Raw genomic sequence first — 72089 nt, 5'->3', positions numbered from 1 at the left:
CGCATGTGAATAATATACCTAGAAACAAAAGAAACTAGGAACTGGCTTTGATAATACAAAAATGGTAGCTGATAACATGACAGGAGCTATGTTATCAACAAATCCCATACCATTTTCTCCAGCTCTTGCTTTCTGTTTGTCTGCAAGGCTGGGGTCTCGGCTCTCCATAGTCACTGACTTTATCCAGGGTCTCAAACAATGGGAAAGCAAGGAAAAATTCAGCAACTGCAACTGCCAGAGTGACAGCAGCAGAAGGAATAGACAAAGAAAATAACAACAATGATATCTAACAACCATCTGACATAGTCTAGAGCCTGTGCTGTCCTGCTCTGCCTGCCAGCATATTGATTTTAAACTCTGCGTGGCACTCAGATGCTACAGTGATGGGCAATAAATAAATAACATTGTTTTGTTCACAATGAAGATGACTCAGGACACTCAAGAGACAGGGAATGATTCATACGCAGCCTTCAGACCTCCATCAGCTGTAAGCTATTTTGCTTGCCCTCAGGAATTCAGTAACTGGGACAGGGAAACAGATAGTTATTGGTGTGTTACTGCTGTGCTTGGCTACTATATGTTAATTTGCAATTGTTCCATGTTCAAGTAAGTTGTTACTTATTCCCCTGGCGGCTGCAGTGAGGATATTGTGAGAAGCTGTATGTACTGGGATGTGTGCCTAGTGGGATGAATTCTTTCTTCTACCACTACGAGCCATGGAACTGAGCAGCACAAGGCAAAGCAAATGAACTGCAATCTGGCTTCTCCTCTGCTACAGGTGCCTTTCTGAAGAAATATCAACATGGTCTTTCTCAGTCCTGCACCTAATATTTGAATTACCTTTACATAACTTCGGGGTTTCTTTTTTTCTTCCTAGGGGGTGGCAGAATGGCAAGGTCCCCAGCTGCACTCATTCTTTTAATTGCAAGAGATGTGCAAAGAAAAAGTGTAGCTCAGTTTGAACTTATTATTTCCTTTTAATCAGTCCGTACTTCTTCATGGCCATGTATTTTGAGTGGATAATAGAAATAACTCCATTTACTGCTGCATCCAGTTCTTGTTGGGTATGGATAGAACTTGTTGCTCTTGTGCCTTTTCTCTGTTGTTCAAGTCTAATTTGCTAAACTTTTCAGTGCATGAGAACAGAAAGCTAACAAACCCCAACAGAACTGTCACAAATATTATGTGAGAATGTTACAACTTGGGGAACAGAGGCACAAATTAAAAAATGACTTGCATGGTAGAAAACTTACACAATTGGTTATTCTGAGAGGCAGCTAAAGACTCCAAGTGTTCTGGTTCCTTTTCCTTACCTGTGTGGATTTGAAGGCAAGGTTCTACAAGTAAAAGAGAATTTTTACGTGGCCGTACTGTACTGTTTAAAAGTTCTTACTTTTCTCCTTTTATTACAGCTTGGCAATTGTCATTAGAAGCAAATGTCTAATTTGATAAGGACAATTCAGGAATACAATTGCTGTCTGGCACTGTCTTCTGTTCTGCGCAAACCTACACAACCATGAACAACCAGCTTCAAGCTTGTGCAGCGTGGGATCCAGATGGATGTTTTTGCTGAGTCTGGGATTTTGTTTACAAATGTTTCCACTCTAAAAAGAAAATAATGAAAAATTCCCCACATACACTTAAATAGTATAAGCCATTAGAAAACCAAAGTAAACCAACATTTGAATATCATATATATTTAATTCATGTCCTAAAGAGGCTGATTTTTCCTGCCAAATTTCAACTCCATTTTAATCTTTTCTGTTTCTTGGTTTTATTTGTCTTCTTAATAGGGGTTTTGACTATGCTGTTTGAATTACTCTTTTTTTTCTTTTTTCAGTTAAATTTTTTTCCCTGTTTCCCAATGAAAAGAGCCTCCTTCTGCTTCACCAGTTTCATTTGTGCACTACAACAAAACAGTGCAGGGGGATTACATTTGTCAAACAAAATGAAAACATATTTAAAAGGCAGATATTCTTTCCAAACACAAATGGGGTTCTTTGCCTAGGCCTACAATAAAAATTTTTAACCGTTGCAGAAGCTTGGTAAAACTCTCTGGAAGTTGGGCAGCAAATTAAAGCCCTGTTCTTTTGTACTGCCTTCCAGTTCAACTGTTTTACCACCATCATCCAATGTGTCTTCACAAGATCCTGCGTGGCAAGTCTCGGTGTGTACCATTAGCTCCAACTTATAGATAAAGCTCCCAACGTTATTTCTTCACCCTCACTCCCACCGCCAGGTTTCTATGCGGTGCAGCCAGCAGTAGCTGGCTTCTCTGCAAGCAGATGTGGAGCCAACTAAGGTCCATGGAAATGCTGTAGCTGCCTGCAGCAAAACTTGGCTCTGCTCTCAGGTGACTTCTCTAGTGCTTTGTAGGCTCCTGGAATAAAATTTGTGATAGAGCATATGGGGGGCAGCAGATATTTCAGGATGTTTAAGCCTTGGTAATATGTAGCATGCTTTTGATTGAACTTTAGATAGAAGGTATTTGCTGTATCTACTTAGGATGATGCTCAGGGTGCTGTGTCAGGAAATGAGTGTAATTCCAGTTGCATACAGGTGAGTATTTACAGGGAAAAATTACTCCCTAGCATCTACCAATGTATCTATGCTTTGCCATCTTTATCACTTACATCCAGTACCCATAAATGGCTGCTAAAAGTTTCCTTTTGACTTCTTTTTACATACATTTAAATTTGACCTTTCTGTAATTTTATTTCATCATTTTTTCTCATTTATCATCCTGTATTTTGGAACAACAATTTTCTTCATTGTCCATGAAAAGATTTCAAAAGGTGTATGAGTATTTACTCTTCTTGACACAAGCATGTCAACCAAATTCTGTATAAAACATATATTCTCTTTTAATGTGGTTTAGATTACCAAGTAATATTCAAAATGTAGAAATATATTTTAAAATGGAATGTTTTCGTCACCTCTGCTAGAAATACTACATCTGAGCATGGGATACGCTGAAATCTCTGCCAGCACCCAGAATTAAATGTCTACCTGAAATCCCTGAAATGACTTGGAAATATGTGATTCCATATTTCCTAACTGCCAAATGGCACTAAGAACAGTTTGAAATACATGGATTATTGCTTATTATGAACTGTTGTAATTACTCTAGGACTGTGAGCAGCTGTCCAGAAGACAGTTTCTTACCTAACATAGCATGAGTGAAATTGAGAATCATTACACTTCCTCTATCAGTATTGCTGTCTATACAAAAAATGTTGCAAAGTGCACCCGACTATGATGTAAGATCCTAGCTCAATATAAATTTGACTTGAAGAGAGTCACACATTTAAGGTCTTTGACAGACCTAAAGACTTGACTTGTAGTGCAAAATGTTCTCACAAAAGATTGTTTTGTCCAAAAGGTTAATTCTAAAAGGTACTGAAATTTTTTTATTCCATTTGAAGTCACATGTGGATGAAGTGTTTACTGTCTCACAAGTGGCACAGTGTAACATTTTTTTGTAATGCAAGACAAAACAGGAGGAGAATGAAAAAAATAAATCAAAGGTGAATAGAAGTAAAAAAATAATTATATGGAAAATGAATTGAAAATAAATTATATGAAGGAGCTTGAAAGTGAAATAACTAGAGATTTGGTGATCAGGAAAAGGGGAAGTGTTTGAGACAGAGACATGCAGAAGGGCATAGGTGTTAAAGTAACTTTACCTTCCATCTGGGTAACATGCAATCTGAACTGATGCACGGTGATCTGCAAATGGGTATTTTAAAGCATATGGACATTTATTTTCTTCATCTCTTCCTTTTCTGCATGCATCTCTGATAAATATGACCAACTTTGTGTATTGGCTTGTTTTTGGGGGATTCCACAACTGTTCCCCTAATGGTATGTATGCAGGATGCATACCCATGTTTCTGCTTGAAGAGCATGGCCAAGGGGGTACCAGAGACACCCCAATACACCTCTCAAATGGCAAGTATTTTGACTAAAAGTGATTGTTTCAGTTTTTCATATATCATGAGATTTATGAGTAGATTGAGTGAACCTAATGCAATGCTTCTGTTCCAATTTTTGTCAGTGGACAACAGGGACAAATGATTCTTGATACAAAGCAGAATCTGCCTGAGGTCTAATTTTATGTCACAGCTGTAAATATCACTCTTGCCAAGTTCCATTCATTTCCTAAGGTGGTCACTTGGTTTGCAATTTTAAGTTTATGCTTGTGCTGAAGGATTTTGCTGTATGTTTTGTGATCAGTCTCCTGCATTTCCATCACCAAGCTCCTTAAAGCAAACTCTCACTTTGGAAAGCAGTGCCCATACAGTAAGAGGCTAATTATCTGTTGCCACAATGGTGTACATAATTGGACAGTTATCAAAGTCACTAGGTAGGTATATGTTCAATAATGCTCTGTATGGTATAAGACAAATGCAAATAGTTTCTCTAATGTTTATTTAAGTCTCCTATGTCTCTTCAACACATATTTTTGAAATATTTGTACTTGCAAGTTCTTTATGGTTATTGACTGTGCAAACTAGTGTGTAAATTGTGTTTGCAGTCAGTTTATATTAGATTTCTTTACACTGTGTTCTTTGAAGACCTTCATAATTCTGCAAGCTCTTGCATACTTTCTTAACTGGCTGTTGGCAGTACTTAATGAAACCTGCATAGGCAAATCTCCTGGTCAAAAGATATGTCCTGTGCTGGTTGGCTGATCCCACCTACTGACTTGTGTAAATAAACACAAAAAACCCCCTCCAAAAAGCCAGCTATGCTCATTTTTCAGTCAAGATTTGGAGAAAGCGGTCAGTACAGATATTAACTATCTATGCCTGTTGATTTTTTGGGAATGTATGAGAACCTTCTTGGATTGTTAATAGTTGTTAGTGAGTGACTTCCTAATTGAAATTTATTTGGATTTCATTTTCCATTGATGCCTAATTGCTCAGTTATATATTTGGTTGGTATATCTACAGCTTGCACTGACTTTGGACTCCATTTGCACTTTGGTAGCCCACAACAGCATCACTAGTCCTTCTGGATCTTTGATGTGTCATGGCATTGCATTTAGGAGTTGGGGAAACATTTTGTATATCTGGAAGTAAATGACATATGAACTGTGCGTTTTTTATTCTGCCTTCAGGGAAAGTGATGAAGAAATGGTTGTATCTTGGAGAGAATGAGAGAGGTTTTGTAGAAAATGGCTGGAGAAAGGTCAAATTTGTGACTATTGTATGTTGTGAAATGTACATTGTGAAACTAATGAAAAACTTACGAAATTGGTTTCTACTGAGTAGAGGGAAGGCAGAATCTGGCCCATAGGGAGAAGCAATAAGTATGGAATAGGAACAGTACAATAGTTTTATTTACATAAAGACTTAGTAAAACAAGCTGTGTTATTTTAGCTGAGTCTGCCCGATTTACTATCCAAACACAATACTTGATACATAATTGGCATCTGATCAGTACCACATAAGTGGAATGTTGTGCAATGTTCTGTCTTTGGAGCATTTTCTTTTCTTGGTCATTACGAGTAAAGTCTGCTACTCAGTGCTGAGACAGAGCATGTGTGAGGGAGCAGGAACCCCAAATGTGCTTTTGGAAGACATGGGAAAATCCTTTGCTGTAACGATAAAGTCACGGTGTTTCTGCTTGTCTGTATTCTGCTCCAGGAGCTGTTGCAGCCTTTGGTCTGATTTAGATGAAGGCTCAGCCTGAGGTTGCTCAGAGGCCTGAATGGGATATCTTTAGGAAGCAACAATCTGTTCCAGGATGTGCTAGGAACTCGTTGCTAGATGAGACACACCGCTCCGAGTCAGCATGGAGCTGCTGAACAGGGTGAAGGTCTAGATGTGGTCCTTTCAAGCCCCATTTCCTGTCATTTTTCTATTAACTGAGACCAGGCATACATTTCAGGAGAATGTAGAACTGAGTTTTTTGGTACTTTCAATGGTTGAAAGTATTTTGATGTTCCTCCCCTCTCTTCCTTCCCACTCCCTATATTTAGAGGTGTTTACTTCAATGTAGCCAAATTTGACAGTTGTTTCTTACACATTTCTGTAAGTACAGATGCATAACACTGCTGTCACCAGGAAGAAATGCGGGTTTTCACTTGTGGTTGGAAAGAGTTCTGAAGTTTGAATAATGCTTTGTGTTCCTAGACAATTTTTTTGTTCCTACACCATTGTATATCACTGTGATTTCATAGCATGGCACAAACCACTATGCTAATGCTTGTGGTTTAATCTCAGTAAATCAGCAGGAGAAAGCATCTCATATCAGAAAAGATTTCCACAAAAACTAAGTACTCTGAGGACCATAGGTGAAGTAATTTCTATTTTCCTTTTTATTCTTGGCCACTAACCAACATGAGCAGTTTTGCTCTGCATCTATACACTGTGGCAGGTTGGGTTAGATTCTGAAGCTTCTTCTTATTTGTCTCAGGTCAGTGGGAAGGAATAAAACTGAAATAAACCATCTCTAGTATCCCAACCTACAGAGTCAAACCTTGCTCTTATTTTGAACTTCCTTTATCTAAGAAGAGAATTTCCATCAGGAACCCAAACGTTACAGATTCAAATACACTTGCAAGGTAACTTCTCATATGATATACATATAAATGATGCACACTTGTATTTGTTCCTTTATAAATGCAGGCAAATGAGCCACAATCTTCAAGGGCATCTGTGAATTCTAGATGTAGAGGGAGGAATGCAGGTGAAGGAGCTGAACTAGTGCTTACGTGCCAGTTAAGAAGACTATAATAGATCAGTCACCATGAACAGTCATAGACCAAAAAGCACAGTCTATTTGCAGCAGTGCATGTGTCTAGATCTTTATTTTTTGTCAAGCTGATATGAATATGGGAGATCTTGAGAAGGATAATGTTGTGTATTTGTATGTTTTTCTTTGCTTTTGTTTGTTTGTTTTATAAAGCCCTGACATGTGCCTGGGAGCCCCAGTCAGCCCTTTTGTACCAGTGATGTCTGGGAAGTTGACAGGCCCTCTCAGCTGATGTAACAGGTAGCTAACACAATTACAACAAAAATAATTTTCCCTAAACCATGTCTTTCCTCATCCCAGTCTCTGGCGTCTATAGGTAAGGGAGAGGAACGTTGTCACTACTTTGAATCAGGCTGTAGACCACATTAAATATTTGGGACTTGCAACCGGCTTTTTTGTTTTCCCCACTTTTTTCCTAAGCTCTGTCCAGTGTTTCCTACAGTTGTGCATCTGAGTGGCTTTTCCTCTGCAGTAATACCAGTTCATCAACGTCAGCCTGAAAACACTGAAACAAAGAGGGTAAGTCTGACATGTTCGGAGATGCATGACAAAGTCATTTTGTTTTGTCAGCTCAGTGACCGATTATAGACCTGTGGAGAAGAGATGTTGTAGGCAACACTTGAACAGTCTGAAGCAGTGTAAATTGTATTATGAACTGTCTAATTTCTAGTATTCAACATACATCAACCTCTTTTCCATGCTGAAGGCACAGTCCATTTCTTCAGTTGTGGCCAGTGTAAGCCTTGCAGGTGTGCACTATGTGGAAATCCACAACACAATCTGGCAAATTCACACACACTCTTATATTAAAGGAAATGTAAGCTCTGCAGTGCTGGCTGCGTAATACTTTAAATTAAATAATTCTTTAAATTAAGAGCCACACTGATATCAAAAGGCCTCTTTTGTTTTCTATGAAAATTCATAGAAGTCTTTCCCCAAACCTTGAAATTAAAGAGGAAAACTATCATTAAAGCATTCATTCTTTATTGAGAGGAATTCAACTTGTTCTTCTCTAAGTTTGAAATAAATAGCAAGTCTGTTTTCTGCTTTTTGAGTGTGGTGTGCTGCAATAACATATCGCAGCTTGACAGTGACTGCGCACTGTTTATTCCTTTGTAGAGTCACAAGCTGCTATATCAAACTTCTGTTCTTTCACTGGTAGAACTCTTTTCAGGTATATAAAGCATAGCTATACCCTGAGAAGTGACACTGGAAATGCCACTGCAAATATCTTTATTTCATGTTCTTAATCATTATACAGCATATTTTGCCCAGTTCAAAAGGGTAAAGATGTTATTTTCTAATAGCTGGTGTCGCTACCAGGCATGGACATCTTGATCTGGAGTTATCTCCTGTTTGCCTGTTATCAACAACCATCTTGATCTGGCTGGGGCATGTTGCACATATACTCGATGCAGCTGTCAAATGGGTCAAGTAGATGACATATTTTAAATACATGAGTTTATATACATGAAAATAAGTACAACTAACGTATTGTAAGACTGTAATATGGCATATTGCAAATGTTTTCAATCTGTGTTTTTCTAAAGACACGCTGGCCTTTTTCTGTGCAACACCTATCTTTGAGTGAGTTCTATATCTCCACACAGGTTGGGCTAGGGCAGTATTTTGTATCTAGAGTCTTATATGAAAGCCTGCTTCCTAGTGACTTTTTGGGATATTTAAAGATCTTTTGCTGTATTTAACTTCATTACTATTAAATTTATTACTATACAAAGTAATTACCTAGAGAGAAACATATTTTCTGAGCCTTGAAATTAAATGTCAGTTTTGGGAAAGCTTCCAGACAGATGGAAGAGAATTAATTAGTGATGGAGAAGACTTTTCATGTCCATGCAAAATATTCCCCTACTTCTTACCCTAATTCCTCCAGGTCACTCTCTGTACCTTTGCTCCTTTTGGCAACCAGAGGCTGTTCCACAGCTGTAGCCATTTTATTTGTGCTTGCATACCATTGACTGTAGCACTGTTTGTCATTTCTGACCTGTGTACCACAGGCTCCTCATCAGTGACATAAAAGTTTAGTTAATAAACTGCATTTTATAGCTTCATGAATGAAATTAAAACGTCCTGATCAAATGGACTATAAGCCTGGCAGGATATAAGTAACCTGTATTTATGCACTACCAAACACATGCATCTCCACTACTGATTAGATTAGTACCTTTGGGCACTAACTTAACATGTATATTTAATAACAGTAATAAAACTGTTTCCATCATATTCCACGCATGCTAAAAAGGTAGCCTTGAAATGCTTTTGGCAATGATCAGTTCTTTTAACTGCCCCATAATGATATAAATGGTTTTATGTCCTGAATGGTATTAACTTACTTTTCCTCCTGCTGATTTTGGGTGCAACAGATGCATCAGGTGGCCACATATGCCTACATTTAACTGGGGTCAGTACTATCGTAGCCAGCTGACAAGGATCGTGGGAGTGTTGATCTGCTTGAGGGTCAGAATTACATCAGGAGAGAGTCCAACGTGGGGCAACTAAGATGATTGGAGCATTTCCCTTATGAGGAAAGGCTCAAAGAGCTGGGGCTCTTTAGCCTGGAGAAGAGAAGGCTGAGGGGAGACCTTATCTGTGTTTACAAGTACCTAAAGGGTGGGTTGAAGGATGATGGAGCTGGACTCTTTTCAGTGGTTTCCAGCGATAGGACGAGGGGCAACGGGCACAAGCTGGAACATAGGAAGTTCCATTCAAATATGAGGAAGAACTTCTTTACGGTGAGGGTGACAGAGCACTGGAACAGGCTGCCCAGGGAGGTTGTGGAGTCCCCTTCTCTGGAGACCTTCAAGACCCACCCGGATGCAGTCCTGAGTAATGTGCTCTAGGCAATCCTGCTTCAGCAGGGGAGTTGGACTAGATGATCTCTAGAGGTCCCTTCCAACTCTGAGAATTCCGGGATTCCGTGATTGCCCTGTCAGTGTACACATAATGCTGTACAAATAGCTTTTAATTTCCTAACTTATTAAGTATCTGTAAATGAGTAACTTTAATTGTTGATGTTCTTAAAAGAAACAGTTTTATTGTGGATTTTTAACATAAGATTGTAAGGAAGGAGAAGAGGGAGAGTAAGTTTGAGTTTTTAATTAGCAAAGAAAAGACAATAAAAACTGTGATTAAAATTAATTCTGCCTTAAACCCAATACTTTCTAATGATCAAATTTCACATATGGTAACTTTAATTCATTTAAGGACAATGAAGAACCAGAATGAAAAGTAAATATGAAAGAAAGCAAAGAATTATGATCTCTGTGGATTCCTGTATAATTCATGTGATATGGGGTCTGACATTTCTGCATATTGGCAATAGGAGTTAAGAAAGACCATGTAGCGTTGCTGACTTTCAAGAGTCTTTCCTCTTTTAAGGGTAACAAAGTCCATAATCATAGGTAAGATCTGCGATAAATGTTTGTAAAGCCAATAGTTGACCACATTCTCTGCAAAGACATCACATTTTCTAGTTTGAAGAATACAAAACATATGGCCAAGTATTTCACTTGGAACTCCTGAGTGTGCTTTTACCCTTCTAACCCATTCTTGACTGTAAAGAGGCTCCATGGCATTTGAAGGAATACTTTCAGAATTCTGCTTCTTTTTTCAAGTGGTATTTATTTTCCTTGCAGATGTTATGAGTAAAAATTCTTCATAGAAGTAAATGTTTTAAAAGATTAGTTTATTTTCCTCTCTTGCACCTTTTCTAATGAGCGATGCGGCTGGACGGTGTTCAGTGGAAACTCAAAACCAGTGTGCAGTTGCACTCTGTTTTGGTGCTTTTGCTAGTGTGCGTGTTCTCCCACCATAGCCAGCCCCACAGCTCCCCACCAGCAGTTCTTTAAAGAAGCAGTTCCTCACATCTTTATTTTCTAGGTATGCATAATGCTAGCAACAGTTAAAGGCACCATTTCAAATTCTTACAAACACTCCATTACCTAAATTATCAGTTAATGTACCGTTATGGTCTGTGATGCATTGCCTGGTGGGAGGAAATGTGATGTTCCTAAAACAGCCTCAGAGCTGTCAGGAGAAGATATATCCACTAGTTTTTCTGCTCACTTTTTAAAGTATGCTGTATGTTTGTTCTCATTTGAGATCACCGCCTCCAAATCAGTGTCCATTCCTGCCTTCTTTCTCATTTCTGGGAATAAAACTAAAATTGAGCTGCTTGTGTCTATCTGGTCCTTATGCTACCAACCGCGTTGACAGTGTTTGCTATTGTATATTCACTGCAGTATTCTTAGCTTAAAGTGCGGACCCTCATCATTTGGATTTTATTTTTGCATTCCTTTTCCTCTGTATTTGCATTTTCTCACTAATGTGACCAGACTTCTCAAACAGTGCATTCCTGTTTTAAGTTTTCAGTTAAGTAAAACTTTAGCCAATGACATTGTTTGCTTTAGGACAAAGCTTTATAGTTTTTGCAGTTTGTAAAGCTGTGTGCTTTAGGACATTAATAAAGATGGTTCACCTAATTCTTCCAAAGAACTGGAGTAACACATCTCAAACCATACTTAGCTGAAAACTGCTTAAATTCATGCTGCTACGTGATGATGTGCTATCAGATCGGGCAAGTACTTTGTTGTAATGTCTTCCAAATCTTTTTTAACTGAGTCTTTAAAGTGGTCTAAAAAACCCTTCTGCCAGAATGCATCAGTGGACAACTTAATTGTTTATATTTATTATGGAGGAATACCATTATGAATTCCAGATAACCAGAGGCAGTAGAAATGTGCAAAGGTCAGCCATAATACGGAATTTTTTGGCACTTTGGAATATTCCTTTGGCTTGGGCACCCAGGAGGAAGTAGTTAATGATTTGCTTATGCACCTGGACACGCATAAGTCTATGGGGCCGGATGGGATTCACCCAAGGGTACTCAGGGAGCTGGTGGGAGAATCTATCAACAACCCTGGTCAACAGGAAAGGTACCAGATGACTGGAGGGTGGCCAATGTGACGCCCATCTACAAGAAGGGCTGGAAGGAGGATCTGGGAAACTGTAGGCCTGTCAGCCTGACCTCAGTACTGGGAAAGATCACGGAGAAGATCATCTTGAGTGAGCTCTCACGGCAAGTGCAGGGCAGCCGAGTGATCAGGGCCAGGCAGCATGGGTTTATGAAATGGAGGTCCTGTTTGACCAACTTGATCTCTTTCTATGACCATGTGACCCGCCTTCTCAATGCGGGGAAGGCTGTGGACGTTGTCTACCTGGACTTTAGTAAGGCCTTTGACACCATCCACCACAGCGTTCTCCTGGAGAAGCTGGCGAATCATGGCATAGACAAGTGTACTCTTCACTGCGTAAAAAACTGGCTGGATGGCCATGCCCAGAGAGTTGTAATTAATGGGGTGAAATCCAGCTGGTGGCCGGTCACCAGTGGTGTCCCTCAGGGCTCAGTCTTGGGGCCAGTCTTGTTTAATATCTTTATTGATGATCTAGATAAGGGGAATGAATGCACCCTCAGTAAGTTTGCAGATGACACCAAGCTAGGTGGGAGTGTTGATCTGCTTGAGGGTCGGAAGGCTCTACAGAGGGACCTGGACAGGTTGGATCAATGGGCCAAGGCCAGTGGGATGAGGTTTAATAAAGCCAAGTGCCCGGTCCTGCATTTCAGTCACAACAACCCCAGGCAATGCTACAGGCTTGGGGAAGAGTGGCTGAAAAGCTGCCCAGCAGAAAAGGACCTGGGGGTGTTGGTGCACAGCTGGCTTAACATGAGCCAGCAGTGTGCCCAGGTGGCCAAGAAGGCCAATGGCATCCTGGCCTGTATCAGGAATAGCATGGCCAGCAGGAGTAGGGAAGTGATCGTGCCTCTGTACTCGGCCCTGGTGAGGCCTCACCTCGAGTACTGTGTTCAGTTCTGGGCCCCTCACTACAGGAAGGACATTGAGCTGCTGGAGCATGTCCAGAGGAGAGCCACCAAGGTGGTGAGGGGTCTAGAGAACAAGTCATATGAGGAGAGGCTGAGGGAACTGGGCATGTTTAGTTTGGAGAAGAGGAGGCTGAGGGGGGACCTCATTGCCCTCTACAACTACCTGAAAGGAGGTTGTAGAGAGGTAGGTGTTGGCCTCTTCTCCCAAGTGAATAAAGACAGGACCAGAGGAAATGGTCCGAAATTGCGGCAGGGGAGGTTTAGATTAGATATTAGGAAGAATTACTTTACTGAGAGAGTGGTCAGGCACTGGAACAGCCTGCCCAGGGAGGTGGTGGAGTCGCCATCCCTGGAGGTATTTAAGAAATGTGTAGACATGGCACTTCAGGGCATGCTCTAGTGCCCAAGATTGTTGGTTTGTGTCTGTTTGTGGGTGGGTGTGGTGTGTTGTTTGTTTGTTTTTTGCTTGTTTGTGTGGTGGTTTTTTTTTTTTTTGTTGTTGTTGTTGTTGGACTCGATGATCTCAAAGGTCCCTTCCAGCCATGAAGATTCTGTGATTCTGTGATATATGTGCCACATACATACAACTTTCTGGGTTAATCAGAGCTGTCTGCTGGGTGCACAGTGGACTATATATTGCTAAAGGCGAAGTGGAAAATATTCTGCACCTTGAGCATGAAAAGACATGTTCTATCCCTATATTGTCAAATTCCAGATACAGATAGTGTGGACTAGAGGAATTATCACAGAATCTCAATAAACCACAGCTTTGTTGCAATAGTTTCTTTTTTTTTTTATCTCTTCTGCTGTTTATCAAAGGACTGCCAAGAAGTAGGAGGCTCTTGTCTTGACTTCTCACTGAAATGAGAAGTAGTTTTGTGTTCGTCTTCCCGAACACTTTCTGAAACACTCCAGCTGGCATGATAATTTGCTAGCTATGCTCATTCAGATGCTAAATTGTTTGTAAACTGTATGCTTTGCATTGATTGTGTTCCGGTCTCCTAAATGAAACAGCTGTGGATGTATTTACAGTCCCAGAAAGCTGGACCAGTGTTAGAATCTTGCAGTTTTAGTCCTTGCTCATCGGCTGACGTAAAGTCAAAACCAATGGGGAGCATGTGCTTACTCTCTTTCTAGTATCTCACTCTGCCCACGTTGCCATTTAACTTGGATGGATCAGAGAAATCAGCATTCAAGTATTCTGATAATTTAGGTATGTGAGAGCATATTAAGTCCCAACATCATAAGGACAGATTGATAAAGACTTCAGAAAATATAGCAATATATTAATGGATGTGGTGAAATAGAAAATAGTTTCATAAAACAAAGAATGAAATGCAAAAGCAAGGATCACAAGTCATCTAGTGATGATTCTGTAATTGAAAAAAAAAAGATTTAAAATCTATTGTTTGTTCTCAAGTGTCCTGAAATTCTGTTGCCTCAGGCAAGTCTTCCTATAGATCCTTGTACAAATACACTGAAGTTGCTTTTGAAACTTTTGTGACTACCGAGAAAATGTTCCTGGGTTTGTATTTATTTAGAGATTTCCCTTTATTACAACAAACTCATAAATGTCTTGAGAATACTTTATTCCTGTGTTTGGTTTAGAAAACAACCTCTAATTGATGGCAATTATCGTAGAGTGTAACCAAAAGATGGCAGCACTCCAGTATTTTTTTTTCTACCAAGTAGACAAGAGAAAGAGTTTATTTACTGTTTTATGAGCTCTACTGTGTTGTTGGAAGGGAAGGGTGCTATAGGAAAGGAAGTGATTAAAACAGTTTGAGAGGTAAAAAATGCTTCACATTTCTTTTTGCAAACATAACATAACATAACATAGTTTTATTAAATTGCTATTAATTGGACACTGCCTCTAAGATGCGTCAAGCAGACAAGCCACATTAAGCAGAGGCACTTGTCAGAACCAAGCAGAAGTGTATTTGTTTAAACAGTTTCGTGCTGTACAATTCCCAGATGGGACTTCACCCTGTAGTGACAAAAAGTCCCAACCAACCCCCCAAAAAAGAATTAGTATCCCAAAACATGAGGAACCGGAGAGGGGACTAGAAAGATTGACTGTTTCCTTACCTTCCATTCGTTAATTGTCTGAATAGTGAACCTGTCATTTCTATATCCTTATGAAATGAAATATGCTATCTTAATACCAGTGTGCTTCAACTTTCCTGGTGACGTCCACAGGGGAAATTACTAGATTAATGAAATCATCTTCACAGACCTTCCCAAAGCCCTGTGAGGTCAGGGAAAAGGTTCCCAGTGACTTAATTTGATTCCAAATCAGTTTCAGTCTGGTGGCATCCCAAAAGTGCCGGAAATTGTGCAATGTACAAATAGGCACCTTATGCTGGGTTACGGATTATCAGTGCAGTTGAGGAGACCATAACAAAACAGGACCTGCCTCTCTTTGGGGGAAAAAACCCCAGGGAAATAACTATTTATGGGGCTTACAGTACAGAAGAATTCCTAAACAACAAAGACAAAATAACCAAGTACTCAAACAAAAAAGCCTTTACCCCTACCCCCAAGCATTTGCAAGTTCAAACACCTCCCAAATCAAACCATATAACATCTTCCAAAACATAGAAAATCCCTTAGGAAAAGATTTCTCATAATCACAAATTTCCATACAGGAGGTTGCTCAATAACTCTTAAGCAACATTTCCATTATGTGCAAAGCAAAACCAAAAGCTTGTAGAGGTCCAGCATGCATTCACTTGCTGCCGAGGCTGAGAGTCTCTTCTTAGTCTGCTTTATTCTCAGCTCCTTTGTAGGGTCAATATGAATTAGAAAAATAGTCCTGGTAACTGATCTTCACAGCTGTGAAGTGGCATTACCATCTTGTTAATGTTTTTCATATATTTCAGTAGGACTAATGCCTGATATTCAACCAGTGTGATACACCACTGCAGAAACATATTGGGAAGTTGAAGGCTATCCTGATCAGGGACTTATAAATTTATTTTAAATTATGAAAATCCCCCTAGCGTTTTCCTCTGACTTAGTATTTATTTTTGGTAGCTCAGGGTTCCAGGCTGAAGATAGACATGGGGCACACATAAAAGAAACAAGTACAATGTGCAATTAATATACTTTTGGCTTCAGAACAGAAGTAGTTTGTCCAATGGAAGCAGAGCGTGTAGGAAATGGAAACGCAATGGAAAATTTGCCTGCCTTTTTCACAGCTGTCACCTTTCTTTGTGACTTTTGACTTACCCTGGTATTGGATAATTCTAATTATACAACTCTGAATTGCTACTGAATTTTATATCAGAAGGGGAAAAATGAATTTATTCTTTGTACCAGCAAAAGAAGGTTTAACCTCCTGCAGATATTCTAGTTCTTTCCTTCATCTCCCTGCTGTTATTTTTTAGGCAACTGCTATCTATGGATGTGAAGGCATATCTTCTTTTTTCACAGGCCTGCAGCCTCACAGTCCTCCTCTCAATTAATGCAGTGCAGTCAGCGTCAAGCCAAATTTACAAGCCAGGAGAGTTTGACATCAGCGGGAGTAGTCTCAGAAAGGAGCGTACAACGTCATTCCAGAAGAGGCACATGAACTCCTCAAGCTCTTTGTTAAATAAACATGTTGATGTTTGTGGTGAGTTAAACATCTGCATTTCTCTTTGAGTGTTAAGCGAGCTTTGAAAATGCAATTTCCCCTGTTTTTATTAAATTAAACAGTTTGACAAAAGTTGGCTGTCAGAAGTACTTCTAAAAGGAGTGACCAATAAAGAATGGTGTCTTCTATTGTATTGAAAAAACAGATGTACTAACCTTTTTCTTTTTTTTTTTGGTGACTTGCACGTGTACCCTTCATGCGGACGGTCATTCCATTACTGGTCCTACTAACTACATTTACTTTTTGTCTATGTGGTCATTAATTTATATGTTAAAATTCAAGTTTTTTCTGTTCTAGAAAAATTTATATAGGAAGAGGAAAAAGGAGGGTCAGTCTCACAGTTATACTTAAGTGTAAAGATTGTTTTACTTTATTGTTTCAGGAGTTTCAACATGATCATCCAAGTTTTTTTTCAAAAAAAGAAAAGCATGAAATTATTTAGAAATTTAAATATCTTATGAAATACATTTGAGAAAACCTGAACTCGTATTAGTTTACATTAACCCCCAACAGAATTAAAGATGTGTGTGATTTTTTTTTTAATAGCTTTGACTAACTTTGATTTTTGGTGAACAATTTACTTCTCAAAATGTACTATTTCAGTGAATACATGATGAAGAAAAAGATGTCCCAGGAAACTATTGTAATAGTTCAAAAAACACATTTGATACCTGAATTTGATTAATGAAGAGATTTGGATGCCATTCATAAAACTGAAGTCTACTGAACAGGGTTTGGTGTCATGATGTCCCAGTCTACTTCTCTGGTCTGCTCATGGGATGAAGACCTAGGATGAAATTTCCTCTTGGAATGAACAGGGTAGTATTAATGCTCAGGCAATTCATATTTTGGATGATTTTCCAACAGAAAAAGGTGAAACGTTGTTGTTGTTGTGAGCTATGTTCCTTATTTCACGTAATCAAGGACCAAAACACTGTAATTCAAAAGCTGAGGAGGGGAAATTGAAAGACGTTCACAGGCAGGAGCTGACAACAGTTCCCTGAGGCTGAACATCTCACTTGTCCCTGATCCAGGCAAGCAGTGTTGGCCACAGCTGGTTGCTTTCTTTTCCTAGAGAAGGGTCCAGAGGATGCAGCCAGCATGTTCCCGCAAAAGTCAGCCCTGTTCCTTCGCATACCCAGGCCTGGCATGGGAGCAGTCCTTGGACTGCCTGCAAGTCATCTGCGATCCAAGAGCAACAGGATCACCACCTTTGGTACACAGGGTCAGGGACATTAAGTGGTTTTTTTTTTGTTTTTTTTTTTTCTTTTTTTCTTAATTGCTTTCTGACTCTGGCTTGCTGGCATTATGAAGTATGTCTGATTTGTTTCTGCTTGAATGCAGTATTTTGTTTAATCTCAAATGATCTGCCTAATTGGCTGAGTATGTGGAAACATTTCAGTTTGGGATGGATCCAAAACAATAACCACTAACTTTTTCTTTTTCTGCTGGCTACCAAACAAAAAAAACCTAAAACACCCAATTATTGACATGGTTTCTGTTTTAACATCAGCTGCAGAGGAACTTGATAGGATTATGCCTTTGTTTGAATCTGAAAGTCAATGTGAAATGTGAAGCTATGGATCAAAATCAAAGCAAGCTCAGAGAAGCAACCAGGATAGAGAGGAGAGGGTAGTTTGCTGGCTTAGATGTATTTCTTTCTCTCTGATACACTTGAATTTAATCTGAATTCATATTGGAGTCTCTTAAAAGTTGATTTTATTTGGGATTATTTGATTGTGTACAGAAATAGAGCTAGAAGGTCAGTTCTGGATATGGAACCTAATCTGGTTTTAGGTGATGCACACATTCGGGCTCAGGATAGTATTCACTTGTCAATATACAATGTGAGCAGCAAGTTTAGATCATAACATTATGACAGGTTTTCAACTTGTTAAAAGCCAGCAGTTTTTTGGACTAGGACTTCATGTTTTAATTCAGCATCAGAGTTACAATTTCCAGCCACTGTAAGCTTCAGTCTCTTCAACTGGGATTTCCAGATCAGGTACTTCTCTAGTGAAGGTAAAATATAATGTGGAGAAGGAGACAGAATGAAAGACAGGCAAATATTTTTTCATGTTTGTCTGACAGTAATGTGGTAGAGAACAGGAATGGAAATAGCACTGTTAGAAACTATCCAACACAAATATGACTTAGGGAGATGAATGAGATTCTGGCTGTATCTTGTTGCAGAAAGGAGTCAGGTGTATGATGGAAAACCCAGGTCGCCTCTCCCATAGAGTCAAGCAGAAGCTGTGGTTTCTTCTGCCCCTTATGCTGCATTCACTTCTGAAGTGGTTGATTCTCAGATGGAAAATAAGAATTAAAAAAATCCATTCTCTTTTGTCCAAGCACAAATCAAATAACTGCAATTTACTTTATATGCTGTGGCAATGGAGAGATGGAAATAGCTTGCTTAGATGCTGGTTATGGATGCACTCACCCTCTCTTCTTTCTTCTCCTCTTCATACTCTCCACTGTCTCAAGCTGTCACTTGTTATGTTGGACACTGAATTAAATGCATACAAATACTGTTATTTTGCATTTTAGTCACAGGAACAATGTTAAATCAGTTACCCTGTAACTGCAGCTTGGAAGCTTGGGTTAAGTGGAAGGTACCTGCCAAGACTAGCTCATATGAAAAATGCAGTAGAATATGAAGTAATGTTAGAAGGTGATGTTTTGGGTAGGCTAGATATGTCATTAGGATAAGTCCAGCGGTCATTTTTGATAAATCATCCATGTTATTATTTTTGTAGACTTGACTTTTTTTTTTTTCAGTATACAGGAATTACAGCAGAAAGTCATAACTGGATGCTGCATAACTTTGAAAAGGCTACAATGAAAAATTTAACAGTCCAAATTACACTTTTGAAACATTGCAAGATATAATATAGACTTCCCGTCAGACCCATTTGTGTCTGTCTCCGAGTCCAGAGTGTCAGGTCACATTCGGATTTTTTTTAACAGCAATGAGGGTTTGGAATGTAATTGAAAGAAAACAAAATCTGTGGAAAACACTGAGTCAGTAGCCATGCTTTCTGGGAAATCTCTCATAAAAAAAAAAGAAAGGAGAAATTAGTCAGCGAAGAGAATCTTATACTGTAGAGGACTGGGTCTTTGTGGTGCTGGTTTGATGATCCTATTGAAATGTTTGAAGGTACTGTTAGTGGCCTACATTCATTGCCAGTGCTGGAGTATGCCCTAATGTCCCACACTGGCTGTGCTGATGCGTTTGCTAATCAGGACACTGAGCTGAAACCCTTTTGTAAGCATTGGTTTCACAGCATCAACTCCAGCTTTGTATATACTTCTTAGTCTGTAAGATATGAGGTCTTGATACAGCATTATCTACTTTCCATCTACCTTCCAATTCCCGTATTTTTGCTACAAACTGGTCCTATGCAACTATACTGGAGTCCCGGGGAGAGGAAACTGCAACTTCTTTTTCTTCCCTGAAACTGCCTGCAAACAGGCATCCCCACTTAAGCTTTATACTGCAAGCCATTTATTGCAAAGAAAAGGTTGTCTGAAGAGCTTGAGTTGATAATTTCTCCAAATATTTCTATTAGCCTCTCCTGTGAAAACAGTTTTATTGAAAAAAAAAAAAAAGAAAGAAGGAAAGGTTAGCTCACTGAGTGTCATATGCCTCATTCTACATGTACTATATAGATTACTTTCTCTAGTTCTTGGCAGACAAGGTATTACTATGTAAGGAGAATCAAAGAAAAGAAATGGTTAGGAAAAAGTTGGTCCGGTAATTTGTGGAGTTGTGGAGAATTTTCCCTCCTGTCAATAGATAAATTGATCTTATAATCGTAATGCCAAAACCAATTGGGATACAAGTGCAATGTAATGGCCTCCATTTGATTATTGTACTCTGATTTTCAGCTGCCAATAATCTTCACTAGCATTAGTTGTCCCTAACACCTTTATTGTTATTTTTACAAAAGATAGCAAGGATTTGGCTGTACTCCCTCCTCTGTAGGTGATCAGATCAGGATTAGAATACACTGGCAGGGCTATGTGGTAATATCAACTCATCACCTTTTACTTGGTTACGACTTACTCAGTCTTAAGTCCCAAACTTTCTACCTTCAAAGTAAATTACATGATTAGTTTACAATTTTTTTCCCTACAGTCATGCTACTGCAATTCAAAGGCAGTCTATCAGTCTCTGCTTTGTTTCCTATTTTCATTGTTAATCAAAAGTGAAAAGAGGCCAAACATGATGCAGTGGGAATCAATATATGGAGTTTTTTTCCAGTATACTTAGAGTATCTTTTCTTTAAATGCACCAGTATTATTTTCACAAGAAGTCAAGAGAATAATTTGACTATTCTATCATAACTTTTCCATCTTGTGGTTGGATTTTATTCTTAGTGCATAGACCACAAAATAGAATAAATTTCTAGCTTTATAGTTTGTCTAATTACCTGTTGTCTAAAACAGGTAATATCTTAAAATGCAAGTAATATAAATAATTGCATAATACTGGAATTTGTATAGTTTCCTTTAAAAACTTTGCCTTCTGCAGCAAATGTTTAATCCTATAACAAAGTAGAAACTGAGTATAAATGTTGCTTTCAGTAGAATAATGTGGAACCAAATATAAGCCTCCCGCCTAATATAGTGAGCTGTGCAAAAAATCCACAGTGGGATCTAGGTCAGGAAAACGAGAGATTAAGAATAGAATTGATGTCTCTTTGCAGAAGGAATAATCAGAGGCTTTTTTTGTGTGTTTAATCACTCCAGATACGGCAGCTGAAGTTGATCTTTTCCACACTGATTCAATGAAACATCTTGATTTAGGATCTTTGGAGGCTTTCTTGTGGATGGTGTTGCATGCTGAATCACATTTACCAAAAAAGGGTGAGTGATGATGTCTAGTGCCTATGACTTCAAAAGGGAAATTCAAAATGCACCCTTACATACAATGCAGGCAAAAAAGAACAATAATACTGTAACGGACTCCTGCTAAGCTATGTTTATTTATATTTACACCTCTAAATGTCATTGTTGAAACTCTGGGAGGCATTATCTTTTAAGATTATCCTGGATTTTTCTCATCAAGAATATATTGTAAAACGAACTTGATCATCCTGAGACAAAGAGACATCCTGAGACATTAATCTGATAGGATTGTTAGAAATATTAACCATTGGTCTGAGTCATCACTTTCCACTATAATTCTGAACTCCATTGGCAGTAACCATATGTACAGCCTTTGGTACATACTTGACTAATAGATCTAACAGATACAATGGCTTTGAAGCTGGGATTAGGAATGTAAAAAACATCCCAAAAACTAGTCATACATGGACATGGATCAAAGTCTAGAACAGAACAAAATATGTGTTTCTTGAGTCTGAATTTCCATTTGTTTTTTACAAAATAGGTGTTGGAGAATCTGTGTTTCATTTCCCTAGTAATCTCAGAATGAAAGTAGACAAGTTTATAAAGAATAGCCTTACATTTGGTTACAATGTAAATATTTATTATTATTATTATTGCTACTATTACTACTATTATTAAAAACAATTGTTTGGTTCTCAGTATTTTGAATTACCAATGCTCCTTTGATTTCTCTCAAAGAATACTTTAGAAAGTGCTAATTATTCTGGATATTTCTTCCATCTTCTCTCAGTGGTAACACTTTATAAGACTCCTTCTTACGTTATATTGTAAAAAGTCCTATATTTATTAACAGCATATATATTGTTAATAGTGTTTAAAAGAAATCACGCTAAAGTGCCAAAATTCTGTGGTTTACATTTTACCATGGCACATTGCAAGCTGCAGATTTCTAAGGACTCTGTCCTGGGCTGTCTTTGAAAGAACATCCTGGTCCTAGTATCCAGGATGAAATGTGCATTAGGTTAGGTAGAATTTATGAGAGTGGTTTAAAGGGTTTAATTTTCTCTGATATAAGTTATAGTTTCCAGAAGTTAATGAAGAAGAACAGAGGGAATAAGTTGCCTTGATTAGATTATAAAATTACCTAGGCATCTACCTGAAAAGAGGTGTCGATGGGTGCAGGTACAGGGATGAAAGAAGATACAGGCAACAGGAGGGGATAAGGTAGTCAAGGATGTACAGAGAATAGAGGACAGAAAGAAGATTACTCAGGTGAAAAAAGGACAGGAAAGGCATTTGCTAAATGGTTAAAGGTCCATTCATACAAGAAAACTGCAGATAAAGATGAGGCAGCAGTGTGAGCAAATCCACAATCTGAATAAGAAGGGTTCAACTGGGCTGACAGACATTGAGCTTCTTTCAGCTGTGTTTCATTTTCCTTCATCTGTTAACCAGGAAACAGGTATTATTTTATTTTACACATGGGGATCAGAGGCAGATAGCTATATTTAAGGTCATCCAGGAAGTCTACAGCAGATCAGGGAACTAAACCAGGAATTTCTGAGTTCTAGGATGCTAACCATGGGACAGCTCATTTCCTCTCTATGGGAGTTTCTCCTGCCAAATTGCGTTAGATGAGAACAAGTCTCTCTTGTTTACATTTCTTTAAAACAAACCTTCATTAGGACTGGATTCAATACATCACAAATACATTATCAAGATTACCATGAAATGTTTAATAAATCTCTAAATCCTAATGACAGGATTGGCTGGTGATGTAAATGAAAACGAGATCACGAGATTGAGGAAAAAAGAAAGTTAGAGTTATCGGAGGAGAAAAGTAAGCTTATTTTCTGATGGAAGAAAAAAAGAACTGAAAAGACTAAGAAGTTTTTCTGAATTGGGAAAAACTTGTTTGTGTGATTGAAAATGCCAGAATAATTTAAAAGCTCATTTATTATGAAATAAAATCTGCTTGTTTGAATACTGTGTCTCAACAAATTGCCTGGGGCTGTTTACATAAAGGAAAACAATCCACCAATGTTAAAAATTTTACTCACTTCCCTCATTTCTCAGTTCTTTCTTAAGAAAAAAAAAAGAAAAAGGAAAAAGAAAAAGAAAAAAAAAGTTTTGTGCAATGCTCTTAAACTTACAGAGATCATATTGTTGCAAGAGCCAACTGTCGCCTAGCTGCTGTCCTACACAAAGGATATTGCTCAAGTCATTAATGGAAAAAACCTGTGCTTTAAAAACAAAGAAATCTGTTTTGCTGAGAATTCTGGATCCTTACTAGATTATATGTATCGCTTAACACCTTGAACACACTGTAGGGATGCTCATCATTTTTAGGGAGAGTGCATTCTGCACTGCATGTCCAGGACAGAGTTCTGTGTTTATGTATCTATTACTGTTCCTGGATATAAATCAGGTTATAGTTTAGGTATACTAACTGTACAAAAACACCCAATCTGTCTTTTATCTTCTTTTTTTCCTCGATACTTATATATTCCAGTGATCATCATATCCCTTTCAAAATATTTTCTGCCTTTTTCCTCATTTTTTAATGCAGATTTTTCTAGCTGCACTGAATTTAGGTGTCCGTATTGCCAGTATTATTCCTTCCATGGCTTTTACTTTGTATTTCCACTGTGAGTGAACTGCTGCTCATTTCTTTGGCTGAGTGCAGTCCTGGTCCTGCTGATGTTGATGGGGATTCCGTCTGACTTCCATGTGGCTTGATTTGCAGATTGTGCCTCAAATGAGTGTCAGAAAGTTCTCAGTGACAGCAGCTAAAGCCTAAATGACTGACTAAATGTGTCTGTAAAGCTGGCATCGCTGATAATACTGTCAGCTCTTCTTACGCGATGAGATAGGTGAATATGTCTTGTGGATGTCCAATGGTAGTTGCATATACATGTCTCCAAATGCAGGATTTTTTAATGAATTGATGACAATGGAAGGTATTACTCTTCATTTAAACACTTTACAAATTTTCTTGTCCACTTTTTTGTACTATGTAGCAGTCAAATATTTTCATATTCAGCAGTCAAAATCTAAGTATGGAGAAATGGGTGAAAGTACCTCTTCTTGTCCATCTCTGCTATCTCAATCATGAAAACACATCCCTGTTTTAAAGCAAATGTCTGAGTTTCTCTTGCTGCCCAAAAGAACATTAATTGTTTGTTTAATGTCTATCAGAAAAAAAAAAAACAGATATAAAACTTCTTTTACAAGTGCATGCATTCCTTTCTACCCAACACTGGAAACTTATCTTGCCATCATTAATCCATTAGGAAGAGGATATATGATATTTCTAAGCATCTTTAGGGCTTACATTCTCTTTCCTTAACTTTTTCCTTCACAACATATGGTGTATTGACTGTGCTGTTTGGTTACTGCCTTTACGATCCTCTCACGAAAATATTTCTATATGCTTCCTGGTCTCTGATACTCCCAAATAAATACCACAAGCTTCCTTCCTATCCTACTAGTGCCTCCACTTGTTCTCTTAACTCCCTCTTCTGTTTTGTGTGGCAATGATTTTCTTTCCTTTGTCATGTTTTTGGCTTCATATTTTTTTTTTTTTTCCCAATAGAACATACCACAGGGGAACAGCATCCTAAAGCTGTTCTCACAAATCCTTTTGGGCAGGCAGGATGACGTATTGGGCAAAGGAATACACTGTTTTGTTTTGTGGCAGGTAAGTGGTGATTATTCTAGGCCAGCTGTTTTCCCTGTTTCCTTATCTATAGTTTTAGTACTTGCACAATTTCTCTCAGCCCTTAAGAAAGAATAAGACTTGTGGACATGCATCATCAATCTCCAATGCTAGAACAGACTCCAGCATCAGAGCATTATTTCTTCATTTTATCCATCATCTTGTTTTATATCAATCTTCCCAATAAATTACAGTGTTGCTGCATCTGTCAGGATGTGTCTTCTGCTGTGTTTAAAGGTGATAATCCTAATATCTGAGTGGAAATGGTGTGCTTTTGCCAATGGGAAAAAAAATAAAAACCAAAACCAAATCCAGTCTCAACCCTTTTTCTTATATCAGATCTTTCTCTATATTACTGATAAGGGCAAAACTGGTCCTCATTGCAAAGATTAATTTTCAACCAAGTTGCTGATGTTGTAGTGCATGGTCTGTTTTTAGTTGTGGTAGGAAACTGCAGCTCATACAAGAGTTCCGCTGTACAGCAGGAAAACCTGTAAAGCCACACTGGCTGCAAACAGGTTGGGCTGGAATTGGAAACTTGCGAATTTTGCTGGATAGTGAAGTATTTTCCCATCAGTAATCTCCCTTGGGATCTTTAGCTCTTAGTGGGTTCCCATTTAACCCACTGTGTATTGCCATTTAACTTCTCAGAATTGGGAATAGGGTGAATGTGGGCACACATTGCAAACTCTGTTTTGATAAATAGATATGATTGAGCTCCCTACAATGGGGCTGGTAAAATAGTAGTTACTTTTCAAGTGTTTAAATGATTGCACTGCTTTATTGCTATAAATTTTGATGAAAGTCAGGTCTTTGGTCTACTTGACCACTTTTGAAAATAAACCTGCTTTCAATTTTTCTGGTAAGACTTGTTTGGAGATTTTGCATCTTTTTGTTGGTGCTGTGAAGCTGATGGAGAAATGGACATTCCGCTCAGGTATAATGAAAGTTAGGTCAAGCTCATGGCTAATCTTTCAGAATGTCCTGGTGCACAGCTTTCAGGTAGGTAGGAAGAGTCAGTTTGGATTATCTCCTCTGGGAAGAACCAGGTTAATACATCAGGAGCTAGGAATGATTGCCAAAGAAACTCACAGGGAATCCACACCAAAAGACAGGGAGTTTGAAGGTAATGTCTCAGTAGTTGTGGGTTTTTTTCAGACTTCAAAGAACATTCATGGGAAAAGAGGCTCCACTGAGGCTGTTATTAAATATTTTGTTCTCTCCTCCTTCTTTTTTTTCTTTTTTTAAAGGAAATTTTCCCCAGCAGAAATAATTTTACAGAAGATAAACTTCTCATTAACTTTTAGCAGAATTAGGTTACCACTCATGGAGACAGAAAAGTTAATAGTAGAACAAACTAAATTCTCAGGCTACAGTAGCTTTGACACAGTACCATTTCTCTGGTCATCCAAAAAATTACATAGGTTTCCTTAAAAAGAAGAATATTTTCAGATTTGGAGGGGTAATTAAGAAGAGGCACTCATTATTTTAAAGCAATAATTTATTTTCCATAAGATTAAAAAAGACATTCTAGATCCAGTGGTGAGAGCGATCAGTGATGTTGAGAACCATTAATATCAGTATCTTCTCCCAAGTAACAAATGATAAGACAAGAGGAAATGGCCTCACGTTGTGCCAGGAGAGGTCTATATTGGATATTAGGAAAAATTTCTTCACCGAAAGTGTTGTCAAGCATTGGACCAGACTGCACAGTCCCCATTGAGTCCCCGTTCCTGGAGGTGTTTAAAAGACGTGTAGATGTGGTGCCGAGGGACATGGTTTAGTGGTGGTTTTGGCAGTGTTAGATTGATGGTTGGACTTGATGATCTTAAAGGTCCTTTCCAACCTAGATGATTCTATGATTCTATAATATCCATTGAGATGGAATCATGAATCCTTTCATGCCTCAACATTTGATTTTTACTTCTATCCAGGAGAGAAAATTTTAAAGAAAAAACCTAAATTGGTTAGAGATGGATACTGTGCCCAGTACTGGGCTGTAACAAAGAAATAATAAAAGTAAAGTAATTTGGTAAATGGGAATTATAGCACTTATTCAGAGGCTGTCTCAATGAATATGTCTGAAGTCATCAGAAGGAGACAATCTGGAGATTTAAACACAGAAAAAATGGTTAACCTGAGTCAGATAATCCATGGAAACCGTCTGCGCTCTATTAGACTGCTGCCAAGGCAAAGCATTGGACACCACTTTCTTCCCTGCAGAGGGGCCAGAACCAGACAACTGTTTTTGATCAAAAGGACCTGCAGTTCCTTTGGTAGAAGGTTCAGAAGCAGCACGTGAGCACCATTTATGTTTATTGATGAAAGGTACTGATCCTGGGTTTGAAGAATCAGAAAGGCAAGGACTGAGCATCTTTAACTTCTGTACTTACAGAAACCATCTCTTTTACACTTCTGGGATAAATCTATGCTTTGACTACACTTGGTTAAAACTGTGGAACTGGACATGACAAAGTTATCTTTTGCATTTAGATTTTTGTGAACGGGACCTAAATCTGTCCCATACTCGGGAAAGTCAAACATTTACTACACAGTGATGCAGGAATGTCAGTTATTCACACGACAAACCTTCAGTTTAGAAAAAATAATTCTGGCTGTTTTCATGTGTTATGATGAAGTGGTTGTGGCAGGCAAACCTACAGTTTGCCAAGCTGTGAACCTCCATGAAGGTTAATTTTATGATGAATACAGAACACCAAAGATTATGCACTTTATGACATTTAATCAAAATTTAGCACAACAGGATGAGGTGTAGACTATTGCTGCTCAAACCTGTTGGAATGACTCTTTTCCAAATTCATTAATGAGTCTCTGCTGAGCACCTGATTGACAACATACTGAATGTTTAGGTTCTTTGCAGTCTATGGATCAGGTTTTCTGCAAAGTATGAGAAAAGTTTGCGTAAAGGAAACAAGGAGTGTAAATTATAGATGTCAGCTGTAACGGTGGACTGTTGCAGCAAAATTTGGACTGTGTTAGAATTTTAATTCCTTCCTTCCTAAGTGAATTACTGTCATATTCAAGCCCAGTGGAAAAAAAAAAGGCCGAAATTCAATTTCTGATGCAGATATGCTCCTGTCAATGTCATACAAATGGGACAAATATGTAGTGGCACGAGTTTGAGCTCAAGTTAGCTATACTTCAGCATAATTGCAAATAGTATGAGCTGATTTAGGTATAATATTTCATGAAGAATTGCTATTTACAGTTTACTAAAGCAAGTAATATAATTTAAAAATTTCCCACACTATTTTTTAGATCAATTTTATAACGGGGGAGGGGAGGAGGGGGGGAGAATTTGGGTATTTTGCTTGTTTTAAGTGACTTTTTTCTTTTCTTTTTTTCTTTTTTTTTCTTTTCTTTTTTTTTCTTTTTCTTTTGATATTCAAGCCTGAACTCTCTTACAAAACTAAGAACAAATTGTTTCTTAGTATTATAATTGTCCCCAGACTTTGTAGCCTGCCTTTGTCTAACTGATCACCAGGAGAACCTAAACAATGACAGAAGTGGTATTTAAGATTGCATGACTTTAAGATCTATAGGAACAGAGGTAGGTTGGGCTTATAGCTAGTTGTAACAGAGATGATCTATACACTGAGTCTGCACAGAATCCTGTTTCACTGCAGGCAGGCAAGCCAAATAGCAATGTGTGGTTCTCTTGCTTTTATCACTCCCGATTTTCTATTCCTGTGCTCTCCTGCCTTAAGAAATGTTTTTAAGTATTCTTATGCTGCAAAGCAGGTAGAGAAGTTTTCTTTCTCTGATCCTAGAAGAGTGTGTTTGACAAATGCTCTTATTAATAAATGAGAGTCAGAACTACTTTTACAATTGGTGGTATTGAATTAGCACCATTTGAAATAGTGAGGGAAACCTACCCGATGCTGGGAGACACGTTGGCTGAGACTGGATATAAGCCAAGGGAAGGGTTATTTGAACTTCACAGCTGGAACACTGTCCTTGAGGAAACCCTGGTCCTAAATCTAGTAGTTATCAGGGCACTGCAATACAGCCACTTCATTGTGGTTATGCATGAAAGTGTGAAAAACTGTGACAAAGTATTTGCTCTGCTACAGAATCATTTTCATTAGCCAAAATCCATCAGTTTGGAGTAGGCTTTTTCTAGAGGATAGCTGATTGAGTTCTTAGAACTTGCACAGAAATATGCCAAGCAATTGTTTTTTTTTAAAAATAAAGTGGTATGGAACTTTTAAAAGAGAAATTCTGGGCACATAGGTGAATTTTATATAACCATAAGCTTTAATTTTGTCTTTTCTTCACCGATTCCCTGATTAATCTAAATAATCTGGTGTTAGAAAGCTGTTATTGATGTCCTGCACTGTTAAACCAAATTATTTCTGTAGACCTCATTTTCTTGTCTGTATCCACACCTGAAATCTAGTGTCATGGCTGATTTCCTTGCTAGTGTTTCAACAAAACAAGTTCTAACTACAATTTCTCTCTTTTACCTTCCGTACCAGCAAAACACTTGAGCACAGTTTGTCCCCAGAAACATTCTGGCAAAATGTACCAAGACATTCCTCTATTTCATTGAGGGCTGAATAGTGCATGGTAAATAACCTAATTACTCGGTTAGCAAAAACTAAATCAAGGGTGATACCTTTGCATGGTTATATTCCATGTTCCAAGCTGTAACTCATTTTCCTTCTGAATCAGAGAGCCACTAATTCTAAGGAAATAAATTCTTTAACAGATTTTAATATTTTTATTATTTCTTTTATTTTTTTTTTTCCTATTAGTGTGTTTAAAACTGTTGCGGTTAACCTGAAAACCTGAGGCAGGAGTGTGACAGTTTGTGAAGAAGAGGGTTGTGCAACGCACAAAGCAAGCGTTTTGCTACTTGGTCCTCCAGAGGCCTCAGTGTGAGTGCTGGGTCCCGTTGTGGGCACTGTTTATAGAAAATGCAGACTTATTTGCTGTCTGCTCAATATGTTGAAGCAATAGCATGACTATTATGTTTTGGGTCATTAGTTTTTTCTTAAGTTTTACTTCTTTCTATCTGAGTTTTCACAAAGAAGATTGTCCCATAACCTGTTACTGGTTTTTTGGGGGGTTTGTATTTGGTTTATTGTTGTTGGTTTTTTTTTTTTTTTTAATGTTGGATCAGTCAGGAAAAACTTTTCTCTTTTTTGGATTCAGCTACAGTTTATATATTCCCCAAAAAAGGTAACATACATCTTACAGAGATATTAACAGCTTATGGATACTGCTGCATTTCATCCACAGGTAACCCTGAATACAGCTAAGTTTCTGTGTAGGTCCTTAGCGATTTATCTCCAGTTTATCATTCTGTTGTTAATATAGATCAGCAAATATAAGGACATACAACTTAAGCAAAACGTTAAATATTACTTGCTGTACACAGCTGATGACAAATATCAGATCACACTGAATTTCGTCAGAGTAGATTCTGGCAAAGAAAGGATACCGTGCTCAGTACTCTTACAAAACTCTGAGTCACTTTGACCTATTCTTTTTTAATACTGTATATTGCTTATGATATGTACTCCTCTGCTTGTGACATTTACTGCGGTTACTGGGGTTGCTGTTTTCACATTTGCATTATGAAAAAAATATTTTCAATGTGAAACAGGGAAACATGAGATCTGAAAATGGTAACTTTTCCTGGCTTTCTGACTCTGAAGGTGTCATGAAGAATACAGTGATTTCATGCAGCCACAATTTCTTCCTTTTTATTTTTCCATTCAGGTACGGAATTTTTAAAAGTAATTATTGAACATTGATCTGTAAAAAGTGTGATATTCTCATGGGATGTAATAGTGCAGTAAAAGTAAAAACATAATTTCATTTATCCTGATCAATCAATACATCTGAAAAGTATAGCTACTAAGGAAAAACATTACACATAGTAAACTTAGTAAACAAAAAATAGCCAATTTTAAATCGATACTCTTAGAAAAAAATACAAGTTCCATAATCAGTTTAAAAGGGTAGTACCGTTATTTATGGTTTCTATATTCCTAATTAAACTCTTTTTATGCCTGTGCACTCTATTTTACATTTACAATGTAGCTGTTACTATTTCAGATGTAGATCTTTACAAAATTGATAGTGTTTATCAGAAAGTGGGAAATGTTAAGTAAAAATCTGTCGCCTTTTCTTTTTTCAAGCATTGCAATTTCTTGTCTTGTCTTTCATAGCTTGCAAGTATTTTTCCAAAAACACCAGTGGCCCGTATTATAAACCACACTGTCTTTCTACAAATGTTACCTTTCCATTCTCTTAGGAAAAAAAAAAAATCTACTCACGCAAATCTTGCCTGCAATGATTCACTATCTTTTTTCTGGCCTTTAATAAGAAAATAATCATATAATGGCAAAACAAAACAAAATTAAAAAAGCCTCTTCAAATGTACAATACTACTACTAATAATTATTATTTTAAAAATCTACTGAATATAATTTATGCCGTTGAACCTGGCAGTCAGGTTTGGCTATCAAGTTCAGGGTTGCACCAGCGCCCTTACCAGAACACTTCACAACCACCCACCTCTCACCTTTAGCACGTTCTTCTGAGATTTTCCATTGCTCATTCTAGTCCGGTTAGCACTGGTTATGTCTCCTTGGGCTTCACCCTAGACAGTTCCTTTTCCTCTTTTTTGTTTTTGGTACTTATGCTCGTGTAGAAGATAATAACATCTCCTATTTAATTTCTGTTTAGCCAGCCTGTGTTGATCGACTTACAGTATTTCCCCAGAACTCACATTTATCATCCCAACCCCTCAATCCTTCCACTTATTTAATTCCAAACTCTTTGTCATCTGTGGTAGCAAGGTACAGCACAACAATCTACATTTTTTTAGCCGTGAGGAAACAGTAACATATTTTGCTAGACAATTCTGCTGCCAGTCAGCTTTTATCAGACATCATGGAAGATCTTCAGATTCAGATCTCAGAAGAGAGTGGATAATTAGTTATGAAGGCTAAGAAAAAATAGTGGGAAAGACAGATCATCTTGAAAAAGAAATCAAAGGGCTAGGAGCCATTAAAAATGGAAATATGGAAATTCATTGGCAGTTCTTACTCCTTAAGTACAGCACAAGTGCAGTAGGACCTGAAGTGGCAGTAGGAGATCAATGTTGGCCCTTCATCCTATGGGTTACGTAATTCTCAGAAGGGAATAAATCTGACATCAGATTGGCCAATTACTTAATGTTAAAAATGAAAGAAAAAAAAATCAAAGCTGTTACTGAAGATGAGATGAAATGTCCTCTTAAATATAATCTTATATATAATAATGATATTTGATCCGAGTTAGTCAAGTTTCAATGGACATGGTACTTCTCCAGCAGCCTAACAGACTGTTTAGCACTCTTCTAATCCAAATCAGTCCACTCAAAGGCTGTCTTGTTTTTACTGTAGTGCTACATAGTTCTAGTATTATGGATTAAATTTGCACCTTTTTTTGCCCATTTCCTTAATTTCTCATCTGTTTTACCTGTACTAAGTAAACAGCTCTGTACCTACTCCAGTTTCCCAAACTGGAAAGTAGGTGCCTCATACATAATTTCTGGGTTTACTATTAACTAGCTATGACTTCAGGCAATCAGAATGTTAAAATGCTATTAATGAATGTAAAGAATTAAAAAGAAAAAATCTTTATCATGTTTTAATATGTGTACATTTCACATTTCTGAGCAGATTCAACTTTTCTTTCCCTAGCTGTATGCCAGATGGTTTCTTATTTATGTGCTATTGTGAACCCAGTTCAATAAAGTCAATTGCTGTTCCTTATGCATGGAAATTCCTTTCAGAATTACTCTATCCTGAGGTAAAACCTGGTAAAATGAAATCCTAAGCAGGGAAAAGGTGAGGTTGAAGTTTTGCTTTGCAGCCTGTGCTATCACTAATGGAGTCAGAAGATGCTGAAGAAAGCGTGGAGTTTTTAAGTCTTTAGACTTCACAAGTGACTCTTTCTGTGCTTTTGAATATGTAAAGCTGAACTTTCTCGTGAAGCATTGATACCTGGAGAGTGTGGTTGCAAAACTATGATTCACAGATGTTTTGTCTCTGCCGCTGTGTCTGTAGATGCATATGGGCCTATCTGCTTTCTAAATCCTTGCATCTGAGATTTGTTTGGTCAATCCGATCGTGCAGAGGTCTGCTACCAAACACGAACGCTTCCTTTTTCTTAGAAGCCCAACCCTCTACCCTTCAGAAAACAATGCCAGAGAAAACCAGTGTATTGACATGTACTAGATGTGAATTCCTCTTTGCTGTCTTCCTTCATAATATGCTCTCAGGCTTTGATGGTCTAGTTGCTCTCCAAATACCTTCTTGTTTTTCTCTCTTCTCTCCAGTGAAACTCCACTAATGCTATTACTGGAAATATCATTATCTTTCATTAGCCCACTGTTTATCAAATCCTACTACTTATCAAGTGCAACTGGTTTATTGAGATTTCAGAGGTAAATTGTCTGCTTGGCTTAAGGTTTTATCTCTACAGATTGTATTAATTTAGTAAGAGCTGAATGGTTACATGGCTGCCTATCACACTGAAAATGAAATTTCTTCTTATTAAGGATGTCAACTTCTTTACCACCTTTCTTTAGCACAGATATTGAGGTAAGCCAACACTGTCAGAATTACTAAAATTAGATCATTCTTAATTAAATATCTCCACAGAGAGATGTCTCCAGATCATAAATGAGTACTTTTTCTTTTCATTTAGATTAATTTATTTCTCCATCAAAAATTATCTTCTGCCAGGAAATCCAGCCACTTTCACTTAGTTGGAAGCCTTGAGGCTGAATTCCCGCTTCTAGTTGTGGTTTGTTGTTGAGTCTAAAGTTTAAAAATCACACTTTGCTTTAAGATACTAGCGATTCTAGGAAAAAAAATGTTGTGAAAACATGAAGCCTATTCTAAAATTAAATTTGCTTGCCTAAGCTGTTGCCTTACTCTAATTTCATTTAGTTTACTTTGGTGTATATTAAACGAAATCTATTTCTCCTCACTTTTAGATTATAAGATATGGAGATAACATTTTATAATTTATCTGCAGCAATCATATTTCTGCATCTCTGTCGACCTCTAGCTATGGTGGCATGGCTCAGGGAGAGAGCTGTATCTCTGAAATGCAGTAACTGGCTGTTCTAGGGCTGCTTTTTCTGCTAATCATCTGGCATTTATATTGTTTTTACCCAAAGACCCTGGTGTTAATTGAAATCTTCCTATTTCTTTTTAATGGACTTTGGATTTGTATTTTGTGATATACTGAAAAATAACACTGAAGTAGTTTTACTTCAAAATATGAGAAATGGTAAGAGAAGAATCAGAGGAAAAAAACCCAGGAAATGAAATTCAGCCTGCCTACTTGCTAATATATATGCTTGTTTGGGGAAATTTCACTGATATTTAGACGCTCCTTTGAAGTATTTTGTCATTTGTAGTGAAATGCATTCTCCACTGTTACAACAGAGCAAAAGGGTTATGAATATGCCACTACATGGCTAATGTTAAATACCAGCATCCTGACTTTATTGAGTTTATTTTATAATTGAAGGGATTCTGTTAACATCTTTGATAAATATCCATAAAAGTACTGCTGCATACTTCAATGAAAATTGTCTTGGTGACAACTTACATCAGTTAAGAAGTCATGTTTTTGGGTTGTTAATATCCTTCTATTTTCTTAAGGAAAGTAATGTTGTTAAAGTCTCTTGACTAAAGCTGGCAGAAACTACAGAGTTTTGCCAAGCCTGTGCTGCCAGAAAGCTCAATGTTGTGCACTGTAAAACAGATGGGTAATAATTACTTTGATAAAGCCTTTTTACCCCATTATTAAAATATAAATAACTCCTTTACTGTTCCAATTATGTGTTAAATTTGAATTTTGGAAGAAAGGGGATAAAATAATTTAGCTAATGGTATAAGAATGTCGAGGCTACAATGCTGATTGATTCCAAATTAATCTCTTCCATAATTTTCACTGATTTTTTAAGGAACTTTCCAGTTATGACCACAATTTTATTTTCTCTATCTGGAAACTGGCTTCACAACTGGATGACCATTTTCAGAAATTCTTGTTTTACCCTGATTTATTTTAACCCATTATCTTACACCCCAAAAATTATAAAAGAAAAGCATATGTAATTGGCAACGTTAGATTTGCAACTGTCAGCTTTCCATTATGTCTCATAAATTAAAACCTATTAATTAATAGATTCACAATTACAAATATTCTTTAATTCTTGTCCACATTTGATGTATTAAATGAAATTTGTCATAAGTTTGACTTCTCTTTGATGTGAAAGAAAAGGTAACATATTTCTAGAGCAAGAATTCAAAGGTAAAGCCTTTGAATACAAGATACAGGATTCCAGGACCACAGTTAGCAGATGTAAAAGCTGGAAAATCTTTATAGACTATGAAATGTATGATTAGAAAACTATTACAATAAGTGATGAAATTATTGACCCACCAGAACTCCATCAGTTTGTCCCCTTTCACATTTGCAAATACAAAAGTTTTCTATGTTAAAAAGACACTTTTGGTTTTGATCTTAAATGTAGCTGTTTTCTGTTTCCTGACACTTTTGATAATCAGGAGCAACTAATATTAATCTGACCCTGATTTTGTAACAGAACCGGGGACTGGAAAAGCACGCACATTTTGCAAACAGGAGCACTAATTACAGGTTATTTAATAGGAAAGGAAGAATTTCACTCAGTCACAGCTTTGATTGTCCTATCAGTGTCTGCTCACAAGAAACTATGGACCACATTTTTCATTTCTTCGGTGAGTTATCACTTTCAAATGTCTTTTTATTCTTGCATGGATTGGAATAGATGCATCTGAAGCTGAAAACATCATATTTCATCCTGATTGCCTGAAAGAAATGCTTGTCAGGGCCCAGCATGGCATATCGGAAGATGACACTCAGCAGTGAGTCAGGTACAACGGTTGCTTTGGTTTCTGGGGAGAAGATTGCTTCAGCCTCTTCTATCTCTTTATTTATGTAGATTGTAAACCCTTCAGGAGCAGAGTCAGTCCTGAGACTGTTGTCATCCTGGCTGTGCCCTGGCTGTGAAATAAGACCATTGTAAGGCTGACAAGCTTTCTCCTGTTACCCACATCCCTCCCCTATCTCCTCCCCCAAGCCCTTCAGCTTCTCTCTAATAGCAATCAGTAATGAACTTTAGATGGAGTATTGCATTGGCTGCAATATGTAAACTACTTCATATGCAAGTCAGTGTGGGGCACGATCATAGCTCTCGTGGAGTCATACAGACCTTTTATGACCTTCAGCCGTGCCTCCTGTGGGGCTGAGGCTGCTAAAACCTCCGTGAACCTGCCTAGCAGTAGATCATTAGATTTTCCTTCCGCCTTTCTGCCTAAGTTAATGGGCCACAAAAATGGTTTAGAATTAGCCCTTTTAAAGAAAAATAAATAAAATAATAAAATAGTATTTGAAATGTGATTTGCCTCTCTTCTTTAATTAACTTCTTTATTAGAAGTTTCCTGGATTAGTAACTAATTTGTTAATTACATTTATCAATAGCATCACCCGTTACCATATTCCTTAAATGAAAAGCTGTTCCATTTAACAGACTTTCACTATTCTTTAAAGCCACAGTTAAATGAAATACATAGACAACATATCCCAAAGAAAGGCATTCAGAATTGCATGATTAAAAAGAGAAGTGAAGAATGTCTCTTTAAAACCACTGATCATAGAATCATAGACTTGTTTTGGTTGGAATAGACCTTTAAGATCATCAGGTCTGTCCCTTAACCTAGCACTGCCAAGTTACCACTAAACCATGTTCCTCAGCACCACATCTACACATCTTTTAAATACCTCCAGGGATGGCAACTCAACCACTTCCCTGTGCAGCCGGTTCCAATGCTTGACAACCCGTTTGGTGAAGAAATTTTTCCTAATATCCAATCTAAACCTCCCCTGGCACAACTTGAGGACGTTTCCTCTCGTCCTATCACTTGTCACTTGGGAGAAGAGACCGACCTCCACCTTGCTCCCACCTCCTTTCAGGTAACTGTAGAGAGCAACAAGGTCTCCCCTCAGCCTCCTTTTCTCCAGACTGAACAACCCCAATTCCCTCAGTTGCTTCTCATAATACTTGTTCTCTAGGCCCCTCATCAGGATCATAACAAAGTGCTTAAGATCAGGCTGGATGGGGCTTTGAGCAACCTAGTCTAGTGGGAGATTCCCCTGCCTATGCCAAGGGGGTTGGAACTAGATGATCTTTAAGGTCCATTCCAACCTAACCTTCCTATGATTCTATGATTTATATTTTTCTGTTTTAATTCTGCACCTATTTCTGGAAATTTTGAGACAATATGAATTTTTTTCTTTGTGAAACCGATAAGGTCTGAAGAGATAGTTCTCCACCTGTCAGCTAGACCAGAACCTAAATGGCTAGGTAAGGTGGCATGACTATGTGAACTTATAATGAACTCAGTGGACTACGGGTCATTGATTTTAAGTAAATTATTTCTTTGAAGTCACCGTGGAAATCCAGTTGGCAGCCAATAGAGCAATATGTTTCAAAATATCCTTTAGAAGTGTTTAATCTGTCAAAACTTCACATATTAAATCCTAAACATATGTGCAAACAAAGAAACCAAATAAATAATACCACATAACTTGAAGGCATACAGCAGGCATACCCTTAATGAGATTTATTCATGTAGTGGACTTATTTTGGCCGTTATGTCACGTGGCATAAATATAATAGGTTAGGAGAATTTGAAGGAAATGATTTTTTTATTTAATTTGACTGAGCAGAATGGTTGAAAGGAATACTTTATGAAAGGTTTCTCCTGACTTGGTTTTGCAGTGTCTCCATTCTGGAGAACAGAAGAAGAGAAAAGGAGTTAATATGTATCAGCATTTAGTATTACTTGTAGATTGTTCTTATGTGCCAGAATACTAAAGACGCAAGGCATAAGAGAGGACATTTTGTTCCAAATATTTAAAATGAACAAAAGAAAATTATACGGTTACTGTTATGGGTAGAACGGTACTTCCAGTCTTGATTAAGCCCACTCACTACGAATTGCCCTAGTGTGAACAGGCAAGATTGATGTCAGTAGTGGTGTTATGTGTCTCTGGCCATTTAAAGATTTGGGTCTATGGTAGCTCAAAATATGGATGTTTTATAGAATCGTAAAGGAGACAACCCTTGGTTCTGAAATGTCAGATTGAAATTTAAAAATATATTTCTGGCTATTAAATCTACTATTGATTAAAGCCAGCCAAATGGATACAGAATTACAACATGAAGCTTCCTAGGAGCTTCAATGCTTGCAAATTTGTGGATTTATAGGAAGAACATTCTCAGATTATTTTGTAGTCAATATTTAAAAAGTAGTTAAAAGATCTTTCAGTGACACACCTGCCATATAATGACGTTGCTATAATTCCGTTCCTCTTCCCTCATTTCTAAGGTGAATACTTGTACAAAGTAATGCATAAAACTATGTGTAAGAATGAAGAAAACTACACAAGGATACTAACCAGCTCCCATGTCCGTCTCATAGTGACATAGTAGAAAAAAAAAATCAAGACAGTACCAAATACACAAGGTTTGCAAATGAAGAAAGAAGGGGAGTTACTGTCCTCCAGTTCTTTCTGTTGTAACCAAGTTAGGCACTGTTTGCAGTAATCAAATCATTTTAGAGTGAGTAACATGAAAGTGTACCTCTAAGTAGGAACAAATGCAAATCAATAAATTGATGTAGTGAAAGGTTTCAGTTGCCACTTCTAATATTTCGCATTTGTTGGCATGACCTGTTAGTGAATCATTTGATCAATAAGCAGCATCTTCATTTTTCTATTTATGCAAACATTGTTAAACAAATGTAAGACAGTAAAGAATCTTTTTTTGGTGTTGTTGTATTGCATATCCTGGTGTATTGCAAATATTCTGGCGTAGACTGGAAACTTCTGGGTTTAGTAATTTTTTTCCACTAGAAGTTTTGTCTGTGTGTTTGATAGCTGGATGATGGATGCTTGAGCTCTATCCTCCTCTGCTGACACGGTTTAGCCATGATGATTAGTTCAAATTCAGCTGTCCAGAAGTTTAGCTGATGTTTTTCCTCATCAAGGAACTGCTTTGCAGGTCTGCTGGTATCTCAGAAACAACCAGTTTATTTGGTACCAATAAGCCCATCAGCCATTTGACGGCCACATTCCTTGGCTAAAGTAATGCCTCTGAATAGAATGGACTTCTTGGACTCTTCTTGTGACAGGATCAAGACCTAAATTAAAACAGAAATTTTGTCTTTGCTCTTCCTAGTGGAAAGAACTACAATGCAAATGCAAACATCACAAATTATAGCAAACCTCTCTGCCCCCCTCCCCCCCTTCAAACTTTACCAGGAAAACTGAATATTTCCCCTTTGTTATGTCTACAGCAAGTCTTACCTCATTTGTCCGGAAGCGTGTCTCATTATTAAGAAGCGAAGAATTGAACTTCCTTGTTGATATGGATGTTTAGAAAATAAAACACCATTATCCACAGCTGTACTTCCAGTAAGAGTAAACAGTCCCTTCTTTTTAGATGTCAGCAGGTGGAAATCTCAGCAGAAGGATGCATGTTTGTTTTTATGATTCCTGATGACCTTTCTTGTTTTCATTCCACTCTGATAGTGAATGCTTACTGGCATGTTGGTGTTTTTAACCTTCTGAACTGATTTGGGGCTTGTTACAAAACACTATTAATTTATATTTAACTACATAGGAATTTCCTCCTTTAACTGCATTGGCCAGTGTCCCAATTCAGGCAGTATTTCTGCCAGAATTTGTGACTGCATTATGAACTACTTCATGGTGAGGCATGAAGGTCAAAGTGGCAGTTATCTGAATGACAAAGCCATGGATGAGCTGTTCAGCGCGTTCTGCTGAACCATACTTTTTTTTTAATTGGAGGAGTGTTATAACATATTTAAAAATGAGTATTTTGAACATGCCAGGATACTGGGAATATGTATTTTATGCACCCTCATCAAGAATCAAGCAAAATCAGGATCCTGAGACCAGATTTTGAGGAGACATATTGCAACTTCCATTACTTACTGCATGTACCTACACTGTCTAACCGCACACCTACATGATTATGCACGTGTTCTTATAAAACATCTGTTTTCTAGCTTGGGCAGAAACGTATAGTTTTGTCTTAACACTATCAAGCCAGGACCTAAATCAGAAATTATACCTGATTTAGAAAGGGGACATAACAGTTGCATAACGCTTTTAAGAAAGCCTTATTTGTTGAATTTATATGAGCCTTCAAATGCTCAAGAATAGATGACATCCTTTATTGTGAGCTTATTGCGTTTTACTATGTACATTATCATATTCCTTCCACATTACTGACCTCATTTTCTGCCTACATTTTCCAGACATGAGGTGTAATTAATTTCTAAAGCAAAATCAGCCTTGATCAGTCCCAACTGTTTCATGAAATGATATTGCGAATTTTACTTCACTTACATGATTTAAAATCACAATCTCTTTGAAAATCTGTTGTAAACCCAAGTTAACAACCTCCAGACATGTAAATTATTCATCATTTCCTAATAATGTGAATACTAAATAATGCCACTAAAAATCCAAGAAGAATTAGTAACGCTGGTGTTCTTATGGAGTGACTCAGACTTTCAAGACTGTATTTTTTCACCCCCATATTTCTGCTGTCTGCCTATTGCTAGCTTCAGAACAGAACAAGACTCTTGAGCAAGAGTCTTGCCTTTGCCCAACTCACCTCTCAATATTGTTTATTGGGCTATTGAAACTCATAATTTGCTTTAATTTCACTTTTTTTCTTCAGCCATAGGATATTTAGAATGGTGTGTATGCATCAAAAAATGTACAATGTTGCCTAATGTAGAGGCCATCTACTCTAAACCTCATTTCTCACCTTCATCTGAATATTTGACTTTTTATTTGAATACTTCATTCACCTTGTAAAGCTGGATCTTTGATAGAAATTTCTCCATGGGGTTGGCAGGGATTACACTAATTCCAGAGAAGAAAGTCCTGAAGGTCTGCTAATTTAGAAGAAGTGGAAGCCAGTAACTCTAACCCTTCATACCAATGGGTGCTGTAGGACTTGTTGTCAATGTCTGTGGCCTCAGAAGTCTTTTTTTGTCTCAAACAATTACGGGCCGAACAATGTGGCATTTAACTGGATGGCATTTTCACTGACAGTTTTATTTCACTGAGGTGTCACATATCTGATCCTATTTTATTAATTTCCACCTGTAGTTATTTTGATTTACTTATATAGCAGATAACTTATTACTTATATTTACTTTTATATCACCAATATTTCATTAAATGTGATTAGTTGGAAAGATAATATTTACTGTAGTCATGTGCAAAATAAAAAAAGGTTCCCAGTGTTTTGAAGCAAGAACTGTGAATAATGTAATATAAGTATATAGTAACTGCTGCTGAAGGCTACACAAGAAATTTAAGAGAAGATGACAAAAGAGGAAGAGATATTGTTGCTATCTGCATTTTACCATCTTTGCTGGTGTTACTGAAATGTCTACCTGTTTATTTACAGCAAAGTTGTCTGGAGTTGTTCTTTAGTGAAAAATTAGTGCAACACTTGAGTATGCTTCTGGATTTATAGCAGGAGGCTTTTGAGGATTTGATTACTGCACACTTCAAAGAGTCTAGCGAAGGGCAACAAAGATGATTAAGGGATTGGAGAATCTCCCTTATGAGGAAAGGCTGAGAGAGCTGTGACTCTTCAGCCTGGAGAAGAGAAGGCTGAGGGGAGACCTTATTAATGCTTATGAGTATATAAAGGGTCGTTTGAGGGAGGATGAAGCCAGACTCTTTTCAGTGGTTCCCAGCGATAGGACGAGGGGCAATGGGCACAAGCTGGAACATAGGAAGTTCCATTCAAATATGAGGAAGAACTTCTTTATGGTGAGGATGACAGAGCGCTGAAACAGGCTGCCCAGGGAGGTCGTGGAGTCCCCTTCTCTGGAGATTTTCAAGACCCGCCTGGATGCAGTCCTGAGTAATCTGCTATAGGCAATCCGGCTTTGGCAGGGGAGTTGGACTAGATGATCTCTAGAAGGTCCCGTCCAACTCCAACAAATCTGTGATTCCATGATTTCGTGATTCATTTGCCAATCAGCAACATGCTTTCCTATCCAGAAGAGCTTTTCATTTACTTTTTCTTCCCACTGTTTGGAGTTTGATAACCAAGGGGTGGATTGCAATTATCACAGCACATGGAGATGCAGACTGTCTTTTTTAACTCAGCATATGTGTTACACCAATGCTTCTGAATTTAAGCTAATTGAACATAAGCAGAGAATGGTGATGCAGGTTGAAAAAGAGTATTTATCTTCTTGATTCTTGAGCTATTCAGGAGTTCAGGGTTTTACAACAAACTCAGGCTCCAAAACACTCAGAAATGCTGAATTCAGTGAGCCAAGCCAACAACATTAGTTCAGTTCTTCCATCTTTTGCAGCCTTTGAACAGCCAGAGCAATGAAGAGCATTTAAGCAACACTCCCATGTGACTCCTGCACCCATAGCTTCTTTTTTCGGTCATATAAGGGAGTCTATCAAGCCCAGAGCCATATTGGTTGATTGGCAAACTGGATGAAAGGAAGAGCCACTGTCCTGATGTAGAAGACATTAATCCTTCCTCTCCCTTCTCACAGCGCTGGCTCAGGGCTATGACCTGTGAAGACACTGCTTCCCCCTGAGAAAGCAGTGGTTCCCCAACCAGGACCCACAGCAGAGACTGTGATGTGACAATTTTGGTTGCTCCTTCTGTTTTCGTTAGGAATAGGAAATGAAGAAAGCTGGTCATTGGTCAGGTCAGTTCTGCCGGTGTCATTGCCAGTTTTCACTCCTCCAACACCTTCTGAAGCCACCATCCTACTTAGCCATAACCCCACAAAATCACCTCATTCCACAGAAGCTACTATTTCAGTTATTCTCATATCAAGAGCACACAAATGTGTGCAGGGCTGAGCGGCAGATGTATCTGCCCTCCTTATGTTGATGCTTAATATGTACAAGCTATACCATTGTAGCAGCACTCTTCTGTGCCTGTTGTTTGAGAAGAGAGATGAGAGAGAGTTTATATATTTACTTTCCTAACACTATTTGTTGCTCTCCTATCCCCATCCCTACAGCAATCGAAATGTCACTTTCCCTCCCTTTGGCAGACCAGTGCTTTTCCCAGGATGCACTCTACAAGCCTGTGTTTTCCTTCCTTACTCTAACCATAATTTTACAAGCACACTGAAACATCTGTCTCGAGGTTTTTCTGTTCTTCTCTTTGGCTTGATCTACCTGATAATGGCGTTTTAGCTTCTACCTCCCAGACTGCAGGGTCTTGAAGTACCAACTTCATTGTTTCTTTTCAAGCAGACTTGTCCCCCATTCCAGGAGAGATGGGTGAAGAAATCTGGCTCAGAAAGAAAGGCACCAGCAAGCTGCTTGTAGTTTGAGATCTCCATCTCCATTTATTTATGGGCAGGGAAATGTAAAGTAAACTCTTTTCCTCTGAACTTTAATGGGCAATAATGTATTTTGAGATGTTTTTTTATATTTTACTGCTGCCTTAAAAAAGATTTTCTGGGAATTTATAGGTCCCAATCAGACCAAATTGACCATTTTTGCACATTGCATGATAAGATGCCAAAATCTGATAAACATTTTCAGGAAGAAGGCCATTGCATGGTACTTTTGACTGTTTATGTATGTGATTTTAGGTGCTATTTGAAAGAATGGATTCTGCTGGTGTGTATTACCTCACTGGTGGATTAGGAAGAGGCAAATTGTGTCCTTAGTGTTCAAGACATAAAGACAAGCAAAACCTGTAACATGTCGGAAAATTTTAATTTTTAAATAACTGCCTTGTTGAGCTAGGAGTAGTATAACTCAAGGTTGTGTCTCAGTGGAAATGAATACAAGTTCTCCATCATTCTTACCTGTGACAAATTCTGTAGTATTTTACAGTTTGTTTTTTTATTTGACCTTGATTTTATATTTTGGCTTATTTCTGTAGCAAGAGTTTTTAATAAAAATTCCCATTCAGGCCTGTTTGGTAGTCCTGGACATTGATGGATGAGAGAACTGTTATCTGTAACTTCAGGCTGTAACAGCCTGAGTACCTGATGGGAAAAGAAGAACTTTTGGATCTTTACCTCCTTCTCATCATATTGGAGCAGTGGAGCAGTGGTCCAAGGAGCACTGCTAGCTCTATACGATCCGGGAGGCGCAAGGGGCATGTGTCTAGTGATGTGCACAGCTGCATCCCGTGGCAGTATTCCTGGGGGCTACCCCTTCCTGAGCCTCCTGTGAAGGGGGTGGTTGGGCAGAAGCACATGGAAAGTGGAGGGACGAGGACGTGGCTGAGGACAGATCTGGTCTCTTGGTTGTCCCATGAGCTGCTGCTGCCGTGGCTGCAGCACGGTGGGCAGCATCCTGCCTGGCTGGGGTGGCCTTGTTGCCCGGCGCGCTGATGTGACACTGCAGCCTGGCCCTCCTCGCCGGACACCGCTCTCTCGCACCCCGGCACAGCAAGGCAGGAGGCTCCGCGCCGGTGAGCGAGGGACGGGCTCCCTGCACCTCCCCCCGCTCCCCGGGACAGAGCCGGGCGTCCCAGGGGCTGCCCGAATTGCCCCGCAGCCCCCTCGAGAAAGGCTCGGTGCGTGTGGGGGGGCAGGTGCCGCGTCCCCGGGCGCACCCGGAGCCCGCCGGTCAGTGCGGGGGGCAGCAGCAACCCCCGCGGCGCGACGGCATCTCCCTCGCCGGGAGACGGGACCGGGCAGAGGGACCGCCCCGCCGCTGGAAGGTGACCGCTCCTCGGACGGGGCCGGCGGACGGGGAAGGAGGGCGGGAGGCCGGTAGGGAAGGCGGAGGGAGGGCGGGAGGCGGGCGGCGCCGGGCGGGCCGTGGGGGGGGGGGGGGGGGGCGGTGGCGGCGATCGGCGGGGCACCGCGCTGCGCCGCCGCGCCTCTCCCCGGCGCCGCGGAGTGAAGCGGAGGTGAGCGGCGGCGGCGGGCCGGGCCCGGGGCGGGGAAGGAGCGACGGGCGCCGGCGGGGCCGGGCGGTGGGTGCCGCGCCGGGGTGCGAAGGCGCGGGGATGCGGCGCGGAGCCGGGCGGGTCGGGGACGGTACCGGCAGCGGCCGGTGGCACTTGTGCCCGGCGTGTCGGGCTCGCCCCGCCCCCGCCGGCAGCGGCGCGCACTTAAGGCGCTGCTGGTGGCCGAGGGGCGCTGCGGGGCGGCGTGCGGGAGCGCCGCTCCCCCGGTGCGCTGCAGGCGGTGCGCCGCTCCCACCGGAGCACAGCTCCCACCGGAGCTCAGCTCCCACCGGAGCTCGCCCCCAGTGCGCCTCTCCCCCCGGTGAGCTCCCCGCGGTGCGCTGCTCCCACCGGTGCACCCCCCCGGAGAGGCGGGAAGGGAAGGTGCTCCGGCCGGGGAGTTTGCCCGACTGCGCTGCCGCGTAGCCGTCTGAACGCTGGAAAAACCTTTGGCTTGGGCTTGGCCGGTGTCTGATCTAGCCCAGTAATTGGGAGGCTTGACCACCTCTTTGTATTATGCATTATTAAAGCCTGAGCTTTTTTTTTTTTTTTTTTTTTTTTTTTTTTTTTTTCTGCATGGGAAGTTTTTTGCCAGCAGGAATGTCCTGGGAGTAGAGATGGGAGATAAAGTGTAAACCAACTTGCAGAATTGGCTTCTGAATTAGGGAGCGTCTAAAATACAAGTTTGTGCTTCAGTGGGGTAACTGGGGTTGGAGACTTCAGTGTTGGTCATGTTGAAGCTTTAAACCATTGAATTGTGAGAGGAGAATTACTTGGAAGATGTAAGGACATTGTTTTGAAAATAAATGCTTAACAGTGAGAAGAAAAATGGAGTGTGATTATCATCTCAAAACACTCCAGTTTGAGTATTTAACTTTGACTGTGGTTGGGCTGGTGAATACTTTCATTGTATGTAGGAGTATGTTGCACAAACATTTGTTTATGTATGTAGTTTAACCACCAGACTATTTTGTATGGCTTCTCTGATTACATGTACATGAGCATTATATATTTTATACATTATTTTGTGTATCTTATATGTGCAGAGACTATAAGGATACTGTACTGTATAATGCATACAGATAATTGTTTTATCCTGTGACTGATACGCTTAAAATATGATGCCATATCATATCACTCAGAAAACCGGAAAATTAGATTTGTACCACAGACTAATACTATGGAATTTCTGCTTCAAATGTCATTTGAACAGTGGTATGCCTTTTACAGTGTGTGTATATTTGTTTTTAATATTGCAGATGCCTTTTTATTGCAAGACTGCTGAAATGTTTTGAGGGCTGCCTCTCCTTTCCTAACCATGAACGGTTCAAAATCACCAGGGCTGGCTGGATTTGGAATCTTAAAAAACACGACCTGCCACACGGAGAAGAAGATCTCGGTTTTCTTTTCAATAATCTTCATGACGGTGGGAATTTTGTCCAACAGTCTTGCAATTGCAATTCTCATGAAGGCGTATCAGAGATTTAGACAGAAATCGAAAGCCTCCTTTTTGCTTCTTGCTAGTGGTTTGGTCGTCACAGATCTCTTCGGCCACCTCATCAATGGAGCCATTGCAGTGTTTGTGTATGCATCAGATAAAGACTGGATTCGATTTAACCAGTCCAACATTCTTTGCAGTGTTTTTGGCATCTGCATGGTTTTCTTTGGTTTGTGCCCACTCTTTCTGGGCAGCGTGATGGCCGTTGAACGGTGCATTGGAGTCACTAAGCCAATATTTCACTCTACAAAAATGACTTCTAAACATGTGAAAATGATGTTGACTATGGTATGTCTGTTTGCTGTTCTTATAGCTTTGCTGCCTATTCTTAGGTTTAGAGCCTATCAAATTCAAGCATCGAGGACCTGGTGCTTCTATAAAACAGAACATGTTGAGGACTGGGAAGACAGATTTTATCTCTTACTTTTTTCTTGCCTTGGGTTACTGGCCCTTGCTATTTCATTCTTGTGCAATGCTGTCACAGGAATTACCCTCTTAAGAGTCAAATTTAAAAGTCAACAAAGACAAGGCAGATCTCATCATTTTGAAATGATCATTCAGCTCTTGGCTATAATGTGTGTTTCTTGCATTTGCTGGAGTCCATTCCTGGTAAGAGCCTAACGTGTTTGCCAATTTTTAATGCACATCACTGTATAAAAGTTATACTTTTTTATCCCCAGGTGTTAAGGCGCTTCAGCTGTGATAACAGCTTTGTTCACTCTTCAGTGTATTATTTTTACAGCATATTGCCCATAATGTATGAACTTATACATCTATAGCAAAAATGGTAATTATTCTCCACTTCTGATTATAAGTAAAATAGACTGAGTAAGCAAAATGTGTAGGGACTGTGAGGACTTCATTTCCAGTCCTGTGGTAGCAGAATGGTGGCTAGAATAAATCAGAGCAAGTATTGAGCTTGTCCAAAAATTCAGTGAAATCTTGGGAGTAGTGAGTCTGTTTAGTCTGTACTGTGGTTCCTATCATTTTTTATTGATGGTAGTCTTTTCATTGTTATTATTACAGTTTACTGCTACTTGTGAACTGTGTTATGGAAGATAACAGTTAAGAACGTAAAAATCCTCCACTCCATTAGCAGGGTATTAAGGGCTTTGCTTTAGAGTCATGTTAAAAAAACAGTGGTTGGCAGTGGGTTAAAATAAAAAAATTGGTTTAGACCTGAGAAGCTGGGTTTGTAATCTGAACAGATGACTAGCAAAGCCGCTCTAGGCAGTCGGTGCGCTTTCTCTGCTGTCCCGGCTGTAACTCAGGACTGATTGCTGGTAACTGCTGTGACTCTTCCAAAGCGGTAAGTGTTGGTCATGTTGGCATCTGCCCTGTCAGTGAGCAGGGTCAAAAGAAGCGGGATAATTATGGGAAGGAATTTGATGGTCCCTGTTGTATGATGGCATTATAAAGCTGATATTAACTGTCACTCTTTCTAGTGCAGTAAATTAATGTAGTAATTTTTTTAATAGGGTGAGACAGATTAGGTCACAAGTAATATGAAATCTTAATTTGCTTCCTAGAAACAAGGTCCTGTAGTTTTTCACTGATGTGAATGAGGAGGAATTTTGGTTTTAGCTTAAAAACCTAGAAATTTAAATTTGAGATCTGAATCCCATACAGCTATATCTCATCTACTTACTGCCTATGGTATAGCATGGAGTTACCTGAACTAGTTCTAAATTAGATTCTGATATTAGCCTACCTACAGCAGTTGGCTGTATCTGGCAGGTAGCATTTAATTAATCCAGTGTCGCAGACTTCAAGGAGAGAGTCTGGATATAAATCTTTGCATCACTGAAATGCACAAAAATGCTTTTCACTTTTGTTCAACACACACAGAATTTTCCCCTGCTTCTTTCTCTATTGATTCTTCTAGATGTGCTCTGCAGCATAGTGTAAATTCAAATTGGCTTTTGTCAGTGTCCTGGCTGTAGTGTATAGAGCATAAACAAAGTCATCAGAACATACAGCAAGCTTTTGTAGTGAACTTACTTCCAGTTACTTCCAGACACCTCCTGAAATTTTTCTGGGGCAAACCACAGAGTGGTTTTGAAGAAAAGCAACTCAAATTATGGCTTTACTTTTCATTAAAAAACCCATTATATTATCCTCTGTTGACATTTATTTTCAGATAAAGGTTAGAATTAATTTGATTTTTAAAAGACCCTCGGCTATCAAAAAGAGCTATAGACTTCTTTTAATTCAAAAGAGATACTTCATTTTTTCAACATATGAAGGAACACTAAATTGCAACTAGTGTGGCTGTTTTTTCCGTGTTGGTAATTTTGTTATGTCTTTCAATTTTTGATAATTGTAAAAAAAATTTTTTTTAAATCTTGACATTCTTTAATGAAATTGCAGCACTACTTTTGTTAAAGTATTTAACTTCATCTAAGTTGTAGTTGACAACGAATTATTATTCCAGCTGCCAAGTGTCTTTTTTAGAGCCTTTTCAGTTTGGTGTTTTCCTCAGGGGGTGATACAGACCAGTGATTGACTTCTTGCTTATTTTTGTACTTGGTAGTTTTTGGGACTGTGTTGCAGAGGAAGGTGATACACAAACAATTCTGGTGCATTGGGCAGCAAATCTGCCGGTTCTCTCTGTGTGTTCCAGGCTCACAATGCTTTGCTTTTGGATCTCTTTTGAAATTAGATGAGCCAAACTACTGACAGTATGGAAAACAGTGCTGCAATACAGACAAATTTATGTTAGAAATGAGAAGTTAAAAAAAAAGTTGTGTAAGGTAGATTTAGCTCTTGAAACAAAGTTTGAAGGAAGTGAACAGTTAGTGTTTTAGCCAAAGAATTTCGGTAATCGGGGAAATGCAACGAGATGGGATCCTTGGTAGGTGTTACCTTTCTTAGCTGTTAGGATCATAGAGTTGACATCAAAGTTAATTCTCTGAATTACCGGCTCTTTGTTTTGACAGGATTTAGTTCACAAAATACAAACAGAATTATAAGTGCAGCGTTAATTTAGCAAGCTTTATTGGACTGCAGTGGAGCATACAGATGCAGTGGAATAAAGCTTTGCTAGGAATGTGCTGCTAAATGTGCTACAATAAAGAGATCCAGGGTTTATCAAGGCATATGATTTACAAAAAATTGCTGATCCAAATCTACTTGTCTGATTTATCTGAAACCTCTCTGGGCTTTTAATTTATGAAACGAGTTGTTTAGATTCTGTAATTTAATCAGCATATACCAAAATAAGTATTTCTTGAAATAAATATGAGCAGGTGTTCATAGGTGAAATTATTTGGCAAAGTAGCTAAATACATGCTTGTTTTGCATTCATTTGCTTGTTTAATTTTTTCCCAAAGACTAGACAGAACAAAATTTGATGTGAGAGTGAATTGCCTTGTAATAAAACAAAGCGATTAGAAACCAAACAAACATTTGGAAGAGAAAGTGGAGGAAGGTGATGCGGTTTATGCCACGTGTGGTTTGCAGATACAAGAGTTTGGATTTATTTAGTGTGATTCTCCATCTGATGAGGAGGTTTGCTTTGTTTAGTTTTCTTCTGTTTTTAATCTAGTCTTGTGTTACGTCAATTGTCATATATGCATGGCTACCAAAATCAAGTCTACTCAATACTGTAGTCCAACTGCAGATTTACTTCACTATTAAATTTCTTTCTTTTTTTTTTTTTTTTTTTTTTTTCCCAAGTGGAGTCATATATTCAGTCACTGTCCTGTGCTAAAAAACTAAAATCACCTTCAGATGACATTAGAGGCACAAGACCCTGGACTGTCCTTTATGTTGTGTGGTGTGGAACTGAACTTGTCTTCTGCACCTGCTCAGTGGTAGTGAACTTATTTTGGTGCCTTAATGTATCTATGCATATGTGTATGTATATATAGCATTTAATATTATATATAATAATATATAATATTATAATCAATCACCACCTCTATTTCAAGACTCCTGGAGTTTTCAAGAAGTGGGGCCCGTGGCATGGCTCATGTGGAGCTCTGCCTGGGGCTGTTGGACAGAGACTTCCTTCTGATTTCTTTTCTTCCTTCTGATTCCTTTCCTGAAGCTCCATCTCATTTGTGCCTAAAAACTGAACAGCTTTTTTCTGCCACCGTGTGGGAATCCTTCCTTAATGGAGTACCAGAATGAGGGGTACTCCCTGCTTCTTCCCTTATGGGGTAACATTTATCTCCTTTTGAGGAGTTGAGAGCAGGAGAGAAATCACAAAAAAAGCAACAAGTGAAATGAATGAGTTTTCCGATAATCTGTCTAGTCAATGATTTGCGGAGGCGCATTTGTTCTGACAGTTCAAATAATTTTGCTTTGTGATGGGTAATTCCAGGAAAATATGTTCTGAAGATAGCAACATCAACTTCTCTGTGTAGTAAGTCATCTTTTTTCATCCTTGCTGGAGTCTTAGTCCTTTGCTAAGGATATGTGAATTTTGTTGGATAAATTTGGTCCCTAGGGGTTGGATTCCCAAAGCACATAGTTGGGCTGGAGCATTTTGTGACAAGCATCTCTGATGAAATAGATTGTTATATAAAGCTGTTTTTTGGCTGTGACTTGGTCTGGCCTGTCATGAAACAGCTTGTTTTTTGGAGCTGTGTTCATATGAGCTGGTTCTGACTTTAGTACGTCAAATTTTGTGGGGCTTGAGGGATAAACATATTTTAAATTTTGTTTTTGGAGTAGCAAAGTGAACTCCTTGTAATTATGAACAGGAGGGCTTTATTTCAGAGTGAATTTATCTATGGGAACAAATTATGATTTGGAGAAATGTCTTTTTCATGCGTGGAACAGTCTTAGCCTGAGAAAAATACTTTTACATTCAAATTATTCTTGTTAAGATCTTTTTCCATGCAGTTATCGGATTACTTTCATGCAGTTTTACTGCAGAAAATAGCTGCTCCTTCAGTTTTTTTGAAAGGTCTCAGCTATTTATTTCGTATGATTAAATCAGCTCTTATTCTTCAGCTGCTTTTTTTACTGCCTAGATTAATTTCTAGCAGTCTCTTCTCATGCCATCTCTTCCCTTTCCAATTTGTTATGCTAATTGCCTCTCTCTGAACTCACTCTGATGTCTTCTTGTCCTCAGATTGTCTCGTGCAACGAGGCTTGATGGTTGGTTTTTGTGCACCTAGGGCTCCATTTCGCTTACAATTTGCTGAGTCACTCCAACCTAGAAGCTGCCGGAGATGGCCTGAGTGGTCCTTCAGTGACTGCGCTGCCGGAGGATGCAGTGCTGTACTCAGGGGGATGCTCTTGGGATGCTCGTTGTGGAATACCCTTAGCCCAGTCCACCCCACTCTGGTTGCTCCACCAGGTATCGTGCTGAGACAGGCTCACGGTTGGTATGTGCTGAAGGAGGTCAGCGAGCTGCAGGTTTTACACTAATTTCTTGGCCATGTAGTTGCATACAGTATAAGGCACTTCGTTGTACAAGTTGTGCATCTCATTTTAGTATTTTTGTATGTGTAGTCATGTATATACTTGCACAGTGACACTTTGCCAGGAGTTCATACCCCTGTTGCCCTTGAAGTGTCTCCCACCATTCCTGTTTCTGTAGTCTTTAACAAGCTGGCAGTTTAAATCTCTGTTATACTACTTTATAGTATAGTATACTACTCTGTTATACTGCTTTATGCAATGGGTGTCATTTATACGAGCTCATTGCTTTATCAATGCTGTTTGCATGCCTTCAAATATTGCTGGCTGTATTGTTGCTACAACAAAGTAGTTAAAAAATTTTCCCTTTTGCGCCCTGGCTGGTAGTTTTCATAATCAGAAAATGCAGCTGAGGAGAATCGGACACAAGATGTCCCAAGATGAAGGTCCACGCTCTGCCAGTGAGGCCCTTGTCACCACACACAGTACAGCCACCCCACATCTCCCGGGTGGCTGCTCTGCAGAAGCGTGTGCTCTTCCAGAGCCACTACCAGAACACATTGTTAGAGCTGCAGCCTCTGTGAGCTCGTGGTGCCTGAATAGGCACTGTCAACAAGGAGAGTGATCTTTTCTTCTGAAAAGGAATAAATTAGGCTTTCAGATTCCGGTCATCTGTTTTTGAAGGCTGGAGATACTCTTAAAAGTGCTTATCTAACCTTGCAGCTTTGAGTGTTGTCGTAGAAGTTACTTTTGCAGGGGAAAACCACACTTTGTCTGCCTTTTTCAGGATGCAGACTTGTAAGAAGATAATCGATGATAATTACTATGTTTGTGCCGCATTTGTCATTGAATTCGTGTCATGTTTTGCTAGAAGGGTTGTCTGTTGACACCATACAAAGACGGGATGTGCTGTCAGAGTAAAGAGGATGTGGTTCGAGTTGGGTCTGGGCTCAGCTTCAGGCCCTGCCTTTGGCAGGCTGATGGGCACAAGAGGGGGGACCACCTGCTGCAGGGCCTCCGTGGTCCCTGTTGGACCTTGTCATTGCATCTCTTGGGCCAGGTGCAAGCCCACTGCAGAAGCCCACTTCTGCCACAATGCTTTTAATAAATGAACCAGTTTCATAGGGAGAGGGAAAAAGCTTTTCACTAGGAGGCGGCCTGCTCTAGCAGATACACCTCTTTATCTGTAGTCCGAAGCATCAATACCATAATGGTTATTGTCAACGGTAGGGTGTTATTTCTCTTCCAGGCCTTGCTGTGTGAGAAGAGGTCAGATCAGGAGTGGCTGTTTGACTGAATAAAATGCTCCCTGAGTTCCTCTGGAAAGAAAAAGAGCGTCTTACCAGTTTGCTTGTCTTGAAGATACACTAGAAAAAGGGCTGTCACTCTCCCTCATATCATGGCCTTTTAATTGCTTGACGAGTTTCTCAATACCTTTAACAATGTGCAAATTCAATTACTGTTCTTGCTTGAGTTCCTCCGAATGAGCTTCTGATACTCAGGGTTAAATCGCTGAACTGTTAGTGTCATTCCTAATGTTATGGGCCAAAAGATATTTTGGAATAAATAGCTGATTTTAGGAGTTAAGAGAACATTCATTTTGATTGAAGTTTTGTTAGTCTCAAGACAGAAGTGTCTTTTTAGCTCAGTTTTCTGTGAAATAAGGCTTGAGCAGCAACTCGGACTATTTGGCCCTGCTTTTGTATGTCACCAGGAAAACACCCCGTGGAAAGAAGTTGCAGGTGTTTGCAGAGAGTGAATAACAGTATGTTAGTACAATGCATTTAAAATTCAATCCACCTATTCAGATGTGTTTCTACGGTACTAGAAACCCTTGGGTAAAATGTCCATGCCTTTTTTTAGTATTGTTTGTTGAGATCTTTCTTTTATTTTGGATTTTGAAGAGGCACGGCTGGCAAATTTCCACCAGGTTAGATGAGAAATGGAATGAGCATTGTTTTAGAGTATACCCACCTAAAATGACACTGAATTTCAAAGGTACTGTTTCAGTGTTCAGAATATGTTCCTATTTTCATCTTTTCCAGTTTGTAGAGATCTTACAGGCCTTAGCCTTTCTGAGAAATATGAATCATTTACAAAATGTTTTGAAGTGTGGGCCAGGGTGTAGTTGATCGTAGAGTGCTTAGAAACTCTATATTAATTGCGGCTATATTTGTAATTCAAGTGTTAACCTCCCTCTCATGAAAGTCAGGGAGTTGAGTAGCTGAGATACTCAACAGGAAAGAAGTTCTGGACAAGAAATGGACAGTGGTCAGTGTATTGTCCTGCAATATCAATATGGACCAGGGCAGGAAGAAGAGCTGAGGTTGACAGACTGTCCTTTACCAGGGGCTTCTGGGGAAGCATAATTTTTTGTTTGGAAAAACTTAAGTAAAGACTTTTGCTGAAAGCGCAGTGCCATCAGAATGCAATTTGGTTTGTTTTGGAGAGAAAAAGTAGGTAAGGCAGGTTTCCAGTCATGTGAGAACATTGCATTTTCAAAACAACGTGGTCCTGTTTTTCTTTTAAAATTCCTTGCTGCTTGATTTTTAAATTTATATTATATATACACAGAATTAAACCATAATGATCTATAAATTGAAATACAAAATACTTCGTTCCAAATAGATGACAGTGACTTTGACAGAAAATTTTGATTTTTTTTTTTCAATTTTGAAGTTGCTGTCTCAAACAATAAAATTCTCAAAAATTTAGCCCAATAAAATTGCCACTGATAACCTCCCCTTATTTATTCAGTTGGTAAAGTTTTTGAATTCTGTGCTTGATATTAAAAAGTAAATCAATTTGACATACATTCCAATTTTGTTTGATATAAGAGAATTCTTCTTATTTCCTAGATATTACACTTATTCAGGCCTTTCTTGCTTGAAAATATCATACACTGCATAACCATTTTAGGAAAATGTCATACACGGCATAACCATTTTTGAGTGGTTATTTTAGGAAAGCTCTCTTTCCTGACTATCTAAAGACTTTAAATGGCAAACTTGTTTCTGAAATGTCTCTGGGACAAATACACTCACATGGAACAACTGCAGAAAGTCCTTTATCCTCACCAGGTTTGACATGACAGGCATCAGAGTGATATACATTCATATATTCTGTGAGATGTTTATTATGGTGTTAATTCACGTTCTTGAGTTTTGCATAGTGATTATAAAAGCTTTCTAGCAGAAGTTAGTTGTCTCAATAGCGGCGTAGAATCAGTTTGTGCCTGAGAGAGCGCATTATTTGGATCCTCTTCTGGGAAATATGCTGTTTAGATTTAAAACAGAGCAATAATTCTTATTGCATGTGTTTTTAAGACTTAAATTTTACATTAAAATATTCAGAAATTGCTGAAGTGCTGTTTGGGTTCCGAGCTCCCTGAGGAAGGAAGGTGCCTGTTTCCTGCGTGTGTGCGCAGTGCCCAGCAGAGCAGGAGCCCATCGTGGGTCCTGTGAATGTGCTTCTAGAAATATAGTAGTGCTCAGGTAGCAGACCATTGCAGAAGGGGTTTACACCAGGAGTTACGGTGAAGTTTTAGTAATTGCGATTCATTCTTTCGGATTCGTTCTCGTATTGGATGAGGCGAAAGAGCTGAGTGGCTGAATGAGCCCGAGCCACGTTTTCGGTAATACTCTGTCTCTTGCTGAAGGATTGCTTTTATCTGCTGCAGACAGAGCAGGGGGAGGAGAGCAGCTGATAAGCTCTTTCATAACAACTCTTTTTAATGAGCAGTGTGAAGCCCTCATTCAGAGACTCCTGCCGCAGCATGGGCGTGAATGGCATTGGAGTTGTGTTTCTGCATGAGTTCCTCAAGAAGGCTAAAGACGAGCCTTTGTGTCAGGGATGCCCTGAACTGAAGTTTTTAAGAGAATTAGGCTTCAATACTGAGCTCCCAGAAACCAAGGATTACTTTGTCATTGGAGAACTGGAAGTTAATGACTGATATCCAGCCGGTCCCCCACTTGCTGTCCCGGACCTGTGTGTTGCCAGCTGCCTCATGTAGCTTGAACTCTGGGTGAGTCTGGCTGCATGGCCACCCCAGAATTACAGGAGGGAGGGAGGATGTCATGAGTCTGCCTGTCAGCAACCTCATCACCCTTGTAATGACCAACATCAGGTCATGAGGCTGTGGGGAGGAAGACTCTTGTGCTGGGGGGGATGTAGCCAGCTGCGCTCCCCTCTGCCTCACTGCATGGAAAGGTGTTGAAACAGGTGGTGAAGCAGGAAGGAGCTGAGGATCCATGTGAGTGACAGCAATTTGTTTTAGGATTTACAGTTCATTAGTGAGTTGGAAATAAAATTGAACTTGCTTTTTACCAGGAGCATGTGTTTGCAGTAGTGGGAAATAAATCACTCTTAAAAGGAGATTTGATTTTTCTCTTCCCTCCTCCACCCAAAAGGTGGTTGAGCTGTGCAGCAGTCCCTTTTAATTTATTTGCCAACATTAAAGAAAAAAATAATTGCATATTATGTATTTCAACTTGGTAAGTATATTGCTGATTCATTAGCCCTGATATTTCTGTTCATAGCTTCTTAGTGTTCTTCTCCAGAATGATATATAGAATAAGTCACTTGAATAAAGGTGATTTTAAAAAAAAATAACATGAAAGGAATGTATCACATCCTCTGCCTCCAGCCAGATTTGCAAATACTGCAGATCAGATAGCACCAAGTCATCTGGTGACTATGACTCCAGTCCATCTTTAAAATGATTTAATTTTGCTCCACACTGTTTATGCTGCATACATGGTAAATATAAACATACATAAAATATAATTAAAAATTAATATGTTGGGGGGGTTTTCCTCCTTATTTTCCCCCTACACCCTTGTAATAAACACTATCATTTCTCAGACAAACTGAAGGTCTGACTCTATTGGTAGATAATAGAGTAGGTTCTTTATTTTTTTAGACCTGTTGTTACTTGAGGTCTTGTGGGCTCGTCACACATCAAAGCCATCTGCATTCCTGAATTCTAGGAGAGGTGAAAAGGCCACTATATATCATGACTGTCTCACGGTGAAATTCTTCTTCTTTTCACAATTCTAAGATAGATGGATATCTCTGGGTTTGGTGGCATGTGCCCTGCAAGCCTGCATGTATGTGCCATTCCTCTGAAATCAGTGATCTGCCCAAGGAACCCTTAGAGAATCCAGCCTGATTCTTGGCTTCTTAGACAAAAGTAACAAATCCGAGAGAATAAAAAAAAAAAAAAAGCCAGGTAAGAACTGGCAGAACCTGCATTCCCTGTAGAAGAACATTTTCTTGCTCTCTAAGATGTAACTGGAAGATTTGCCTCTGGTTGCTGAATCTATGTTGTCTTTCCTCAGACATGTAAATACAGCGGAAGATGACTTTAGTAATAAAGCAGTGTGAATGTCGTGATATTTGAAAGGCAGTTCACTTCTAAGTTATTGATTTGATCCTGTGCATAACAGCAATTACATGCTGAATTCATCCTATAATTACGGACTTTGAAGCTCCTTTTTCCTACAGGTTGTCTGTATATTGTCTCTTTTTTTCCTGTTCAGACACCTCTTCCTCCCCAGTATTATGTGTTATTATTTGTGATTCTTTGTCTGGGCATTTGTAGGGTATTAGTGATAGAAGTTCTGTTGCTCCTAAATCAATATTTGTTTAAACTAATACAAATGTGATTGTTTTCCAAATGAGTGTGAAAACCTGAAAAAGCAGAGCAATGAAAGAGAAGTAATAGGGCATTTCCAGGGTTTGAAGCTTTATCCAACTGACCCTAAAGGAAGAATGAATGGATCCTGAATACATAGAGTCCTTAAATACTTATACATGTAGTCTGTAAATACTTATTTAATTTGATTGTTTTTCTCAGGATGATTCTTATTATGCAGTATTAGAAGTACTCTATTGTTTTCTGGTCCCAAGAGGTTTAGCAGTTGTCCTGTAGAGTTTCTCTTACCATTGCTGAGTAAAAAATATTTTAATTTTATCTGTAAAATTAATTTTTTTGTACAAGAGATTTTTGTTACAGGCCATGTTGTTAGGCAGCAGTACGTTCCTTGCTCTGTGGAAGTAGGCTTTCTTGTAACTTTTGAACATGTAGCACAGGAAACGGCTTGTTTATTTGACTTTGATATGGACACTGTGTCTTTTCATTATGAAGTGAGTCATCTACTGTTTTCAGCACTAAACACTCCTCTCTCCATGTCCATTCTGCTTTCCTTTCAAATGAGTTAATCAATTAAGCTGTGAGAGTAATTAGATCGCTAAGACAGAAAAGCGTCACTTTCAGTTAACATTCGTAAGTTTATGCACACAATGAAATCCTTTGCTTTATGAGGCTTACTTCAAAATTGCATTCCTGCCTTATATAAAGCATGATAATGCCAAAGGCAGTTAATAAAATATAAATAGTGATTATAAAGTCATGGCACTTTACATTTTTTTCAGTAATTTTGATAAATTCTCCTCTACATAAAAAGTCTCATTTCAAATGATGCTTTGAAATGTTTGTTCAGAAAATAAATATATTGCCATGCATAGATACTTTGCATAAAGCTGTAAAAACACAGATGGTGAAAATGTTACACTCTAATGGCACAGTAATGGAGTGCAATATACTGCAAGTCCTCTGCAGACCTGAGCCTGCATGAGGAGAGCAGAAAGCTCAGAAGAACCAAACAGCCTCAGCAAGGAGGGATCAGATGGCGAGGTAGGACGGAGCTGAGCTGCTGGGTGGCAAACACCTGCAGAGCCTGAATTTAATGTCATGTCTGCAGGGTTGTATACATGATGCTATACTGCAATCCGTCTGGTGGTCCATTGATGTGAGATCTGCCCTGCCAGTTCAGAGGGGTGCTTGGACATAAACGTTTCAAGGCTTTGATCTCGCCAACGTGAGAAAAAGCACGTGTGTCCTGAATGGTACCGTGTTCATGAAGCAGCAGCATCAGCTGGTGAGAAATTGCCTGGTCACAGAATCAGCTGTGTCTGAGAAAGGAATATTAGAAGCTATTTTCATTGGCTTAAAAGAAAATGTTGTGTTTTCCTGTTTCCTCTGTACTTTTTTGATTTTTATCACAGCAGTAGTGCTTTGGGAACAACTCTGAGCTCTGAGTGCCTTTAGCTTTACAGTACCTCCAAAAGGTTCATGCAGCTCCATTTTCAGGGGTGGAAATATGGATCACATGGAGGCTAAATACACTTCTGCAAAATGTTTTTGCAACCTCAATACCTTTGGTCTTCTGAATCTTTTCTTTGTGCTTCTCATTTGGGTTTTGTGTTTCCCAGCAGAGACTGTGACCCTGTTAGGGGAAAGGTCCTTCTCAGACTAGCTGCCTTTAACAGGATAATAAGTAAACTCGCATGTTTAAGGATGGGTATCATGGCAGGTAGTAGTTACCATCCTTGATTTACCTGTTTTGGATTAGAACTTGATTTTGGGAGGCAGACACAGGTTTTTACTCAAATGAATAGTAAGTCTGTGGATCTGTTGTTAATTTTTAGTGGCATTTTTATTTTTTCATTGAAGTGTACATGAGAGAAAAAGAGATTCCCTTATTTTGCTGCTGCCTGTCAAGAGCTGATCCTGCAAAACTTTACACGTGGAAGTATAATGTTTCCCCTTAAAGTACCCTCAGGACCTTAATGTGGAGGAAAACTTGCTCGTGCATTTTGTCTTTTCCAATTCCTTTTTAAATACACATTTTTTATAAAATCACTATGCTCGGTTAAAATTTACTTGCTAAGCCAAATGACCGTCTGGTATATAAGAATTGAAGGTATGGTTCATGTTTTTCCTTTAAAAAGGGGAAAAACATGTTGCAGATCTATAACATAAAAAGCATTATGCGGCATAAATAGTACAGTGTGTGTACTAACATTTTGATTGCAGAAGTGGTGTCCTACATATTTTTCTTGGAAGCCCTTGCTTTTAAACTGACATATAGAATCAAATAAAAAATAAAATGAAGCATACTCAGCTTTTTTTGCAACAAATGCTTGGTTTATATACTGCAATATCCATATAGCAATGTTATAGGCAATTTGCTGCCAGTGTTTCTTTTCTAATGGTTATTCTTAGAAGATATAAAATGGTACATAAAATGTGAAGATAGATGCATTTTGATTTATCTCTCCCCCTCTTTTGTGTATTTTTTCTTAAAATCTGTGTTTATAGAATACTACAAAGCATCATCTTCTAATTGACTCTTGCCTATAGCAGACTACTTCTTTGTAGCACATATGAATAATAGCTGTTCAAAAAACTTCTGGAAATTCAAAATAATTACATATTTGTTTCCATGGAGCGGGACACAGTCGGTAGAACACAGCCTTGAGTCCTGTGTGGTTTAGAAGAAGGGGATATGTACCTCTGGGTTCAACATAGGCATCAGTGACAAAATATGTGTTCTACAAATACTGAAAAAACATATGGACTTTCTTCCATTAATGGAAGTTCTCAGAACTCTTTGTAATGAAATCCAAAGGAAGAGGAAGATGTTTGGGAGGGTCTGCAAGGTTCCCGCAGGGAAATGGAGCCTGAAGACTGAGCTACAGAGGAAGATAATTTCTGATATTTGTTTGAACGTAACAAAATTGGCCTGTCTGCTCAGCTTTCCATGTCAATCTCTTGGTGACAGTTTTTTATCCAGTTTCCTGAGGTCAAGGATAGAACCTGGATTTAGAGCCTATGTGCTGAAATGCATCAAAGTAGTACTACAGTTTGCCTTATTTCCTAACTAACTGTAAAGTCTGCTTCTTGTTTTGACTGGCTGTCCTTGAGTACTAACAGGAATGTGACTAAGCAGCACTGCCATTTAGCTTATTAGTTGTTCTCATATAATTGAGATCCAATTGGAAGGGAAATTAAGGACATGCTGTTTATATTTGGAGAGTGGTGTGAAGCTTTGGAGCAATTTTTTTCAGTTTGTTGCACTGAGCTTTGTCCCGAAGGGAAATGTCAATTCTCTGATGCTATCTGCTAGATGCAAAGTTGTAAAGTCAACAATTTCAAAATGTTTTTAAAACTTTTCCATCAGACTTTCTGGATCTTGCAAAGTGAACTTTGGTTTTAGGGAGGGCTAAAATTGGACAAAAAGGTTTAATGTATTGTGTCAAGTCCTTGCTTGACAGGTCTTCCCTTAAACCAACCAGGATTAATAGGAGTCAGAGTAACTATATATCGTACAAGCAGGCAGCCTTGGTTTAAAAAGTCACTTTTGCAGTTATGCTTTTATAGTTACTTTCCTGAAGGAAGTTTGAATTGTATTGGTTATATCATGTGATACTTTCATTCCTTTTGGAAACCAGGGAGACATACTGCAGCTGTGTTAATATAAACATTATATAACTAGGCAAAATGCTACTTGGATTTTTACATTTGTAAATATGTTAGAAAATGTCATGAGTTATGTTTATTATTTTCCAGCTGGGGGTTAACTTTTTGAGTCATACTGCTGAATCTGCATGAATATTAAATTCAATTGTGGAGAGCAAAGGCAACCAGATATGATGCAATCGCGTTGCCGCTTCTCCACTTGTGTACTGCTGGATATAGAGGACAAGAATTCCTTCATCATACTAACCTGATGGACCTACAGGGAAGGAAAAAAAAAGTCTGTTTTTGAATTGGTTTCTTGACTTTGAACTAATTATTGAACAGCATTAGTCAAATAAGAAAATATGTGTCCTTTCTGTGCCTGCAGAGGAGGTCCTGCTCTCACAAGTCAGCTTAGCACTGCAGCCAGCTCTGGTTGCAGCTTGTGAGCCGGTGACTTGTGCTGGTTCAGTGCCACGACTTTCTCGCACCTAGGGAGCAAATACAGACTTATCTGCATGTTTTGCTTCAATGAAATCCGTTATTAAACAGCTGATAGCGTATTAGTCCTGTTATCATTTATGATTTCAAGATGACTATGGAATAGTATTTTAATGTTTAGAAATAATAATTTATATTGACCTTCTCCATTCTACCCCTATTCAGTTGGAGTTTAGGGTCTTGTTCTAGAAATCATCAGATGACTTTTTGAAGAGGCTCCAGTAGCCAGGACGTGGTCTCCTCTTTGCCCTCTCTTTGCATGCAGTCGGCTTAATTTGCCTGCAGTCTTCTTACATGTTTTCTCAGAAGACATGGAAGAGCTCCCAGAATAGCACAGGCTCTTTAGAAGAGTGAGAAGCTACTTTACTTCCTACCCACCGACAATGTGATGGTAACATATCTGTCCCTATTGCTGCTCTGCCACAAGTGTTTTAGGATAAAAATGCTTAAGAATCTCTCATACTTGGGGTTGGACTGAGATTCTCTGTCTTAGTCCAGGCCTATAAAGAAACCTCAGCTTCTCAGAACTTCAAAAAATTGGGATATAATTTTATGTTGGTTTTAGTGATAAAAGAAAGGAAACATTTTTTTTATTTCTGCATAACACTCCCAAATAATATAAATAATATGGCTAGAAAGATCTTATTTTATGCAAGAGAATTTGTATATAATATAGATTTTATCTTATTATTTCCAACACAGGGATTCACAGCTGAGTTGCTTAAGCATTTATCTATGTACATAAGCTGTAACTGCTACTTGTGAGTTCAGATACCTTATTTTTTGCATGTCCAGTATTCAGAAGAGGTAACTTAAATGTTCTGGATGAAGCTTCTCCAAGTATCAGAATCCATAAAATTAAGTATCAAATTTCCTTTTTGTCCTGATTTACTTTATGTAAATCCAGAATCAAAACAGAGGTACTTTATGTTTAGCCAGCAAGTTGAACAGCAAATGAATGGGTTGACTTAGATGTGATTACTACTAAATGGAAAGGAATCTCACAAGTTTGCTAGATAACATGTGAGAAAATAATACCTTTTTACCAAGTCTAGATGGAGCTACTTTTCCTAGATGGCAACATCTGCTGCCCGCTCTTTCAGGCATGAAATTCTGTTGGATTTGGCATTTATTAGCTTTGCAAGATGTGAGAGAAGAAAAACAAACACAATTTTGAAGTATATCAAGAAGCAGATTAGGAAGCTGTATGTCTGTATTAAGTCAAGCATAGGATATATCAGATGAGGACGTTGGTCTGTGAGCTCTGTTGCGCTGTCATTTGCTGCCCAGTCCTACTTACATGAGTAAGGAGTACTCCCTCCAAGTTTCGCTTGTGGTATTGGACCTCTAATAAATAAAATGTAGGACTCTCCTGAGAAAACATCCCATGCAGAAGCCAAAGGAGTTGTCCAAGTTTGGGTGGGCTGCTGATGTCAGAGAGGAATGCGCCCAACGGTTATGGGGTGAAGAGCAGATTCAGGGAACTGACTTGTGTTTGTGTTGGCTCAGTGCTCAGACATTCCTCCTCCTCCTCCCACCGGTTCCCAGCTGTGCTCCTGCCAGTCTTACCAGCCTCCTTAGGAATGTTCCTATGGGCTCTCCTCGCTTCTCCCATAGATGTCCATGCAGAAATGCTTGATCAAATGCTGAATCAAGCAAGTACGGTCTCCTTTGATGTGTTCACTCTGTTCCACTCAAGTTTATACTCACATGTGGTGACCTGCTATAGATAGGACCCAAGATTACAAACAAGCATTTAAAATGGAGTAACTGGTTTGCTGGAATCTTGAGCGGTAGTTTTCTCTCTTCATTAATTTTTTTTTTTTTTTTTGCAATGTATCTTTGTGAAAATATGACCCTCTGCACTTGGACAGACTGACCCTACCTCTCATCGCCCAATAAATCAGAGTACTCATAGCATCAGTTGTAAAATATCCCGTTTCTTAGTTAAATAACTGTGTTACTTTAAAGGTTTTGGAACTGAAAGCCTTATAGTGTTTCATCTTTCTACCAAAAAAGTCTTCATGTGCTTTTAACATTGGCAATAGAGAGAGTTAATTTACCGTCCTCTGGCAGATTTTTGGCTTTGCAGAGTCAGGCTTTCTTCACACAGGAACTCAGGTTATAAAACCTCGGTGGCAACAAGCCTATAAAGGAGGGCTCTGTGGCGCAGGAGCCCCAATGGCGTGTGTTTCACAAGGGCTGGTGTTTTAAAGCCTAGGTTGCTACTCCACAAAGCAGGGAGGCCAGCCACAACTTACTGGGCTGCTGTAGCTCTGAGGCATCCTCTTCCAGAAACAGTCCTGCTGAGCTGTGCTGTGAGGCTAATGCCTCCACCCATGTAAAACTGTTGTTTCTGGCAGTGGTGGTGTTGGAGGTCTGTCCACCTGTATCACCTCCACAGGTGAATGAAATCCTCTGTGTCTCCATTGGCAAGGGGAGGGGTATCAGTGGCCTTTGTCACCATGGCTTAAATTTTCCTAGAAACCTCTAAACCCTCTGGTGTCAATAAATTGTGTTCTGTTGCAGCTTAAAATGTGTGAATCTTCTTGATGAAACCAACGTGATGTGTTCCTTATATAGACTTTAATTTGGGAAGCGTGAAAAAATAAATACCTTTCATAACAATGTTCTGATCTATAGTGGCCTCTATCCTTGAAAGAATGCATCCCTGGAACAGTCTTGGCGTACTTCGTTAGCTCAAATTCTGTATAAGTTTTTATTCCTTGCTCAAAACAGTCCCTGGTTTTGGAGGGTATTCTCTGGCTGGTTGCCATCCTCTGCTCAAGGTTCAGCGGAATTAGACACATGTACATCCTATGCAAAACACCAGAGGATTTCTAGGACGATAAATGTTACATGCCTGAAAGTATTTACTTTGCAATTGGGGTGCACTGATGCTGTGAAGGTGTGACGATGAGAGATAATGTTGAAACAATTTCACTCATTTACATTCTCTCTTGGTGTATTTTTTTTTGATGTATAATTTTAAAATGTTCCATTTTCAGGTGACAATGGCTGGAATTGGGATAAATGAGAGTCGTTCGAAGGAGACCTGTGAAACAATACTTTTCGCTCTCCGAATGGCAACGTGGAATCAGATTTTAGATCCCTGGGTATACATTCTTCTCCGGAAAGCTGTACTTAAAAATCTGTACAAGATCACGAGGGGATGTTGCGGCGTGCACATTATAAACTTACACATGTGGGAACTCAGCTCCATCAAGAATTCTTTGAAGGTTGCAGCAATATCTGAGTCACCAGTAAGTTCCAAACAAATAAACCTACAGCCACTCAGCTCTATGGGGCAATAAAGTTAAACACAGTGTATGAAGAGATGATGGAGACAACGCTCATACATGGGCAATACCTTAAAATGAATTCCAAGGCTCAGTGGTTTGGTGTTTGTTTTAAACTGTGAGTGGTTTGCTCTTGTTGCTTACCGGTTTGATATTGCTACTCCAAAAGAGGCACTTGAATGTTTTAATTCCCTTTAGAATATATCCCTTCCAAAACTGGTAGAATGATAAATCATCCTATATTTCTCCCTTCCAGGTGCTGAAGTGAACAGGATTCCTTATAATACTCCCCACCAAATCCTTTGCCGTAGCAGGCTTCTTAAGATCACATGCAAGTGCGAAACTGATCACCAAAGTGATATTTAATAGGGGTAGATTTTATCTACCAGTGATACCCCCAAATCCTTTGCAGAGTCACTACTTCCCAGGGCAAAGCCCACCATCCTTTCCATAAGGACATTCTTAGCTTCTAGGTGTTGAATTTTCCAATTGGATATATAAAAGACATTTTGCTTGTGCCCAGCTTATTAAATGATCCAGTTTGCTTGGTTCATTGACTTGACCTCTTAATTATTTACTGTTCCATGAATTTTTGGGAGAGCTGCAGACTTCATCAGTGTAAGCATTCCTTTCAAATCACTGGCAAAACATGAGGTTCTCTGTGGAAACACAGAAACAGATCACTTCAGCTTGCTTAGTTACATTTTCAGATCTATCGGTGAGTTTTTAGTCCTTTCAACAAATTTTGTTTAAACTAACAGGCATAAAGCTGTGGTTAGTCTGTAAAAAGTAGTTTGTTTTTTTTCCTCCAAACTGAAGGAACTTTCTTGAAGCATTCCTCTAATGCATATACTGAAATGCTCATGAGGTACATCCACTTCATTTGGAAAAGGTCATATTGGAATGCAATTTGACGCATTTGGAAAAGTGTCCCATGAAAAATGTCTGTGACCAAGTGGAGGGAACTGCACTGGGAGCGTGGTTGTGTTTTTGACAGCAAACTTCATGCTCAGTTTTTGCATGGTCTGTGTCTGAAAAGCTGAGGGCATTCAGTATATTTGAAGGTCCCAGAAACTTTCCAGAACTTTACACAGGAGGCCCTTCACCTTTAATGCTGCTAAAAGAAGCTTTGTTTTTTGTGACTGTACTTGATTCAGAAGCAAAAATGAGTGTGTCAGAGACTTGGTAGCAGAGAGATTTTTTACGATAGAAATGTCTAATGTTATTTTTACCTACTTCAAATAACTGCATTAGTGAATTGTTGGTGTATTTGGACAAAAAGTAGTTAAAACCTGATTCACCAAGAAGACAGTCTGAGGGACCAAAACTATTCACAAACTACAAATTCATGTTGTATGTGAGAATAGTTTAAGTCAGAAAATAAAAGACCAAAAGGTTTAAATATTTCAATTTTTTGTTTTAAAAGCTATTTCCTTTTTGTTTTAAAAAGGTTGAAAAATAAATGGGTTAAATGACCCTATAATGAAATGAAATGGCTTTGTTTACCCTCAGTAATTTCTGTGTGTGATTTATTTCCTCAGTCACAGAGCTGATAAACCGTGGACAGATTTGATGCTGGTATAAGCTCTGCACTGTTGCTTTCGTGTGGGTTCTGCTGAAATCCGGAAATGTTCAGTCAGTGCTCAGTTTGGCTTTTTCATTTCGTAGAATGTGATGCCAGTGTATCTGTTGATATAAATTATTTGTTCTTTATGGAAGATAGTAGTTTTAGCAGCTGCAAAAAAATGTTGGTCCGTAAATTGTTGAGATAGTTGACCGGTGAATGAAGCTCATCAATGTTCTATTTTGTTACGTGAATAAATGTGGTTTGTGTAGTTTATACTGGTTGACTTGTAAAACAAACAAACAAAAGTTTATATGTATATGTGATTTCTTATATTTTGTGTACTAATACATATTGAATGTAAATTGCAAAGCCTCATTAAAGTTATCAAACTGTATCTTGAGAGTTATGATATTTTCTCATAACAGATCTGAAGTTGTTAAAAATCATTCTTATGACAAAAACCCTCACACTGGATTCAAGCCAGCCACTGCCATTCACATGTGTGACAGCAGTTGTGAAGGTAAAGAGGAGGACCGGGAGAATTCAAATAGGAAGTGCCAGTGTTAGTACACTTCATTTTCACGGGAGCAGCCCAGTGCAGTTGGTGGTCTAAGGCAGACAAGGTCAAGTTCTGATGATCCATGCCTATAAAATGCAATTAAAAGTGGAGCTGAGGGAGTTTGGTGTTTGGAATTAAAGGGTTTTTATCCAAATATCTGCCGCCATGTTACACAGACTCTGATTAGTTTCACATACACTATGAATCCTGAAAAAAATATGAGCTTTGCTGTTAATACTTTATTTTGTCGAGAGATGTGGTAGCCTAAAGAGGCAGCTCAGGATACAGCCACCCAAGGATCTGTTACCACTGAAAGTGATTTGATTATCGTTGCATTTCATCTCACAGGAGAGCCAGCAATGTGCTATGTTGTACGATTAGCAAATTGTATGTTTTATGGAATATGAGATTATAAAAAAAACAACAATGGGATGGCTTCACACTAGGATCTGAGTATTGCCCAGGCAGGGAGAAAAGGGCAATCTGCTCAGCACTGTGCTGATGATCTCTTTAGAGGCTGTTTAACGATGTGAGCAGTCACGAGCTGCCTGTTTACTGCTAGGCAGTAATTAGTGCCTCCAGAGCAGGCTGGGGCAGTAAGTGCTCTGGTAGGAAGAAAGTCAATCTTGTTTCTGACTAATGACTGAGGAAATCCTCAGGTGGGAGAATATTTTAATCTAATTGGGATCTTAGGCAATGTCAGGCTATATAAGGAAGCACATTATGCAAAACTGAGGTCCTAGCCTGAGCTGAATCAACCTGCTGAAGTAAAGAATGTGTCAGTAACAAGTTGCTCATCACTGGGATTAGGCAAATGTCTGTAGTGTCTTACCTAGATACAAAGATGGAGAACAAGGTTCAAGGTCTTGATCTGGTTCTTGAAACAAAGTGTCCACCTTGTATGTTTGTATGTAAGTATTAGATTATATATAAGATATTCATATATAAGTATTTCTATTACTTTAGTCTGATGTGTTAGGAATTATTTCAGGAGCAGCATATGTACCAGTTCTGTAGCTGTGGTGATCCATTAGGACAAAGTGTTCAGACCTTTTAAATGTGCCTCATCTGCTGATATGCTTCTCCAGGATTTTCCTGGTAAAATAGCACCCTTCTGATTAACTGCATAGATTGACATGAGATTTAATGCTCAACACTTGTGTCCTGGGAAAAGTGCTGAAATCCAAGGGGATTTATACCTGTTGTGAAACCTTTTGTTGCTTTCTTAAAAATCTGGACACTTTTCACTTCAAAATTCTGTGATGTCAACATTAAAAATGTGGCAAAATTGTTTTTTGATTTCAGAAAAACAATGATTTTTCAATTCAGTCTTGCTGCATTATATTGAGGAAAGTATTTACTCCTTGAACAGACAATGTTTTCCTGCTGAATGTGTTAGTTTTAACACTTACTAGGAAATCTTAAATACTAACAGTATAATGCTGTTCTAAAGATGAAATAAAAGAGGGGCTATTTAATATTAGTAGTTGCATTTTGTGTTCTTGAGGTAAACCTGAGTTTACTACTTTGTGATGAGGAATAGCTGCAAGGAAGAAAACCAATTATGAGTTCCAGTACCCAATGGTCATCAGATAGTATAAGTGTGTATCTCAAATGGAAAATACTGTACATTAGTGCTATGTTGATTGGTTCAGTAACAACATGCTTTTTGTTCTTATATAAATTACTTTTCAAAGGTGGGTTGCTCATTACCAGTGGATGCACCATCAGGGGGCTGGTGATAAGAGATATTTTGTGTCTTGTGGCTTCTTGTCTTGGGTGCTAGAGCTGGGTAAACAATGGGGAAAATATCATATTTGATTCTCTACATGGAATAACCACTATCACAGCTCACTTTCCTATGACCATTAGTACATCCAGCTAGATGCTTTGGAAGGGGACCTTTTTCTGTTGTAAATACAGCAACTCAGATTAAGTCAGTGATCCCCTCTATACCAAAATGTTTGCCAGGCTGCTGTTACCTCAGCTTCTTGGGCTGCCGGGGTGCTTTCGGAGCAAACTGGCTGAACCACAGCTGGAGGGACAAGGTGTCTGGCCACGTGCTCCTGCTGCCTTTGCACTGGTTTTGGTGTTTGAATGCACTGGGAGTTGACTGATCTGGAAAAAAAAGCCAAAAAAAAATATAAATGAGTGCGGTAAAAGAAGGAGTAATTGTTTACAGGCATCATGAGTCCAATTGCTCTATGTTGCAGTGCCAGAAATTTTGCAAGGGCAAAGCAAAGTGAGTGTGGGAGGAAGTGGATCAGCAAAGGGAAAGGCTATGAGACCTCCCTCGCTGAGGAGCTGTTAATTTTAACCAGCTGTTTTGTGAACCCATGCCTTTGATGGGAGGAGATCAGGCTGGTGAGCAGGACCTACACATGCTTATCATTATAGCATTCTTAAATGATACTCACGGATTCATTAACTCATTCTTTCTTCAGGCTTTTCCAAGGTTTCCTGCTTATTTGAACTAGTTAGGTCACAATTAATTTCTTTCTGTGAGGGCTGAAAAAGGCAATGACTGTTGCAGGTTTTTCTCCATCATCTGTTAGTTTTTCTTCCCTGATAAGTAGTAATCCATACTTTTTCTTGTTTTATTTCATTTTAATAACGTCTGGCAAATCAAAACATATTTGCAGTCTGACCCTTAGTGTAGCTGGTGCTTTGCTTAATGCAAACAGGTACAATATACGTCTACGACGTACAGTTCTTGTCTCAGGTAACTTAAATGTTATAGCTGAGTACAAATTCTTATTAGCAGTCTTCCCTTTCTGAGATCTGAGCTTGGGAGTGAACAGAGAGGATCCAACCCTAGTAGGGCAGCAGAACATAGATGTGAGTATTTTCAGCTCTGTTCTCCATGTTCCTTCCCATACCAAAAGAAAGGTCTTCCACTTTCCATCTAACTTTTATTTGAAAATTACTTTATTTTAGGAGAGGGATACCATAGGAAAAACGTCCCATCCAGCTCTGTCGAAAAGTCTGATGACTTTAGAGGTTCTGTGTTTAGAAGGGGTGTGGAATATATCTGTTGGTGGAAAACCAGGGATCTGATCAGAGAACCTGAAAATAGTGCAAAAACTAAAACAGTAGGTCTTACTCACTACAATTTATTCATAAGAAAGAAGAAAACAAACAAACATAATATTTTCTGCAAGTTACAGGAAGAATTAATAACACAAAAATACTGAATGTCTAGTCAATTGCAACCGTTTGCCATAAAGATCTGACTCTCCTTGTGTGAGGAAAAAGGCTTCCTGTGAACATTTCAGCCAAATGATGATGCTCTAAGGACGAATCTATTTACCTCACTTGCCCCTTTTTTCTGCTGCCTCCTGTAAACATGATAATATGTGAAGTGATTGGACAATCATTAGATATTAAAAATATAATTTCAAATGCAATTAAAAAATTGTTTATAATTAGTATAAGTTAAAGATTGACATAGATATCCTAAGGACTTTGTTTCTTAGCAACACATTCATGGAGTCGTTAATAAAAAAACAGTCCCGTGGCTGCAGGAATATAAATATGTATCTATCCAGCTGTTTATTTTAGCACCATGGTTGCAAAATGAATACTTGCTACAGAAGTCTGCAAAGATAAACCCATTCCACTTTTTTAAAAAGGCTACTGCCAGTAGGTTGACAAGTTAAAAAACTTGAGGCAAAAGATTGTTATCAGTAAAACACCACTACCAAGTTGCTACCACTCGCAGCAAAAGTTTGTGCGTGTATTTACTGTCTTCTGAAGCCAGCATAAGAAAAATGCTTTAAGTTCTGTTAGCAATTATAAATTCAGCTATTTGTAATTGGAAAAAATTTTTTCATTGGATTACAGGTTTCAGGCCTATTTTTTTGCTTAAGACACACTGAAGGCAGAGCTGTGTGCGAGTGAGGGTTCCAGCAGGAGAATTTACAATAGTCCATGCCAAAGCAGCCTGGTAGCCTAGAGGGAAACTTTTGCAATGTCAGTTGGACAAGTGATAAAGACTAAATTACATTTCAGGATTCAAATTTTTGATTTTTATAATCCCTGATGAGCAGTGACTTCTAGTAATTTCTAGGGTGCCTTAATTTTCATACATTAAGTTTTCCAGATAGCACGTGGTATTTCAGGTATGTGCTGCTCCTTCTGGTCTACATAACACTGTCACCAGAGGAAGATGAAGGCGGCAGAACTTTAATCCATGATTGCCTGAAACAAACAAATCCTCGCTTCCTAAGATAGTAATTTGACATCCGTCATCTGTGGTGAAGATACACTGGTTTGCAAAAACCAGCGTGACTGAATCCCCCAGCAGGGAAGGATTGCAACTCTACAATGTGTGTTTGGAGTGCTTGCTCCTCAACAGAAAACTGGCCTGAGCCCTGGGGTCCAATTATTGCTTAACTCATGACAACCAAGTCCCTTTGTGAGTATGAGACCTTGAACTTCATGCATTCATCCGGTATGTGGGTGATGTGATCTTCTTTGTTGCTTTCCCTTTTCTTTGGTATTTTTCCACTGCAGGGGAGACAATATCTGGGGCCCTTGGCTATTCCATCTTGGCTGTTACCAGCCCCTCTGTGGTAGCCAAGATTTCTCTTTCCATGGTGATAAACTCCAGGAAGCTGTACCACCACATTTCAAAAGCACAAGGTGATACCCATCTTCAAAGCTTGCCTTGCTCTGAACAGGGGGTTGGACATGATGACCTCCAGCATTACTTCTAACCTGAATTATTTCATGTTTCTTGCAAAAATTCCTGTCTATATATCCCAAGTCAGGCTTGTCATCAGTACAGCTTATTCTGTCATCTGTATTTGTGGCTGATGAAACAGGATTTCTAGTGGCTGGACTGAGTCCGTCAACAGATTTGTGCCTTCTGGTAAAATCTTTGGTGGACTTTATATAAACTGGTGTCTGAAGTTCTTTGTAGTTACCCTTCTTCCAGCCCATGTTGCCTGTTGCTCTGGGAGATCAGCAGTGATCCCTTCTAATTTCAGCTTTAAATAGTCCAAACTGGATACCT

At 38.9% G+C, this 72089-nt stretch overlaps 1 protein-coding gene across 1 annotated transcript; it reads left to right on the top strand.

Annotated features, from left to right (window-relative positions):
• The first annotated feature begins 46289 nt into the window (after window positions 1-46289).
• On the top strand, window positions 46290-64961 carry PTGFR (prostaglandin F receptor). The gene is made up of 2 exons (XM_074152558.1): window positions 46290-47078; window positions 64656-64961. Exons 1-2 carry the CDS (start codon window positions 46290-46292, stop codon window positions 64959-64961), a joined length of 1095 nt encoding a protein of 364 aa, XP_074008659.1.
• The last annotated feature ends 7128 nt before the right edge of the window (window positions 64962-72089 follow it).

The sequence above is a fragment of the Numenius arquata genome, chromosome 8, assembly GCF_964106895.1.
Source record: "Numenius arquata chromosome 8, bNumArq3.hap1.1, whole genome shotgun sequence".
Lineage (NCBI taxonomy): Eukaryota > Metazoa > Chordata > Aves > Charadriiformes > Scolopacidae > Numenius > Numenius arquata.
Note: the sequence above shows the minus strand (reverse complement) of the source record. Positions and strands in the feature narration are given on the sequence as shown.

What these genes read in the sequence shown, in the direction of transcription:
- PTGFR (XM_074152558.1), top strand. Translation starts at nt 46,290, where the DNA reads ATGAACGGTTCAAAATCACCAGGGCTGGCTGGATTTGGAATCTTAAAA. An exon ending in TTTGCTGGAGTCCATTCCTG is followed by an intron (nt 47,079 to 64,655) that starts GTAAGAGCCTAA and finishes TTCCATTTTCAG; the next exon opens with GTGACAATGGCTGGAATTGG.